General features: G+C 43.6%; 1 protein-coding gene across 1 annotated transcript; it reads right to left on the minus strand.

The window, feature by feature from the left end:
• Positions 1-14,527: 14,527 nt before the first annotated feature.
• On the minus strand, positions 14,528-49,832 carry ypel2a (yippee-like 2a). The gene is made up of 4 exons (XM_060909282.1): positions 49,572-49,832; positions 36,225-36,268; positions 35,955-36,063; positions 14,528-16,263 (listed from the first exon to the last, which is right to left on the minus strand). The coding sequence occupies exons 1-4, from the start codon at positions 49,677-49,679 to the stop codon at positions 16,174-16,176; spliced, it is 351 nt and encodes a 116-aa protein (XP_060765265.1). The 5' UTR covers positions 49,680-49,832; the 3' UTR covers positions 14,528-16,173.
• Between the last annotated feature and the right edge of the window lie 22,257 nt (positions 49,833-72,089).

Below are 72,089 nucleotides of genomic sequence, written 5' to 3' on the forward strand. Positions count from 1 at the left end.
GAGTCATCCCCCTGGTGGCCTAGTGGGGGTTTGCTGGATTATCACACCAGCGAACCAGGTTCGAATCCCAGCAAAACCCTAACAGGTGCAGAAACAGGGAGCTCTCCTTGGGACCCTCCAACAGGTGAACCATAACCTTGTTGCCATCTCTGACACTCTCAATCTTCTTGCCACTCACAGGGATGCAAACACAACCATGGTCAAAAAAAAGTGAGGTAGCGTGGCGACGCGGCCCCCCCCCCCCCCCACACACAAAATATCAGTCAGACAACAGTTTCAACAAAACAGAACATTTATTAATTACTATTATTTATTAATTCAGTTCCCAATCCATCTTCAGTTCCCCACCCCAAAGTCAGTCCATCTTTACTCCTTTTTCTTCTGAATCATGTCAAGCTTTTTAATAGTTTAGAAGTAAGCTAGTTGTCAACATAGCAACACAGTGGGTGCAGGATTGTAACTGAAGCCAAATTACCCAACACTGACACTGTAAATATGGCCAAGTCGGTGGCCAAATCTTAATTAGTTTAACATTAGGCCGCACTCATGGCCCACCCGGCAAACACATGAAACAGAATGACACTTATCAAGGAATGTTATGTTTAAATAAAGACTTCATTACGGTCCATCCCAACACTAACAAATTTCGCTTCGCTCTCATTGACTTTGAAAGGAGGCGAAATTCGCCAATGTTTTTCCTTAATTTAGACAGCCTAAGTGACTGTAATGTTGTGGCTACCATGGATGGATGTATGCACCACGAACTCATATAACACACACATGGGTTACACATTACCATTTGATCATTCGATGTTCTAAAATAGCAGCTAGTCAGGTGCTAACGGTTAGCATTTTAACTAAGCCAGACAGTCACAAGCTTTAATAAGACCAATTCTTGCACGTATAGAACGGTATTACCACGGATGCAGATAGAGGGGGGGACGGGGGGGATTCGTCCCACCCAGATTTAAATTCACCTCGTTCGGTCCCCCCCACTTATAGGGAGGAAAAAACGTCTATGCTGTCTTTCTTTGCATAAGGCAAACCTCACGGAAAAATCAAAAGACTAATTACCATTCGGTTTATTGAGGTGCACAGCAGTACAGACATAGTTGCAACTGTGCAGACTGCACGGGTTGCGAGCTCGAGCTTGGTTGCTATGGTTACCCACAACAAGTTTGACAGGCATATCAGGGACAGCGCCTCCTAGTTCAGGACCCCAACATGGCATGATGAAGGGTGCCAAAAGGCAGAAAACGATTGCATCATTTTTTCAAACAAAAAAAAATGGTTGTAAGTAAACTGTGCCTTACTTTATCATATCACCTTGCAATTTTTTGATAGTCTGTTCAAAGTAATGTCGTAGTGAAAGTAACATCGTACGGAGTAGAGGTGCCTTTCTGGTAGCCTCCTTCTTTCGGTGGCAGCCTGTAGATACAGTGCTCAGAAGGCAGTTTTAATGTTTAATCTGGCGTTCCCTGCCATAATTTCAGTGAGCATATTGTTTCATAAGGAAACTTTGCGAAGAGTTGTTGACTGACTGCCGCTCACGCAACACACAGGCATAGTTAGAAAGTCAGGATGCACTGGTTTACACTTTACACACACACGCGTAGCCCAGCCTCTCGCTATGTTTAACAGTTGGAACTTAGCAGTTTTAAAACTAGTTTTGCAATTTTGCAATTTCTGTGCGTGATGATAATGTGTAAACTTTGGATTTCCATAGGCTATGTTAAAATGTTATCATGGTCCTGGCCTGCAGGTAGTTCCTGGTGATGGCAATGAGGGAGGTGAAATAACATGTATACACACTACCGTTCAAAAGTTTGGGGTCACCTAGACAATTTTGTGTTTTCCATGAAAAGTCACACTTTTATTTACCACCATAAGTTGTAAAATGAATAGAAAATATAGTCAAGACATTTTTCTGGCCATTTTGAGCATTTAATCGACCCCACAAATGTGATGCTCCAGAAACTCAATCTGCTCAAAGGAAGGTCAGTTTTATAGCTTCTCTAAAGAGCTAAACTGTTTTCAGCTGTGCTAACATGATTGTACAAGGGTTTTCTAATCATCCATTAGCCTTCTGAGGCAATGAACAAACACATTGTACCATTAGAACACTGGAGTGATAGTTGCTGGAAATGGGCCTCTATACACCTATGGAGATATTGCACCAAAAACCAGACATTTGCAGCTAGAATAGTCATTTACCACATTAGCAATGTATAGAGTGTATTTCTGATTAGTTTAAAGTGATCTTCATTGAAAAGAACAGTGCTTTTCTTTCAAAAATAAGGACATTTCAAAGTGACCCCAAACTTTTGAACGGTAGTGTGTGTGCATATATATATATATATATATATATATATATATATATATATATATATATACACACACACACACACACACACACACACACACATATATATATATATACACACAAAATGGAATCATTTGCTGACAGCTCAGTCCCCCCCAGTTCAAAAATCCTATCTGCGCCCCTGGGTATTACGGCACTTAAATATTATCTAGGAACAAAAAACAATAGTCATTAACCCATGTAGACACTACGTTGAGAACATATACTGTCATCATGCAACTCCTCAAATAACATTACGTTTTTCAGGCATTTTTTTACCCCAAGGATAGGTCATGTAGCCCAAGAGCATTAGCTCAAAATTGAGTCCAACCCGGAACAAATTAGTAACAAGCTGAATTTTTCAGAATATGTTCAGAATACCCTTAGGAATAACATACTAAAAGTCCCCGGGAATCCAACTTGTGCTCTCTGAGAAATTCAAGATGGCATCCAAAATGGCCACCGATTGGAGATTTTTCAATTTCTCAGGGATAAAACATAATATAAATGCAATTAAAATGTTAAATTATATGTTCTCTCTTACAAACAATGCAAATTCACCATTGTCACACTGTTAAAATTAAAATTAACCAAGATTACAAGGTCATTAATGTGGAAATTACATGGAATTTGATGGTTGACATGATTGACAGATTAGCTTAGTAGGCTACCTACATACATGAACATAATGTAAGACAACAATTAGGTGCATCTTTAAGCTTTGATAAAATATTAAAGGGAAATTAAATTTGAGAACTCTATCTTCTAAATCTACAATGGCAAGCTGTTTCAGTACACTTCTTCAACATTCCGGCGACTTTCATGACAAAAAGGTCTGCCTCAATAAAAGCTCTTGCTTATAAACAATGAGTAGACTTAAACACTTCTCAGTGCCTCAGTTGTAATGCTTGGACCTTTGTTGTACCGTCAATGAAGTAGGGAATTTATTCAAGCTTGTTTAAGGGTGGAAAAAAATTAATCTTTGAGTTTCTAGCGCCAGTCTTTACTACTAGCAATGCCAGTGTGTTCGGACAAAAAATGACTAAACTCAGCATGACCTTTTAAAAATGACTGAACTCAGCATGACCTTTTAACATGCCATTTTTCATTTTACACCACCAATTTACTTTAATTAATATTAATGAAAATAAGTGCTCCAACCCCTAGTAATTTTGTTTGTTGTTTTGTGAACAGAATAGCATCCTATTCCGTTCAACACGGAGTGAACGAGTAACCAATGGATCCACACTATACACAAATATACTGTTATAATAATGTGTACATTGTTATTATATAATGTTAATACACAATGTAATTAATACACACGTTGGAATTTACTCTCCTACCCTACAAAACATATATTCTGACCTTTTAATTGCATTAATATTTTGTTTTGGGCCTGAGATATGGGCAGATCTCCATTTGGTGGCCATTTTGGACGCCATCTTGAATTTCTCAGAGAGCACAAGGGGGATTTCCGGGGACTTTTAGTATGTTATTCCTAAAGGTATTCTGAACATATTCTGAAATTTTCAGCTTGTTACTAATTTGTTCCGGGTATAACCCTATTATTCCTGGGCTAATGGCTAATATGGTTAGATGAAGGAGGCTAGGTTACGAGAGACAAAGTTAATATATATATATATATATATATATATATATATATATATATATATATATATATGCACAATTATTTTAACACTTACACTTTGATTGTAGACGAGTAAATGACTTCCACTTCAACGCTGATCGTTTACTCCCAGTCACCGAGGCTCCAAAGAAATACACACTAGTAGATAAAATTCAGCAAGTTGATAAATGAACACACCTATCTGAGGAAAAGCCTGGGAGTCACGTTCCTTAGCAACCAGATTGCCCAGCCATCGGTTCCATCCACTGACAGTGTAGCAGCTAGCAGTTTGTAACGGAACGCTGTTGAATATTATAATAGCAGCCAGCAGCTACACTGTCAATCTTACTATCTCTGCTGTCAATGGTTCCATATATCCACCAGGGGGAACCAAACGTTGTATGGTCTGCACAGTACTTGGGTCTATCATTACTACCAGAGTGGATTACCGGAGAGCAACCCCCCCCCCCCCCCCCCCCAAAAAAAAAAACTCTTCGGATCTGCACAAATTACACAAGTCGCCCAAAATGCCGGGGAAAAAGCAGAATGCTCCAAAAAGTGCACCGTTTGCACGCTTGCACTCAGCTACAAGAGCTTCAAATAACGTCTGCTCCTACACAACCCCCTCCACCTACTGCTCCTCCAGCCCCTGCTCCAGCCCTCTTCAGAGAGCCGAGACTTCCCGCCACACAGCCATACGACAGAGAACCAGGCACCTGCAGATCATTTTTATCTCAATGCTCGCTAACCCTTGAGCTTCAACCATTAGCCTTCCCTACAGAGCATTCCCGAGTGGCCTACACCATCACTCTCTTCACTGGCAAAGCTAGGGAGTGGGGAACAGCTATGTGGGACGCCAATGCACCATGCTGCGCCAGCTTCAAGGATTTCACAGAGGAAATGAGGTGAACCTTTGATCGCTCTCTGTCTGGCAGAGAGGCAGCAAGAGAAATCATGGGGCTGTGGCAGGGTGCCCGGTCTGCTTTTGACTATGTGATTGAGTTTCACACTTTGGCGGCATCTTGTGGCTGGAATGAGTGCCTTGTTTAATGAATTTTTGAATGGGCTGTCAGACTCCATCAAGGATGAGCTGGTCTCATGAGGACTGCCACCTGATCTCCCCAGTCTCATGGACCTTGCCAATCGTATTGACTCCCGGATCAGACAGCGGGTGAAGGAGGGAACTCGAACTATTCTTGCTCCCCCTCAGCCTCCCATTCCTTCCGCTGAGCCAATGCAAGGTAGACTGAGTCTGCATCTCACCTGAGGAATGACAACACTGTCGGGATATGAGGGCATGTTTTTATTGTGGACAGCTGAGGCATTTCTGCCAATCTTGCCCTCTAAAAGGAAGAGCCCACCAGTGAGTTTAGGGGCCCTGGTGGGCAATGTCCAGAATCAACCCCCTACCGATTGACCGCTACTCCCAGTGGTCATTATCCATGGCAATCAGCCCCACAACCTCCCGGCACTCATTGATTCAGGGGTTGACATAAACCTGATCTGCTCGAACACTGCCAAGCACCTGGGGATTCCACTACTGGCTCTGAACCTGTCCCTCACTGTCCTGACCCTTAACGGTACTGGTCTGACCACTATCACCCATAAAACAGCCCCAGTCACCTTAAGAATTTCTGGCAACCACTCTGAATCCATCCAGTTTTTTGTCATGAGTAATCCCCATGTGCCAATAGTTCTGGGTCTGCCCTGGCTAACTCTACATAACCCCCTTGTCAACTGGACTAACAACACCATTTTAGGATGGAGTCAATTCTGTTTATCGTCATGCCTGAGATCTGCCCTCCCTCATGCCAAGCTGCTCCAGCCCACCATTGGTGAATATCCTGACCTCTCTAACATGCCTCCCAAGTATAATGACTTAAAACCTGTGTTCAGCAAGTCTCAAGCCATTTCCCTTCCTCTCCATAGGCCCTATGACTGTGGAATCGACCTTTTCCCTGGGACTGCACCACCTAAGGGGTGACTTTACTCTCTCTCTCTCCTTCTGAAAGGCAAGCCATGGATAAATACATAACTGAGTCCTTAGCAGCTGGAATTATTTGTCCCTCCTTTTCTCCTGCAGGGGCAGGATTCTTTTTTGTGGAGAAGGACAAATCCTTGCGTCCTTGCATTGATTACCGTGGGCTAAATGACATCACCATCAAGAACTGTTACCCCCACCTCTCATGTCTATGGCGTTTGAGTTACTCCAGGGAGCCCAGATTTTCACCAAGCTAGACCTGCATAATGCTTACCACCTCGTGAGGATCAGGGAAGGGGACGAATGGAAGATGGCGTTCAACACCTCCCACGGGCCACTACGAATATCTTGTGGTTCCGTTCGGCCTGACTAATGCTCCCACTGTTTTCCAGGCCCTCATTAATGATGTCCTGAGGGACTACCTTAATGTTTTTGTTTATCTGGACAATATACTGATTTTTCCCCCCGCTCCCTTGATGAACACCGCATCCACGTCAGGCAGGTCCTTCAATGACTCTTGGAAAATAAACTCTTTGTTAAGGCTGAGAAATGTGAGTTCCATAGAAGTTCTGTCTCCTTTCTGGGTTTCATTATCTCCCCCGCACAGATTCAGATGGACCCTCTGAAACTCAAGGCAGTTGCTGACTGGCCCACCCCGTCCTCTCAGCGAGAACTCCAGTAGTTTCTTGGGTTTGAGAATTTCTACAGGCGATTCATCAGGAACTTTAGTACGGTGGCTGGGTCCCTCATGGCTCTAACTTCCACCGAGGTCCCTTTCAGCTGGGGGGAAGGAGCCGAGAAGGCATTCTCTGAGCTCAAACGAAGATTCACGTCAGCACCTATACTCACCATTCCAGATCCATCCCGGCAGTTTGTGGTTGAGGTCGATGCTTCGGAGTCAGGGGTGGGGGCCATATTGTCCCAAAGACTGGCTAATGACAACAAGCTTCATCCTTGCTCCTTCTTCTCTTGTCAGCTTTCCCCCTCTGAGAGAAACTATGACGTTGGCAATAGGGAACTGTTGGCCGTTAAACCGGCCTTGGAAGAATGGAGACATTGGTTGGAGGGGTCAGACCTTCCCTTCATCATATGGACAGATCACAAGAATCTAGAATACCTCAGGACTGCCAAGTGCCTCAATTCTCGTCAGGCCCAATGGTCTCTTCTTTTCTTGCTTCAAGTTCATACTTTCCTTCTGCCCAGGCTCTAAGAATGGTAAGCCCGATGCCTTGTCCAGAATGTTTTCTCCCCTCCAGGAGGAATCGACCTCCCCTGAGACCATCCTTCCTCCACGGTGCCTGGTGGGGGCCGCTCTGTTAGAGGTGGAAATCCTGGTCCAGAAGGCCCATGAGCAGGACCCAGGGCCTAGTAATGCACCTCCTAAACATCTTTTTGTTCCTGTTTCTGTGTGAACACAGGTGTTGCAGTGGGGTCATGGTTCCAGAATGGCGTGCCACCCAGGAGCAGCCCAGACTCTGGCACTCATCCAACAACATTTTTGGTGGCCATCCATCAGAGAGGATGTCCAGAGGTTTGTGGCAGCTTGCGACATCTGCACCAGGAACAACACTAGCAACAGACCCTCTGCCAGCCTGCTGAGACCCCTTCCTGTTCCCCACCGGCCCTGGTCACAATATAACCCTGGATTTTGTCACAGGACTCCCCAATTCAGGTGGCAATACTTGTATCCTCACTGTTGTCAACCATTTTCTAAAGCTGTTCATTTTATCCCTCTGCCCAAGCTTCCCACCGCCAAGGAGACCGCCGAATTGCTGATACTCCATGTTTTCCGTCTACACGGACTCCCCTCAGACATTGTATCAGACTGTGGACCCCAGTTCTCTGCCCAATTCTGGAAGGCTTTCTGTAAACTCATTGGTGCTTCTCACAGTCTGTCTTCAGGTTTTCACCCTCAGACCAATGGACAGATGGAATGGGCCAACCAGGAGCTGGAAGTGGCTCTCAGGTGCATGGTGTCCAAGGATGCTGCCTCCTGGAGCAAGACCCTTCCTTGGATAGAGTATGCTCACAACTCCTTACCCACCTCTGCTACACATCTTTCCCCCTTCCACTGCTCTCTGGGTTACCAGCCACCACTCTTCCCCATCCAAGAAGTAGTCACTGTGTCCTCTGCCCAGATGTTTGTGCGCCGCTGCAGGAGAACATGGGCATTGACCAGGAAAAAGCTCCTATGTTCTGTCAAGATGTTTAAAGAGCAAGCCACCAAACACCGCTTGGCAGCTCCCATCTATCGGGTGGGGCAGTGGGTAATGCTCTCCACTCGCCACCTTCCCCTCAAGACGGTCTCCCGCAAATTGGCTCCCATGTTCATAGGACCTTTCCTCATCTCCAAGGTAATTAATCCCTGCTCTGTAAAACTGTCTCTGCCCGTAATCATGCACCGTATTCACCCAACTTTCCATGTCTCCCAAGTCAAACCCCTTGTCTCCAGTTCCCTGTACCCACCCTCCAAACCCCCTCCTCCTCCCAGGTTCATAGATGGTGGTGAGGTCTTCACTGTCAAGAGGTTGCTGAAGGTACAACGCTGAGGCAGAGGACTCAGTACCTGGTTGATTGGGAGGGGTACGGTCCTGAGGAGAAGAGCTGGGTTCCTGCCAGATTCATCCTGGATCCCACCCTCATCACGGAGTTCCACCAACAACATCCTGAGGCACTTTCTGAGGCGCCCGTTGAAGGGGGGGTACTGTCACAGTCTGATCCAGTCCATCCATGCCTTAGATTGTGGGACTTCCATGCCGGCTCCAGGACAGGAATTCAGTCCTACCTTGCTGAAGGCCATTTCTTGAAGTGGCGCTACCACTCCTCTCCCATCAGCCAGGGCTTTTTAAGAACTGTTTGGAGCTACTCCATTTGCCAGACTGTCTCTTGTAGACTTTCCTCGTCTCGCTACAGCTCATTGGTATTGTGTCTTCTTGATTCCCCCTGCCTGAATTTTTCCTTGTTTTTTGTCAAGTTTTTCTGTCCAGTTTTTGTCCCTGTTTTTGCCTGCCTGTTATTTTGAATTGTGTATTTGCTACCTCTGCCTGGATTTCCCTTGTCCCTGTGTTCATCAGTTTTTGTGAAGATTTTTCTGTCCTGTTTTTTGTCCCTGATCGTGTCTACCTGCTCCTCTGTGTTTTTGACCTCCTGGCCTGCTTTTTGACTACCAATTTTTACCTGAGCCCTACTGTACCTTTGCCTTTCTGCCATCTACTTCATTAAAGAAGTTTTCTCTTTACACTGCCTGTTTTCTGAGTCTGCTCTTGGGTCCTCCCTTCACCTCAGCTCACCATTCCTGGCAACTTGATGTTTGCTTGTTGTCACCAACATGTCTAAGACAGGTCCCAATGTTGACAGCACAACATCATGTGGCATACTGACTTATGAGACTTACTGCTTGCTCCTTGGCCTTGTCACACTGTTCGTGCACAACAGGAACAGTCCCAGAACTTTTTGATTGCACCTCATACCTACCTGTCTACCAGTGTCCACTGTCCCTGCGCACTCAACGCATGTGGCCGGAATCTTCCACAAGGCTAGGCAGACATGTTGCTAAAATTTCTCAATTTGACAGCTGTGAATAGTAACAATATTTATTATTCGCATTAATGTTGTTGTTTTTTTTTACCTATGAATCAGACATGAAGTAGTTGGATATGACAGTGATGCGCTAACTTTCCTCCCCCAGTGCTCTCTTTTGTGGACTCATGTTCCAGCAGCAGTCAGGCAGTGTGCATTTACGTATGTGTTTTGGAGGCATGACTTTGGAGGGAGGCCTGAAGGGAGAGGGTGGGATTTTTCAGTTGGATACTTTCAAAATCTTTCTTACTTTTGCTGCTTTCGCCAACGCTGCCTACTCCTAACTTTAACATTACTCCTCCACTACCTTAAAAATGTAATGCTCTGCAAATCTGTGTGAGGAAAACAGTAATGATTGAGGGTGTTTGTGTTCTTTTACTCTCTCTTTCTTCCAGGAAACCAAATATAACGCAACCAGTGGCTATTTTAAAATTAATCCCTGGAGGGAACTTCTGGGCTTCCCAGCCAAACTAATTGCACACCTAGTTTGTGCTATTTGTCCTGTACACAACGTGCACAGACACAGAAAGAGAAGATTGTCTTTTAATGAAGTGTCAATTAATAAAAATAAAGAAAAACCATTGAATTAGGAGGTGTGTCCAAAATTTTGACTGGTGATATATATTTTTTAAATGTTTAATCATCATTTCTGGTGGTAGTTATTTTTCCCAACAAGTTGTGATCCAGTTTCCCCCCTGTCCATCACAAGTGCATTTAGATGGGGCTGATCAAATTCTGCCAGGCCTTTGGCTAATTTCAGTTATGCCAGCTGCATATTCAGCGTCCAAATGAGGACTTACTGAGCAGTGTAGTTTGCAGTAAAAATCTTTTTACTGCTGATTTAGCTCTGGGCAATTCAGTGAAATGGTTATGCCTTTACAAATTAGGCCTTTCAGCTTTTATGTTGGTACTTTCTGGCTTTAACAAAAACAGGCAAGATAGATTGCTAGTCAGATTCTTTGTGTAATTTATTTTATGACTTGGAATACATGTGTGCTGAAAATAATTTTTCATTTCAAAGCTGAGACCCTGATACCAGCATAGAATTTGAAGAACTTTCCAGAAATGTGCATACACCAAGTAGTAAATGATTTGAGCAAGTGATCATTACATTTCTTTTATGTATTTCAAAATATTTTTATAATTGTATTATTAAACTCATATTAATTAAACTCTTAAAAATATTATTAAACACCACCACAGGCCACTAACATCATGTCTACACAGTTACAAAGATGAGTTCCTCGTTTAGTTTATGTTTCTAAACATGCTGGCACAATGGGTTTCTTAGTTGATCCCTCTAGGAAAAACCCTGAAATATTGCGTGCAGAATCCTACAACAACCTTTTAAGATTGCTCACAGTTTCAGAGTAGAGTCCTTTTAGAAAGCAGGAATCTTTAACTATCTAAAAACTCCTTGAGGAACCTTTTTTTCCAGAAAGAATGTGCATGTACACATAAACAGCTCTGTCTGCTGGGATAAGAGTACTGGGTGAATTCATGTGTGTTAGCTTGAACCAATACAGAAATGACACGACTTCTTATTCTGAATATAACTGTGATCAGTGACAATATCTATATATGATTTCAGTATATTTCATGGATATATGGAAACAAAGTGAGAAATGTTTCAATGAATTACATTTATTATTAAATTTGTGGTCACATATTCTTGAGAGAAACCCCACTTGGGACCTATATTATTGGTTTATTATGCACAAGATGCCAGCTTTTCTGCAATTTGCCTTTGGTGGGAAATATTCCGTCTAAATTAATTTTTAGATGATGTGAGTTTGGCTGGTGAAGAGAAGGGGAGGGTACCAGTAGATCCCCATCCGCTGCTTCATTTATAGCATTATACAACCCCAAATCAGAAAAAGTTGGGACTGTATGCTGAAATTGAAATTAAAACTGAAAACAATGATTTGTAAATAATCTTTGACCTATACTGCACTCAAAAGAATACAACAGCACGTTATTTGATGTTTTACCTCATGGATTTTATTGTTTTTTTAAAAATAAACACATTTCAATTTTGATTCTTGCAACACGCTTCAAAAAAGTTAGGACGGTAAAGCATTTACCACTTTGTAACATTTTCATTCCTTCTCACAGCACTTAAAAGATGTTTAGAGATTGAAGTCACCAAGTGATGAAATGTTTCAGGTGTTATTTATCACATTCTTCCTGCAAACAGATTGTTTCAAAATTCACCACGCATTCTCCATTGGGGACAGAGACTTTTCATCTTTTGTTTGGAGCACATGTCTGACCACGTCCACTTCTTATAAAAAAGACCTGAAATGCTGATTCATCTAACCAGAATGCACTTTTCCACTGAATGATGGTCCATCCCAGATGCCTCTGAGCCCAGAGAAGTCAATGGCACTTATGGAACACAGTTAACATAAGGCTTCCTTTTTGCACAGTAAAGTTTTAACTGGCATTTGTGGATATAACTCCATATTGTAGTGCATGACAAAGGTTTGCCAAAGTAATCCCGAGCCCATGTGCTTATATCTGCTCTAGATGAATGATGGTTCTTGATGCAGTGACATCTGAAGGATCGGAGGTCACGGGTGTTCAGCTTCGGCTTGCGCCCTTGCCCTTTATGCACCGAAATTCCTCCAGATTCCTTGAATTGTTTAATGATATTATGCACCGTAGAGGGTGAAATATCCAAATCCCTTTGTACCTTTCTTGGAGGAACATTATATTTAAACATTTCAATAAGTTTCTCATGCATTTGTTGACAAATTGGAGATCCTTAGCCCATCTTTGCTCCTCAAAGACTAGGCCTTTAATGGATACTGATTTTGTACCAAATCATGATTACAATCACCTGTCGACATCACCTGTTTCACATCAGTATTTAATTGTTTTACTTCATTACTAGCCCTAAACTTCCCATGCCTCAACTTTTTTTTGGAATGTGTTACAGGCCTGAAACACAGAAATGTTAATACAAATGAAATTAATTTGACCAGACAAAACATGAAATATCTTGGATTCATACTGTGTGCAATAAAAAAGCAAGTCAAAATCAATTTAGAAATCACTGCTTTCTATTTTATTATTATTATTATTATTATTATTATTATTATTTAATATATATGTCATTTTCCATACCATCCCAAATTTTTCTGACCCCAACTTTTTTGGGAGTTGTACTTTCCATGTACAATGAGTTCTGCTAACTATGTCAGTTTATACCTTTTAGTATTACTATCATTCATTTTAATTTTCATCTTGACTGAACCAGATCCCTTGCTGTCAGTTACAGGTGGGCTGGTGAATGTGCCACAGAAACAGGTAAATAAACAGGCAAACGCAGATGCAAACCTGTGGTTTTCAAGTTAGAGCTGTATAGGCTTGATTTTATCCCTGCTGGAATAGGTATGAAACAGTAGTACCAAACTATCAGATCACCGAGGGAAAAGCCATTATTAGTCATTCACATGGTTGCCCCTGTCATCAAGTTTGGAGAGGGTGCCTGCCATCTGCTCCTGTAAACAGTGCTTCCTAGTCTCACACGCACACGCACACACACACACACACACACACAAAAAAAAAAAGTGTCTACAAACCCGTTACATAGGAAATACCCTGAAGGACTATTCAGGCCTAGCTTATTATTTGTTTTCCTCAAGATAAGTACTGTTTGCAACAGACAATTTTAAAATTGCAACATGCAGGTCTAAGTGTATGTACAATCAGGCAAAATAATATTCCAGTATGAAGAATGACAGGAAATAGAAGACTGTATACTCATTGTTAAACTCAGCTTTACTGGTATCAGATTTAAACATACTGATTCAGTTTCAATCAATTTTCCTGCTTATGAAAAAAAGCTAAACTTTAAAGTGTAAAAAGGAGGAATTATAACAAGCCCATAGTGGGGTCAGTTCACAGCTCACAGACATGACAAAATTGTGTTTTAAAAGAATTAATAATTAATAACTGAAGAAAATACACCAAATGTGCTTATACTTAATTGTGTAATGCATATGTTCAGAGCAACTACTTGAAGTAAAGCAACTCTAATGATAGTAAACATTACTATATGATCATATCTAGAATTCCACACAAAATAATGCAACATAAGCTGGACACAGAACTCACAGTTTGGTCAGCATCCTGCTGATTCAGAAATCTTTGTTTATACATTGGGAGGGCTTATTACATAGCCTATTAGAATTACTTTATGTGAGGTCTGGTGAGAGACTAGTCCTCCTGCTTCAATCAAATCAGATCAGTAAGAGTCTGATTTGATTTAAGCAGGAGGACTGTGCTAAAATCAGAGTTAGTCATATTAATAATAACAACAACAACAACAACAACAATAATAATAATTTGATTATATAATTAATAATAATTATATAAGTAATTAATAATAATTATATAAGTAATTAATAATAATAATAATAATAATAATAATAATAATAATAATAATGACAGCGCACATGCCAATCATAAACATTAACCAAAGATCCATAACACTGAGGGGAGAGTGAACACATGTAGAGCTGACCCACATATATAACAATCACTACACAAAATAAAAAAAGATTGAGGATTCTGAAGAGAAAGGACATATAAAGATGCTACTACTGAAAAAAGTCAGGGCTGCCACAGGCTCAACATAAGGATTGTTGTCCCTGAACCAAATAAAGAAATCAACATAAATAAATACATATATAAATAAATCATGTGCAAACCATCAAAGAAAAGGGAACAAGAAAGAAGCAACTGTTCTTTTGATGGACAGCTGAAGCATTTTAGTGCCTCAAATAAAATGCAGTAATCACCTGTATAGACCCCTTGCACTGACATCACACTTACGTTAGCAACTGTTGCTATGCTTGTCCTGGGGGACAAGTGAACTTTGTTTACTGTACATACTGAAGACAAGCGATACTGAAGATGTCAGACGTCTGTAGTTTGAAGAAAGCTACAGCTAAAAAAGTTTTACAACCAGATTACTTGGATAATCTAAGTCAGAAAGAAGCAAAGGATAGATATATGTGGAAATTGGCGTTTATTAGTGGTTATGATCCATACAAAATTCCTCAAAACAATTAGAGTGACGAAAAAGATTTGTGGCCTAGTGTTACCTCTATAGATGTTGGATTGCACCTTCTCACTGTATTTTCTCTGTTTTTATAAAAAACAAAACAAAAAAACTTATAATTTGCTGGAAGAAAAGAGCAGGGAGGATTGAGAATCAAGTGGCTGTGGTTTGTTTACACGCAATACTAAAACTTGTAATGTCTTAACAATCATTGCAAAGGCGCGTACAAAAACCCCCAAAATGCTTACTTGCCCAGGCAAAAATGATACGGGATTTATCCCGTAGTGTCTTGATCTCCAGATCTTTAACCCAAGCATGTATAAAAAGTTGTACGCCTACATGCTTTTCCAGGTTTTCATCTGTTTGTCCATGTTGAACGATGTCTGCAGCACCAGGTAGTTTGGGATGTCGTGAGAACTCAACGGATGGATAATTTTCCAAATCACCGGAAAAATCCTTCCTTACTAGAATATAAGGTTGTGTGCTGCACTAAATCTACCACATCGTAAAGAGCCATTTTCTGAAGGTATCTTGACCGTGCATTGGCTTCTAAATTGCGAAAACAGTCAGAGACAGTTTCATTAGCTCTTTACATAACAGCAGCCAAACTGGTTTATCTGACCACCACTTCATTCACCAGAAATAAACTTACAAGCAAAAGTTATGTGGCTGAATACAACTTATATTCTATTCCAGGTTAATCACTCACAAAGAATGACCGAAAAATCTTTAACTCCATGGATTGTCGGTGAAAAAAATGGCAAGATCATGGCCGCACAGTGAGACTGTATGGCAGGCCTTGAAGAGAGCTGCTCTCACATAGCATCGTTGTTGTGGGCTATTGAAGCTGGAGTGAAACAAAGGGATTCACTGACAGTTATAGATAAAATGGCGTACTGAGTTCTTCCTACTGCTGTGAAAAAAATCTCTTACTCCCGGATTAGAGATATTTCCTTTCTAAAGAAATGCCCAAGTCAAGTTCTTAAGCCACAATCAATTCAAGACAAAGTTCCAGGGAGACGGTAATACCTTTGATCTTTTTCTCTATTTGAATGATTGTAACAACCAAAAACAGCACAAAAATGAACCATATTTAAGACAGATTAAAACTTGCTTACAGGAAAGACAGTGTCTGGTTGTCTGCCAGGAGAAATTATCATGTGATGCATGACATCATGTGCAAGGGGTCTATAAGATGCTACACTAAATCTATTTTCTCCATGGGTCCAGCCATTGGGGAAGCCTGCAAGTAGAACTGAAGTGGGTTTTGTGAAACCTATTAAATCCAGCTACCTGGTTTCACTGTCTTTATGCAAGCATGGATGTGCTGTGAGGATGTACTGGATTTGCTGACTTGAATTGAGAAATAACTCTGTTAGAACCCAAATTCTCAATGTGATGCTGACAAAGACATGCGTGCACATGTGCACACAGGAGAGGCACAGGACTGATTATATATATCTCACATCCTCAAGATGTAGGTCAGGTGGGTGAGTTTCCAGGAAAAAGCTATGCATTCATACCACAGGTCCACAGGAGTATTAAGGAAGTCAGTCCCACCCATTGTCCTTGATCATGTGGGCAAGCTCAATGATGAACTTGCCCTCCTTGTACTTCTGACTGCTTTCAAAGGCATGTTCCTAACGAGCAAGAGAGAGATAGATAGTCATCTATCGTCCTAAGTCATATCAGGACAAACTATTCCATGAATCCAAAAATAATGAGCTGCTGACAGGCTACTTTACCCTGAACAGATTTAATCTTCAATAGAACTTGAACAGAGATGTGTTAATGATCATGTCTACAGAGCTCAACAGATACTCAAGTTAAACCCAGCACTTGCTACTGTTACACAAATTAGAAAAAAAAAAACATTTTGGAACTTTCAGCACAACTGGATTAATCATTTAAGTGGGTGTATGTAAATTTTTGACAATGTTTGTATAATTTTGACCCCATGCTGATTTCAGAAAACCAAAAATAAATTAACATTTGTGCACCAAATTCTTTTTTTCCTATTCAAGATGTATGTTGTATAATCAGGCTGCCACAACAAATAATAGTTCAAATAAATTAGAATCAGAAATACTTTAATAATCCTGAGGGGAAATTGAGTACATCTACAGTTGCTCAAACTCAAGTAGAAAAAAGAAATTGCAAATTAAACAGTTATGTAGACTGTATGAAATATGTAATGATATATAAAAATTTAAATAATGCATTTAAAAATATATAAAATTATGTAAAATATAAACCATATATATATATATATATATATATATATATATATATATATATATATATATATATTGCACATAACTATCCACGTGGAAGGAAAAGTAGCCATACGGATAGAATAAAGTTATTATACAGTTATTACTGCAATTATTGCACATAAGCAGGGCCGCGTTAACCCTTGCCGAGGCCCTGGGCAGACACCCCCCCGAGGCCCCACCCCCGCCTGTTGTCAACTGCGCTCAGCAAATTCACCCCCTCGGACGTGCCTGTCTAACTAGACACAGAAACTTAAATAATGACAGTGGCACAATTAGAAATACTATTGAACGATAAAACTTTATATCCATCAACACCTATTTAATCGAGAAAAAGCAATGGTGAAATAGGCAATTGCATGGTGAAAAAATCCATCAGACATCACAGTTAACAAGTCTGGTTAACTAAAGTTTAGCCTCAAGAAGCCTTTGAATGACTGAGTCAATGAACAACATGTCAAGAACATAACCTAGGCCTACAACAGTTTCTTTAGTATTCAGAACGAGAACATTCATTTGGTGTATATAACCGTTCGTTTTCATTTTGGAATCCAGGTGACTTTTAACTTGTGAAAACAAAGAGCGATAACAAAGAAAGAAAAATATCTTGCTTCTCAGAAATAAATCTCAAAATGTTAGGCTATGTGAAACATTTCATCCTTTCACACACGTAATGTCCCAAACAGCAGTCGCTTTGCTACTGCAAACACAACTTTACGCATTCAGTTTGACAGCCATGGGTCAACTTACAAGGGCACTTTCCTACTTTTCTGGAAAGCGAAGTCATTAATTAAATCATTGAACTCAAGCTGGCATAGCGTGTGAAGACATGGTGGACAGTGATCATATTGACAATGACGGGTGATCTATGCGACAGGACAAGGTGGGCTTCCTTACGGGTGGCGAAATGCATAAAAAATGTTATCAATATGATCAAAACTTCTGAAAATATCGTTTCATATTTTCCAATCTCGCTACCTCCGAGGCCCCCTAGTGGCTGAGGCCCTGGGCAGCTGCCCATGAAGCCCATTAGAATAACACGTCCTTGCACATAAGTAGTCAATAATGGCTATGGTACATAGACGTTATTACACTAGTATTGCACATTGAGTGCGGTATTGATTAGCTATATTATGTAATTATTGAACCTAGGTATAGTGTGGATGGATGTAGTACAATGGAATTATTACACAGGTGCAGTATTGAATAGTCCATTGTCCATTGAATATCTGAGCTTCTGAGGGACAGGTTGAAAAGTTTGATGGCCACAGGCAGGAATGACTTCCTGTGGCGCTCTGTGGTGCATTTTGGGGGAATGAGTCTTTCACTGAAAGTACTCCTTTGATTGGCCAGCACGTTATGGAGTGGGTGGGAGACATTGTCCAGGATGATACCCAGTTTAGCCAGCATCTCAGACACTGTTGCAAGAGAGTCTAGCAACGCTCCCACAATGTCACCGACCTTGCGGGTCAGTATATTGAGTCTGTTGACATCTGCTGCCCTCAGTCTGCTACCCAAGCATACCACAGCATACGAGAGAGCACTGGCCACTACAGACTCATAAAACATCCTCAGCATAATCCTGCAGATGTTGAAAGACCTCAGCCTTTTCAGAAAATAAAAGCAGCTTTGGCCTTTCTTGTATATGGCATCTGTATTCTTAGTCCACACCAGTGTAGGTGCAATTTGTAATTAAGTGATCAATCTCATTAAATCAGTCTCATTAAATCAGTCTCATTAAATCATTAAATCAGTCTCATTAAATCAGTCTCATTAAATAATACCTTTAATTTTGGTGCTTAATAATAAATTATCAAACAGCTAAATTATGGTATATTCCAAATTATTATGATCACTTACCGTATTACATAACTCATATGCACCTTGGAATTCTTTGAGATTGAATGACTTCAAAGAATATGGAAACAACACTGACACAGGTTAACAATTAATTTAATTTATTATAACAAAGATAAAAATGAATAATAGCAGTTGAAATCTTCAAATAGTCAGCAGCAAACAGTGAGATGTGTGTGTCCATAGGAGTGTTTGGGTGTGTGTGTGTGAGAGAGCGTGTGTGTGTGTGTGTGTGTGTGTGTGTGTGTGTGTGTGTGTGTGATAAAAAAAATTAAATATTAGCAATTGAAATACATTCAAATGGTCATCCGTGATATATGTGGGTTTGAATGTGGGCACGGGAGAATGCGCTATAAAGTTTGAATTGAATCAGGGCTTGGAATGTTATCTAAAGTTGAGACAAAGGACCTCGTGATAAAGAACGGAGGTGGGAAGGGTCACCACGTGTTTCTTTGTAGAACAAAAGAGTTAGCTTTGGTTTGCTAGCTAAGGTGTGTTGTGAGGCCTATGGCCTAAACAGAAGGCTAGCGTGGGATGCTAACTAAGGTGTGTTTTGTGTGTGTGTGTGTGACCACGTGGTGAGGCCTTATGGTCCCTGGAGACAATACAATTAGCCCTGGATGCTAATGAGACAAAAGAATTAGCCATAGCAGCTAACCCACTAGCTTATAACATTACCAAATTCACTGAAATCTTGATGAAGTCAAAATATGTGTAAATAATGAAATTAAAGTGTTAGAAAGGAAAAGGGAGCATGCAAAACCTATCTATTAAACAATTGAGAGATCAAAAATAGAACAATGATGGAAACACAAAATCAGTGTGCACACTTAAACAGTTCCTGAGTTTAAATTCACACTACGTAAATAAACTAATTCCTAAGACTAGTCTTTTTGCCCAAAATGCCAAATCTGCTCCAGTACCTTGCCTCTGTGTAGGAATACAGAGAAGCTACGAAGATGCTGAATTTTACAGGAGCTCGTGAAGACTTCTGTAGAAGGCAGAGAATTCTTGATCCGACGCTTTGTAGTTCGTGGGAAGAAAGTCTCTGATCAAATAATGTGCACAGCGCTTTGTTAGAAGGAGCCGGTCGCTTCTAACTTTAATTAACTGCTTGGGCTGCAGTCCGTATGCACTTATAATGAATAAATGAAAACCGGTTGTAACTCAATCTGAGTTTAAAATCGCGCGATTCTAGAGTCTACCGTGGCCAAAGGTAAATGAAAGAAAACGCGCTAAATCATGGATCTTGCAAGAAAGACGTCTTTATCTGGGTTTGCTCGGCGGAGCGAATCTCTTTGTGCCTGCAGACAGCTGGTCCAGACGGAGAAAAGAGCGGAAACATGTTCAGTTACTTATGGCTTCCTGGAGGATGTGACGTAGGAAATCCCACCCAGGCGTGACGTAGGTCAACGCGGAAGTTAGTTGATGGGAGTTGTAGTTCTTAGACAGACTGTGTTACCTACACCAGTCTATTGTCAGTACGTACTCCCAGGTAGTTGTAGTCCTCCACAATGTCCACACTGATCCCATGGATGGAAACAGGGGTCACCAGTACCTTGTTCTTTCTCATGAGCACCTCCAGTTCTTTAGTCTTTGTCACATTGAGCTGCAGATGGTTCTGCTCACATCATGTAACAAAGTTTTCCACCACTGCCCTATAGGTTGTATTCAGTCATGTGACTTTTGGTTGCAAGGTTGCTTCTGGCAAACAAAGTGGTGGTCAGGCAAACCAATTTGGCCACTGTTATGCAAAGAGCTAGTGAAACCATCTCTGACTATTTTCGCAGTTTAGAGGCCAATGCATAGTCAAGATACCTTCAGGAAGTTGCTCTTTGGAATGCAATAGTTCCATACATGTTAGCAAATAATGATATTTCCTATGAGTTGGAAAATTATCCATCCGTTGAATTCCCCAACATCTCAAACTACCTGGTGCTGCAGACATGGTTCTATACGGCCAAATAGATGAAAGCCTGGAAGAGCATGGAGGTGTACAACTTTTTGAGATGTGGCTGGGTTAAAGATCTGGGGATCAAGACACTACATCTACTATTGTATTGTTTATGCCCAGGTAAGTAGGCATTTTTGGGCTTTTTGTATGCATCTTTGTGATGGTTGCTAGGATGCTACAAGTTTTAGTATTGGGTATAAACAAACCACAGCCATTCGATTCTCAATCCTACCTGCTCTTCTCTTCCAGGTAATTTATTCACAAAGATCCACAGAAACATCTTTAAAGATCTGGGTATTGGTGAAACAGGATGGAGAAGTTATTATGGCTCACTGTAACTGCGTGGCCAGGGAAGCAGTTTCGTGCTATTAACTTGTGAGCCGTGACTTGTGTCAAGTGAATTACATCACTTGACAATGGTGAACCATTAGGAAGTCCAGGGAGGGGTGGAGGTGTTGATGATGTACTTGATGGTGCACCTGAGCAGACAACAGATGGGTCAAGGGTGGATGGGCGGTGGACACTAAATCAAATCTATTAAAAAACAGATTTAATTCACTGGCCCTATCCACACCACCCTCAGCCACTCTGCCACCCATTGGTCTGAAGTCAGTGATGGTGTTCATGCTTCTCCAAACCCCTCTCATGTTATTCTGCTGGGGTTTTTGCTCCAGTTTCCTCCTATACGTCTCCTTAGCCTCCCTCATCTTCACTTTCAGCTCTGCCTGGATAGTCCTCATCTCTTTCCTATTGCTGGGTTTCATGTGATGTCACAGCTATCTCATTAGTTATTCAAAACTTTAGCTGGTGGTCTACCAAAGCTCAGTTGACAAAGCATTTGTATGAAGAAGGTGCATTGCTCGCATGAAAAATGCCTTACGCTTGCATTGTTTTAGGTTGTTCGAATCGATCAAACCGTGAAACTGAAAAGTTTCTTCAGGGTTCCCCCTGAACTAATAAAAAAAGGTGACTGAACACAGGATTTCACAAAAAGACGTTGAAAAAGGTGACTTTTGAACCTCTCACTGAAATCGAAGGGAGCCGAATCAAAGCATGCTCGAGTTTGCGGTGATCACTTCATGAAAGGTTTGTATATCCCTCTCAGCTATGTCATTAGTGTTTTCCAAGTACTTTTCTTTCTATGTGTCATTATTTTATGGTACTTTTTTTAGTCACGAAGCCCTAAAGTCCCCAGCTGTTTCTTTGTTTACTCCTCACGCCTCACAAAGTCCATATGCATGAAAGTCGCAATAAAATTCTTACCCAGCCATACAGTTACAATGCGCCGTGATGACTTCTCCATCTTGTTTAACTAAGATCCAGGTCTTTAAAGGGGTGTCTGATGATCTTTGTGAATGATTTACCTGAGAGATAAGAGCGAACACAAGTGAGAATCAAGCGAACTGTTGTTTGTTTACATTCCAACTTGCAGCACTTCGTTGTAAAGACACGAATGAAAAGCTTAAAAAAATACTTACAGAGGCAAAAACAATACAGGATTCATTCAGCAGCGACTTGATACCGAGGTCCTTTACTCTCAGCCACATACAAAAAAGTTGTAAGCCTCCATACTCTTCCACGCTTTCATCTGTTTTGCGGTGTTGAAGGATGTCTGCAACACCAGATAGTTCAAGATGTCGGGGAACTCGACAGGGTAGTTTTCAAGATCGTATGACAAATCCTTCTTTCCCAGACTGTAGAAGTCTATTCCATTGCACATAGCAATCTTCTGAATAATAGAAGCAGTGGCTTCTAGATTACAAGCATACTCTGATAAGTTATTGCTAGTTGTTTGTACTACGGCAGCCGTTTAGACTACCAGCTATTTCACTTCTGGTAAAACCGCTAAGAAAAGTCACGTGACTGAAACCCAGCAATTACCAGCTCTAAAAGCCCTCTTCTTGGCATTGAGAATGTTCTTTATGCCTATTGTTACCCAAGGTTTGTTATTTGAATAACAAATGACAGTCTTTTCTGGGACAATGCAGTCCACACAGAAGTTGATGTAATCTGTAATGCATTCATTGAGCCCATCAGTGTCCTGTCTGTGTGGGTCACATATGGCCCTTTTCCACTACCCTTTTTCAGCTCACTTCAGCTCGCTTCAGCTCACTTCAGCCCGACACGGCTCGCGTTTCGACTACCAAAAAACAGCACGACTCAGCTCGCTTCAGCCCTGCTTAGCCCCTAAAACTCGCACCGTTTTGGAGTGGGGCTGAAGCGAGCCAAACCGTGCCGAGTGAGGTTGGGGGCGTGAGCAGACACTCCCCTGTGCACTGATTGGTGAGGAGGAGTGTCCTCACATGCCCACACACGCCCCGCAAGCACGCTGGGATCTGTAAACACCGTAAACCCGGAAGAAGAATAATTACGAATTACGAGAATTTCTGAAGCCTTATGCGCCTCGCCTCATCTATACGCTCTTGCCAGTATCTGTTGGCATTGTCGGTGACAAAAAGCCACAGCACCAAGACCAGCAACACTAACGACTCCATGTCCTCCATGTTTATTGTTTACTATTCGGGTCGTGAGACTACCGCTTAAAAGCTCACTGATGTCACTGTTTGCGCTGCTTAACGACATCACGTGACGTCCACCCACTTTCGCTAACTCCACCCAATGTGTCCACCCACTTCCAGCCAGCACGGTTCAGCGCGGTTGTAGTCGAAATGCAACTCCAACAGCCCCGCTCAGCTCGACTCAGCTCGACTCAGCACGGCACGGCTCAGCCGCGTTTGTAGTGGAAAAGCGGCAATACTGCCTGCCAGTCTGTCACCTTAAAACAACCCTGAAGTGTCTCATAGGCCTCTTGTGACCACCATCTCACTGTCCTCGATTTCACAGACTGTCTTTTCACTGAAATTATGGACAGCCCAATATTGCCATGACATTCCTGTCCGTGTATGTAAACGTCTGACCACAACTGTAATACTGTTGCTCTGGTGGCTGAGTGAAGTAACTCAACACTAAAATCAGACTCTGTATTAATAGCTTAACAGAGATGGGAGATAAATGGGAGGGAAAACCACAAATGGCATGCTTCACATATCACACAGCTTAAACATGCCCTCTGTGAGATGTCTGCACACAGGCTGCTTACTGACAGAGCCAAGCAGTGCAGCACGAGAGTAGCTCATCCTCTTTCCATCACTGAAACCAAGGTGTTTAGAGCTGCCCATTTAATTTAATTTATTATCAGTATTTGTAAAGTTATTTATAGGAATTATGTGTTATTTATTATGTATATGAATATTTTATTTCTGACAGCCATTTTTTTTAATGCACAGAATGCTTTGGCTCACTGTGTTCTTGTTACAATGTAAAGCACTTTGAGCTTTGTTCCAGATCTGAGAGCAACATAAGCAGCTGAGGAATCATTTCTACTGAGCGATTACCCAAAACAGCCTGACATTGTGGAACACGGTCTGGTATGGCAACATCTCATCTCATCTCATTATCTCTAGCTGCTTTATCCTGTTCTACAGGGTCGCAGGCAAACTGGAGCCTATCTCAGCTGACTACGGGCAAAAGGCGGGGTACACCCTGGACAAGTCGCCAGGTCATCACAGAGCTGACACATAGACACAGACAACCATTCACACTCACACCTACAGTCAATTTAGAGTCACCAGTTAACCTAACCTGCATGTCTTTGGACTGTGGGGGAAACCAGAGCACCCGGAGGAAACCCACGTGGACATGGGGAGAACACGCGAACTCCACACAGAAAGGCCCTCGCCGGCCACGGGGCTCGAACCCAGACCCTCTTGCTGTGAGGCGACAGCGCTAACCACTACACCACCGTGCCGGGTATGGCAACATAGACTCCTTAATCAAAACAACTTCAATGTATTTTAAAAAGACCTTAAAAATAGATGGACATTAACTGCCTTCTGTTCACTCCCTGTACATCAAATACAAAAAAAATAAAATAAATAAATAAATAAAATCTCCCAAAATAATCCGTGACTACCCAACACACATTACAATTCAACCCATTCCCTTGCTGTAATTCACAGGTTTAATTCACAAATCATAGGTTTAGTGCACTTATTCTGATACTTATTATTTCTATACTACCAGCTAATTCACAGGGATGTGCCACATTTACAATCCCAAATCAGAAAAAGTTTGGACTGTATGCTGAAATTGAAATTACAACTAAAAACAATGATTTGTAAATAATTTTTGACCTGTTTGTATTCAAAACAACACAGGAGCACATCATTTGATGTTTTACCTTCCAATTTCTTTTCCAAAATAAACACATTTTAATTTTGGTTTTTGCAACACATTTCAAAAAAGTTGGGACAGTAAAGCATTTACCATTTTGGAATGTTGCCATTCCACCTCACAACCCTTAAAAGATGTTTAGAGACTGAAGACACCAAGTGATGAAGCATTTCAGGTGTTATTTTGTCTCATTGTTTCTGCAAACAGGTCTAAAGGTGTGTGTGGCAGCGGGGGCGTGGTCAAGTGCCGGTCTGTGACAGAAGGGGGGAGCCAGGGAAGGTGAGTGGCAGAATCGCTACACCTGACGGTAATTAACCTGGGTTTTGTGTGTGTTTTCCCAGTAAACCGCTCCCTATTTAAGGAGGCTGAGAGAGAACAGAGGGAGCGCGACCCGGGATTGGAGGCTGCGTGTGTGTCTGTGTGCGTGTGTGCTTACGCCGTAGTTTAACTGAAAAGTTGTTTCATAAATACGCTTCCTCTACCTCCAAACGTTGTCCTGCCGTCCTCTGTGCTCCACCCACACATTATCCGCACTACAGTGGTGCCGAAACCCAGGATAGGTGGAGCATCAGTCCTGCAGCTCCATGGAATCCTCCCTGTTCGCGGACTTGGTCCACGCCCTTGCCACGGCTCAGCAGAGCCAGCACCAGGCACTCGTCACGCTCTGAAAGGAGCAGGAGCGCCGCTTCGAAGCCCTGGTGCTGGCCCAGCAGGAAGATCGAGAGGCGTTCCGGCGGCTCTTCGCGTCGGCGGGGTCCACCAGCGCCCCGGCCGCGGGCCCGTCTCCCCTCACCTTGACCAAGATGGGCCCGCAGGACGACCCCGAGGCTTTCATCACTTTGTTCGAGCAGGTCGCCGAAGCCTCGGGGTGGCCGATGGAGCAGCGCGCCTCCTCCCCCTCCTGACGGGAGAGGCGCAGCTGGCCGCACTACAGCTCCCCGCCGACCGCCAGCTGGCCTACGCCGACCTTCGCCGGGCCGTCCTCCAGCACGTGGGGCACACGCCGGAGCAGCAGCGCCAGCGCTTCCGCGCGCTGCAGATGGAGGAAGTTGGCAGCCCGTTCGCGTTCGGCCAGCAGCTCCGGGACGCCTGCTGGCGGTGGCTGAGGGCCGAAGATCGCGACGCCGAGGGAATCATCGACCAGGTGGCGCTGGAACAGTTCATTGCCCGCTTACCAGCCGGAACCGCGGAGTGGGTCCAGTGCCACCGCCCGGCGTCGCTGGATCAGGCCGTAGGACTGGCGGAGGATCATCTGGCGGCTGTTCCGGCAGCAGGACAACGGACGACATCATCTTCTCTCTCCTCTTCTCTCTCTCTTTCTCCCCCCCTCCTTCCGTGTCCCGTCCTCGCCCCATTCCCCCACCACGGAGGCGGGGGCCGGCTCCACCCCAGCCGGCCTGCCGCACCTGTGGTGCCCTCCCGTTTCTCCCTTCTGTGTCTGTCTCTCCCCCCCCTCAGGTGAGTGAGCCCCAGAACACAGCTGCAGAGGGAAGGCCCGTGCCGGTTTGCTGGCGCTGCGGGGAACCAGGCCACCTGCAGCAACAGTGTGCCGCGATGGAGGTGGGGGCGGTGGTGCGGATCCCCGACGCGCCAGAGGCTGCCCTCAATCGGGCCGGAGCGTATCGCATACCGGTAAGTGTACAAGGGGCTACATATCAGGCGTTGGTGGATTCAGGTTGCAATCAGACCTCGATCCGCCAAAGCCTGGTGCAAGACGAGGCATTGGGGGGAGCACAAGGGGTGAAGGTGTTGTGTGTGCACGGGGATATTCACAGCTACCCGTTGGTGTCGGTCCACATACATTTCAGAGGGGAAAAATCGATAATGAAGGCGGTGGTTAATCCTCGCCTTACCCACTCTTTGATCTTGGGGACTGATTGGCTGGGATTTCGGGGTTTAATGGCACGCCTAGTAAAGAGTGGGTTCTGCCGGTTGACAGGGGAAGGTCCCAGTGTCGCTTTGGCTGGAGCTGCAGTCGCAGAGCCATCTACGTCATCTCCGCGACAGAGTGAGGAGCCGCTGGCCCCTCCTCTTTCTATTGGGGAATCCCTCGTGGATTTCCCACTGGAACAATCGCGAGACGAGACTCTGCGACACGCATTTGACCAAGTGAGAGTAATCGATGGTCAAATGCTCCAGCCGAACACCACCCCGTCCTTCCCCTATTTTTCCATTTTGAAGGATAGGTTATACCGAGTGACGCAGGACACTCAGACGAAAGAGCGAGTCACCCAGTTGTTAATTCCAAAGAGCCGCCGGGAATTGGTATTCCAGGCGGCTCACTTTAATCCCATGGCTGGACACCTCGGGCAGGATAAGACACTCGCCTGGATAATGGCCCGATTCTATTGGCCGGGGATTCGCGGCGATGTCCATAAGTGGTGTACGGCATGCCGCGAATGCCAGTTAGTAAATCCAGCGGCCATTCCAAAAGCGCCCTTGCGCCCCCTACCATTAATCGAGACCCCGTTCGAAAGAATTGGGATGGATCTCGTCGGGCCATTAGATCGGTCAACACGAGGGTACCGCTTTATATTGGTTCTGGTGGACTATGCAACGCGATACCCGGAAGCGGTGCCTCTTCGCAATATCTCAGCACGCAGTATTGCAGAGGCCCTCTTCCACGTCATCTCCCGGGTTGGAATCCCGAAAGAGGTTCTGACTGACCAAGGCACCTTGTTTATGTCATGAACACTGGCCGAACTGTATGGGCTACTGGGTATTAAGCCGATCCACACCAGCGTTTATCACCCACAGACGGATGGTTTAGTTGAACGGTTCAATCGCACCCTCAAGAATATTATCAAAAAATTCGTAAGTGAGGACGCACGTAACTGGGATAAGTGGCTCAAACCCTTGTTGTTTGCAGTGTGAGAGGTCCCCCAAGCCTCCACGGGGTTCTCCCCATTTGAATTATTATATGGGCGTAAGCCGCACGGCATCTTAGATGTACTGCGGGAAAATTGGGAGGAGGGACCTTCACAAAGTAAAAACGAAATTCAGTACGTTATGGACCTGCGCGCAAAACTCCACACGCTCACCCACCTAACTCAGGAGAATTTGCGGCAGGCCCAGGAACGACAAGCCCGCCTGTACAACAAGGGCACGCGCCTTAGAGAGTTCACTCCGGGAGATAAGGTACTCGTCCTGTTGCCCACGTCGAGCTCCAAATTAATTGCCAAGTGGCAAGGACCCTTTGAGGTCACACGGCGAGTCGGGGACATCGACTATGAGGTTAGGTGAACGGACAGGGAGGGGGCACTACAGATCTACCACCTCAATCTGCTGAAACTCTGGAGCGAGGAGGTCCCCGTGGTGTTGGTGTCGGTGGTTCCGGAGAAGGCGGAGCTGGGGCCGGAGGTCCAAAAAGGCACATTGGCATCACGTATGCAGTTGCAGGCCAAGTTTTCGGATGTGTTCTCGCCCCTGCCCGGTCGCACCAACCTCATAGAACACCACATAGAGACGCCCCCGGGGGTGGTAGTGCGTAGCCGTCCTTATAGATTACCCGAACACAAAAAAAAGGTGGTTCGGGAAGAACTTCAGGCCATGCTCACAATGGGCATCATCGAGGAGTCCCACAGTGACTGGAGCACCCCGGTGGTCTTGGTTCCCAAGGCCGACGGCTCGGTCCGGTTCTGTGTGGACTATAGAAAAGTCAATGCGGTGTCTAAATTCGACGCGTACCCAATGCCTCGTATTGATGAGCTGCTCGATCGACTAGGCACGGCTCGTTTTTACTCGACATTGGATTTGACGAAGGGATATTGGCAGATCCCCTTGACTCCATTATCCCGGGAAAAAACGGCCTTTTCCACACCGTTTGGCTTACACCAGTTCGTCACACTTCCATTTGGGCTGTTTGGGGCGCCCGCTACGTTTCAGCGGCTGATGGACCGGGTCCTCCAGCCCCACGCCACCTATGCGGCCGCTTACCTAGACGACATCATCATTTATAGTAATGACTGGCAGCGGCACCTGCAACACCTGAGGGCCGTCCTTAAGTCGCTGAGGTGGGCGGGGCTCACTGCCAACCCGAAGAAGTGTGCGATTGGGCGGGTGGAAGTACGGTATCTGGGCTTCCACTTGGGCAACGGGCAGGTGCGTCCCCAAATTAATAAGACAGCAGCGATTGCGGCCTGCCCGAGGCCCAAGACCAAAAAGGGGGTGAGACAGTTCCTGGGGCTGGCTGGCTACTATCATAGGTTTATACCTAATTATTCGGACGTCACCAGCCCGCTGACTGACCTTACTAAATAGGGGGCGCCAGATCCGGTCCAGTGGACGGAGCAGTGCCAGCGGGCTTTCTCTGAGGTAAAGGATGCACTGTGTGGGGGGCCACTTTTACACTCCCCTGACTTCTCTCTCCCTTTTTTGTTACAGACAGATGCGTCAGACAGAGGGCTGGGGGCCGTTTTGTCCCAGCAGGTGGAGGGGGAGGATCGCCCAGTCCTATACATCAGCCGGAAGCTGTCAGTGTGTGAGGGGCGCTACAGCACAATTGAGAAAAAGTGCCTGGCGATCAAGTGGGCGGTCCTCGCCCTCCGTTACTACCTGCTGGGGCGCTCTTTCACCCTCTGTTCGGACCACGCGCCCCTCCAGTGGCTCCACCGCATGAAGGATGCCAACGCACGGATCACCCGTTGGTATCTGGCACTCCAACCCTTCAACTTCAAGGTGGTCCACAGGCCGGGGGCGCAGATGGTCGTGGCGGACTTCCTCTCCCGTCAAGGGGGGGGGAGTCGGCTGCGGGCCGGACGGGCGCCCGGCCTGAGTCGGGCGGTGGGGGTATGTGGCAGTGGGGGCGTGGTCAAGCGCCGGTCTGTGACAGGAGGGGGGAGCCAGGGAAGGTGAGTGGCAGAATCGCTACACCTGACGGTAATTAACCTGGGTTTTGTGTGTGTTTTCCCAGTAAACTGCTCCCTATTTAAGGAGGCTGAGAGAGAGCAGAGGGAGCGCGACCCGGGATTGGAGGCTGCGTGTGTGTGTCTGTGTGCGTGTGTGCTTACGCCGTAGTTTAACTGAAAAGTTGTTTCATAAATACGCTTCCTCTACCTCCAAACGTTGTCCTGCCGTCTTCTGTGCTCCACCCACACATTATCCGTGCTACAGTGTGCAACAGTACGTGGTCATCGTTGCCATATTTTTCATTTCAAAATTTGCGACACATTCTCTATTGGAGACAGAGGGGACAGACACCCTCTTCTTCCGCAGCCTTGCCTTTGTAATGTGTGCAGAATGTGGTTTTGCATTGTCTTGTTGAAATATCCCTGGAAAAGATGTCATCATGAAGGCAGCATATGTTGCTCCAAAATCTCAATGTACTTTTATACATTAATGCTGCCATCACAGAAATGTACATTACCTTTGCCAAGGGCACTGACACAATTCCATACCATAACAGACCATGGCTTTTGGACTTGTTGCTAATAACAGTCTGGATGGACCATTTTGTTTTAGGTCTGGAGCACATGGTGTCCATTTCTTACAAAAAAGACCTGGAATACTGATTTGTCTGACCACAATACATGTTTTCACTGTGTGATGGTCCATCACAGATGCCTCTGAGCCCAGATAAGTCAACGGCACTTCTGGACACAGTTAACATAAGGCTTCCTTTTTGCACAGTAAAGTTTTAACTGGCATTTGTGGATATAACTCAGTATTGTAGTGTTTAATAAAGCTTTGCCAATGTAATCCAGAGCCCAGGTGGTTATATCAGCCATAGATGAATGATGGTTCTTGATGCAGTGCGCCTAAGGGATTAGAGGTCACGGGTGTTCAGCTTCGGCTTGCGCCCTTGCCCTTTATGCACCGAAATTCCTCCGGATTCCTTGAATCATTAAATGATATTATGCACAGTAGAAGGTGAAATATCTAAATCCCTTCCTGGCTTTCTTTGAGGAACATTGTTTTTAAACATTTCAATAATTTTCTCATGCATTTATTGACAAACTGGAGATTCTCAGCCCATCTCTGCGCCCCAAAGTCTAGGCCTTTCCTGGATACCGATTTTGTACCAAATCATGATCACAATCACCTGCTGACATCACCTGTTTCAAATCACATCATTATTTAATTGGTTTACTTCATTACTAGCCCTAAATTGACCCGTCCCAACTTTTTTCTTGGAATGTGTTGCAGGCTTGAAACATAGGTATGGATGTATGTTCACAAATTAAATGGAGTTGACCAGACAAAACATGAAATATCTTGGGTTCATACTGTCTGCGATGAAATACAAGTAAACTTGGAAATCATTGCTTTCTTTTTTTTATTTGGATTTTCATTACCATCCTAACTTTTTCTGATTTGGGACTGTAGTTTATAACTACATGTAATGTGGAAGTGCAAATTTTAAACTGTATTGTGAATATGCTTTTTTTTAAACTGCAATCAACTTTATTATGTTTATTTTTATGTTTATTTCTTTTTTTATGTTTATTTTGTAACAGTCCAATAAAGTTGGTAAAAAAAATCAACTGGTCTGAAAGCTAACATTCTGCACTTAGCTAAACTAGTTACTAACCCCATTTCCAGAAAAGTTGGGATATTTTCCAAAATGCAGTAAAAACAAAAATCTGTGATTTGTTAATTCATGTGAACCTCTATTTATCTGACAAAAGTACAAAGAAAAGCTTTTTAATAGTTTTACTGACCAAATTAATTGTATTTTATAAATATAAACAATGTTAGAATTTGATGACTGTAACACGCTCAAAAAAAATTGGGACAGAGGCAAAATAAGGCTGAAACATTTACAAGATATTCAAGTAACACCATTATGGAAGATTCCACAATAAGTAGGTTAATTGATATCATGATGGGTATAAAAGGAGCATGCACCAAAGGCTCAGTCTTTGCAAGCAAGGATATGGGTTGTGGCTTTATGGCAAAATTTGTGAGAGAATTGTTAGTCAATTCAAAAAGAAAATTTCTCAATGCAAGATTTTTGGTCTTTCAAAATCTATAGTACCGTATTTTTCGGACTATAAGTCGCACTTTTTTTCATGGTTCGGCTGGCCATGCGACTTATACTCCGGTGCGACGTATATATGGTTTTTTTTTTTTTTTTTCACCGCGGAATAACTGGAGCTGATGCTGAGTCTGACGACAGCCACGCAGAAGAAGAGGAAACGGCGCTTCATCTGCCGCTGGAGGCAGAGTTGTTCAGAAGCGACACCGAGGATGAGGAATTCAATGGATTTGCTGATTTGGAGTGAAATCATCAGCTTGATAAACTTGATTGACCTGTGTTTTATTATTAATGATAGGCCTATAGTTATTTAAATAAGTTATGTAGTGATTTTAGGCAGTGCTTAATTTGTGAAGTGGGAGGTCCCAGAACGCAGGAGGTGGGTGGGTCCGGCGACTCAAAAAAAAAAAAAGGTGGGGGATGGTTTCCTATAACTTTACGCACATGCGCTTATTGTGTGTGTAAAATAATAATAATAATAATAATAATAATAATAATATCAGACATTATGATCTTAGAAAACGCTTTAGTGACAAACAGTTACAGACAGTAATATGTCGTGATATATTATAAAATATTAATTTTTATTAGTCTATATATTAAATTATATATTACATTTATCTTCTAAAATAACAGACTGTACTCATCACAGCCGATTTATTTCACCATTGGAGATCAGATCACACAAGACATGAGTTAAATGACTCATTTTAAGGATTTAAGTAGGGGATTTAAAAGCGGTTGTTTTTTTTTCACTAGACGGTTGTTTTTACTACCGTACCTGTCTTTGGAGATGATATACCTATAGCCTACTTGACCTCTGATTTGATGAAATAAAATTCGACAAAAATGAAGAATGACACTCCTCGATGATGACTACAGCTTTAATAACACAGATGAAAGAGCCATGGGGTGATAATAAGCCCTACCGGTAAAAATATTCTAAAAGCAAACTGATTAATCCATCAGTAATAGGCTACTAATATTAGTTATAATAATAATATAGGCTATTAGTAATAACGATAGTGATAGTATTAAAGATAGTAGTAGATATTTAAAATAATCAGACTAGGCTACTTACAGGGCAGCTGCTCAGCTGTTCGTTTATTAAATAAACAATGCAGTCGCGCAGTAACCACGCGCCGCTTATCAGATAGAATCACAGATTCCATGGATAGAATAACCCTTCAAAAAAGTGCGACTTATAGTCCGGTGCGACGTATATATGTTTTTTTCGTCTTCATAATGCATTTTTTGGCTGATGCGACTTAAACTCTGGAGCGACGTATAGTCCGGAAAATACGGTACATAATATTGTGAAAAGCTTCAGGGAATTCAAGACGTCATTGTGTAAAGAGCAAGGTCAGAAACCACCACTGAATGTGTGTAACCTTCAAGCCCTCAGGTGGCACTGCCTGAGAAACCGTCATGCTAATGTGACAAATATAGCCACATGGGCTTGGGAGTACTTTGGTAAACCATTGTCACTTAACACAGTCCACTGCTGCATCCAGAAATGCAACCTGAAACTGTATTACACAAGAAGAAAGCCATTCATCAATTCTATGCAGAAATGTTGTTGATTTCTCTGGGCCCAAACTCATCTCAGATGGACCAAAAGACAGTGCAAACGTGTGCTGTGGTCAGATGAGTTCACATTTCAGCTTGTTTTCAGAAAAAACAGACATTGAGTTCTCAGTGCCAATGGTGAACATGACCATCCAGTTTGTTATCAGAGAAAGGTGCAAAAACCAGCATCTGTGATGATGTGGAGGTGCATCAGTGCCTACAGCATGGGTGAGTTGTATGTGTGTGAAGGTATCATTGACGCAGAGATGTATATTTGGATTTTAGAGAGATATATGTAGCCATCAAGGTGACATCTCTTCCCGGGAAGTCCATGCTTATTTCAGAAGGACATTTCAATGAGGCCTGGCACTGCCTCATTCTGCATGGGCTACAACAGCATGGCTTCGTAGACATAGAGTGCATGTGCTTGACTGGCCTGCTGCCAGTTCAGATCTGTCTTCTATTGAGAATGTATGACGCATTATGAAGAGGAAAATCAGACAACGGCGACCACGGACTGTTGAGCAGCTGAAGTCTTGTATCAAGCAAGAATGGACAAAAATTCAAATTTCAAAATTGCCACAATTAGTATCCTCAGATCCCATATGATTAAAAAGTGTTACGAAAAGGAAAGGTAATATAACACAATGGTAATAATGCCTCTGTCCCAACTTTTTTTTAAGTGTGCTGCAGGTATCAAATTCTAACTTCGTTTATATTTACAAAATACAATTAAATTGGTCAGTAAAACTATTGCAAATCTTTTCTTTTTACTTTTGTCAGTTAAATAAAAGTTCATATGAATTAACAAATCACAGATTCTTCAGGGTTAGATCTTAAGGTTTTTCTGCACTAGCCAGCCGGGCTAGTGGCTTGCAAATTGCACTAGCCCGCAGAGTGTTGCACTAGCCCGCTATTTTAAGCCCAATTCCTGTGACAATTGAAAGAATTTTAAATACTAAACAATGAACAAGTTGAAACAACAGAAGCTCCCAATTCAGTGTAACAAAACCAGTACTTTATTCAATCCATTATGGTTCTCATATGTGACTTTGTGTTTCAAACCATAATTGTCACTTTGAAGTATAAAAGAGGTAGTCATTGCTTACAGTTAAGTAGACTAGTACATGTAGTAATCTCGCAAAATGTACTAGAACTGAAATCATTCAGTTGCCTTAGACTGGGAATAAAACATAGCAAATTCTTATAGAAATGGACTAGAACTGAAATCATAAACTTATCTTGGACTAGAAAAGAACATGACTAATTCTTGTACAAGTAAACATTCCATACAAAAAATATTCATTAATTGTGCACATACATGTAGCAATACTGTCAGGGTAACAAACATAAATGAGATCTAATGGCAACATAGGAAGATACAAGTACATGATGGCAGTCAACTGAGAGTTACAAGTAAAATTAATTTCTGTTTGTTAAGTACAAACCACAACACTTGAAGAAATATCACAATTATTTTCCCTTTAAGGGTGGGATTATTCACTAAGTGAAAGTAAGTCACCAGTTCATTTTGCGTTCATTTCAGTTCATTTTGCAGATTTTGCGTGATTCAAGATGGCCACACCCATGTCAAGTTATTGCACTAGCCAACACGGGCTAGTAGCAGAGATTTTGCACTAGCCCGTGGCTATCTGCACTAGCCACGGGCTAGCGGGCTAGTGTTAAGACCTAACCCTGTTCTTGGTTTTATTTCATTTTAGAAAATATCCCAACTTTTCTGGAAATGGGGTTAGTAGTTGTGCAGTGCTGCGATATAACATATTGCCGATATTAATGAATCCACTCTAACATGCAACATTAGCCTCACTAATTTATGGATTTGCAAATACTGTACTTTTAAAAACTGTCAAATAGAACCATTTCCATTTTGATTTTGATTTGTGCTACACTTTATTATTCCCTCTTCCCTCTGCCATAAAGTTCTTGTGTACAACCCCAATTCCAAAGAAGTTGGGACACTGTGTAAAACGTAAATAAAAACAGAATGTAATGATTTGCACATCATGGAAGCCCTATCTTTCACTGAAAATAGTACAAAGACAACAAGACAAATGTTACACAATAATGGCTGTATGGTGGATCAGGGTAGACACTGCAGCTAATATAAGCAGATGTTCATTTCTGTACTTGTATAGCAAGGGTCCAGGGATTTATTTTTTTGGACAACATAATACTTTCCCTTTCAGTTAAGGTTTCCCTTCTATATCTAAAGATGTTAAGAATTACAGACAAAGTATCTCCCTCAGAAATATCTCACCAAATTTCCAGCATGAGCTGCATTCTTCACATGATTGCTGTGTGAATACAGCCCTACTTAGATAAGTGAGAAGACAGCCTTCATCAAACAAGTGTGTGTATCTGAAGCATTTGTGTCTGGTGTCAAGGTTGTTTCCTGTATGGACTTGGCGTGCATGATTGTTCAACGAGAGCATATTATCGGGCACTTACATATTTCCAACCCAGTGTTGTTTTGCAATTTTCACAGTAGATGTCAGCCACAGCATGAAGACCTGTCAGCAGCACTCTCTCCTCTGCTGGTCCACAACCAATATTTACCCTGAATGTATGAGAGAGAAAGAGGGAAAATCAAAAACAGAAAAATATGAGGCACAGATGAAGCTAATATTGCCTCAGCTAACAGATCATGTGAACCATTTGATTACATTCCAAAAATGCTCTAACTGCATTGAATTACAAAAATTACTCATAGACACTTACACAGAGTTGAAAAGATATGCTCTGCCTTGACTACCTTGAAAAGACTGCAAGATAAAAAAAAAAAAAAAAAACTGATTCAGTTGCCTGGGAAAATTTTGTCTTATTGAAGTAAATAGAAGTAAATTAAATATACTAATAAGAGAACATTCATAACAATAAAGCACTAGAAACAATTCTGTCATGGCTATACTGAAAGCTTTGGCAGATGGGGTTTCCCTGGGAGGATGCAAACGAAAGGGAAACCAGTAATAACAGTGGCCCAGAAGGTCCCTGGCCATATGGCCATGGATGAAAAGCTCCCAATTTTATTGGTGCTTCATTGGCAGGGCTCAGCTGAGCACTGAGCAAGAAGCTATTGTATAGCACTTGCACACATATTATGCCCTTTAGGTTAAAAAAAAAATGTCTCCAAAATGATTGTTTCAATTTCTATGACATTATTGTAATTTATTTTACATTTAACTCTAAGCGGGGCGGCACGGTGGTGTAGTGGTTAGCGCTGTCGCCTCACAGCAAGAAGGTCCGGGTTTGAGCCCCATGGCCGGCGAGGGCCTTTCTGTGCGGAGTTTGCATGTTCTCCCCGTGTCCGCGTGGGTTTCCTCCGGGTGCTCCGGTTTCCCCCACAGTCCAAAGACATGCAGGTTAGGTTAACTGGTGACTCTAAATTGACCGTAGGTGTGAATGTGAGTGTGAATGGTTGTCTGTGTCTATGTGTCAGCCCTGTGATGACCTGGCGACTTGTCCAGGGTGTACCCCGCCTTTCGCCTGTAGTCAGCTGGGATAGGCTCCAGCTTGCCTGCGACCCTGTAGAAGGATAAAGCGGCTAGAGATAATGAGATGAGATGAGATATTTTCATTGTTTAATTAATTGCACAGTATTTGCTCTGATTTTACCTGAGTTTAACATTTTTCTGCCTGTATGTGCAGAATAGTTTTGCCCATGTTAACTCTGTTTAGACCTTGACGAGAGCAACAGACTCTGACATGAAAGTTCATTGTGCATGTCAAGTGGAGAGTTGAAGGTGCAGGGAACTGCAGTCGACATCTGTGCTGTATACTGTGTCCACGTACCCTTCGTGTTAAAAGTGTTTTTCAGTATTAGACTTAAGCCTATGACAGGTTGCTAGCCTATGCTCTTTTTTTAATCTAAGACCTCTCTTTCTAAGTGTATTCTTGAAAACATTGCAAAGTTCTTTAACCTGATATTATTCATACAACACCCCAGTCTAAAGCTAAAGACTAAACCACAAACAAAAGTAGTACACTCATGGTAAACTAAATTAAAAACCTTTTGTTCAAATAATCTGTATTGCTGTGTCTCGAAGCCCTACTTGGCACTGGTTTATAATCGGCAGTAATTTCCAATTATTGCTGCTGTGGCCCACAAAACTCTGAGCAACAATCAGCTTCCCCTAATGCCTCCATGTGCTACAAATGTTTGAATGTGCCTCTCTCTCTCTTTCTCTCTCTCTCTCACACACGCAAGACTGTGTCAAGTTTTATCATCCAGCCATATTACAATACGTACGTGACTGGATGCATTGAATTAAAAAATATTTTTTAATCATGAAAAAAATGTGAGAACTGCCTGCTAAAAGCTAGCTACAGTTTGTTATTAAATAAACTTGTTAGTGTTGCAACAAGAGAGCTGTTAGTGAAGTAAATTACATAAATTGAAATAATTGAAGAATAACTTCTTCACCCATCCAGTGTGTTCTGGGTTGGGTGCCTTTTTTAGGGTTTCTTGGCTAAGTAAGTATAGCCGGCTAGCCACTCTTCTGCTGCACTGCTTTTAGTCATGGACAATTTAGAGTAGCCAATTAGCCTAACTGCATGTCTTTAGACTGTGGGGAAAACTGGAGCACCTGGAGGAAACCCACGCAGACAGGGGGAGAACATGAAAACTCCACACAGAAAGGCCCCTACCGGCCACTGGGTTTGAACCCAGAACCTTCTTGCTGTGAGGCAACAGTGCTAACCACTACACCACCATGCCACCCAACTAATAACTAGCCATATATAAAAAGTTATATATAAAAAGGCATCTTCCTGTTTCTGTTTGAAAGTTATTAGCCAGGTACCTACACTATAAGCCTCCTTAAAGTAAATGCCAGCAGGTAACTACACTAGATCTCACCTCCATAAAGATATGGAGGTGAGAGCTAGTGAAGTGGCCTGCTGGCATTTACTGCAAAAGAAAAATTGATCAGGATTTATAATTGTGGCAGCGGGGGCATGGTCAAGCGCCGGTCTGTGACAGGAGGGCAGAGTCAGGGAAGGTAAGTGGCAGAATCACTACACCTGACGGCAATTAACCTGTGTTTGTGTGTGTCTTCCCAGTGACCGCGCCCTATTTAAGGAGGGAGAGCGAGAGCAGAGGAGCTCATCCCGAAACCAGATGCCGGTTGTGTGTGTCTCTGCATTAACCGTATTGTTTTCACTGAAAAGTGTGGCAATAAAAGCCGTAGTGTACAAACCTGATCTCTGTCCTGCCGTCCTCTGTGCTCCACCCTTAGTGGGAACTGTTACAGTGGTGCTGAAACCCGGGAAGTGGAGCACCAGCCGATCAGCCCCATGGAGTCCTTCCCGTTCGCCAACCTGGTCCATGCCCTCGCCACAGCCCAGCAAAGCCAGCACCAGGCGCTCGTCACCCTCTGAAAGGAACAAGAGCGACGCTTCGAGGCCCTGGTGCTGGCCCAGCAAGAAGACCGAGAGGCGTTCCGGCACCTCCTCGCGTTGGCGGGGTCCACCAGCGCTCCTACTGCGGGCCCGTCTCCCCTCACCGTCACCAAGATGGGCCCGCAGGACGGCCCTGAGGCGTTCATCACGTTCTTCGAACAAGTCGCAGAAGCCTCGGGGTGGCCGATGGAGCAGCGCGCGGCGCGCCTCCTCCCCCTGCTAATGGGAGAGGCACAGCTGGCCGCGCGACAGCTCCCCGCCGACCGCCGGCTGGCCTACGCGGACCTCCGCCGGGCCGTCCTCCAGTGCGTGGGGCGCACCCCAGAACAGCAGCGACAGTGCTTCCGCATGTTGCGCTTGGAGGAAGTCGGCCGGCCGTTCGCGTTTGGCCAGCAGCTCCGGGATGCCTGCTGGCGGTGGTTGAGGGCCGACAACTGCGACGCTGAGGGAATCATTGACCAGGTGGTGCTGGAACAATTCATCGCTCGCTTGCCAGCAGGAACCGCGGAGTGGGTCCAGTGCCACCGCCCGGCGTCGCTGGATCAGGCAGTCGAGCTGGCGGAGGACCATTTGGCGGCTGTCCCGGCGGCAGGACAGCAGATGGCATCTTCTCTTCTCTCCTCTTCTCTCTCTCTCTCTCCCCCTCCTCCTGTGTCCCGTCCTTGCCCCATTCCCCCACCGCGGAGATGGGGGCTGGCACCACCCCAGCCGGCCCGCCGCACCCACGGTGCCCTCCTGTTTCTCCCTTCTGTGTCTGTCTCTCCCCCCCTCAGGTGAGTGAGCCCCAGAACACCGGTGCAGAGGGAAAGCCCAGGCCGGTTTGCTGGCGCTGCGGGGAGCCGGGCCACCTTCAACAGCAGTGCACGGCGATGGAAGTGGGCACGGTTCGGATCCCCGACGCGCCAGAGGCCGCCCTCGATCGGGCCAGAGCGTATCGCATACCGGTGAGTATCAAAGGGGATACATATCAGGCGTTGGTGTATTCTGGCTGTAATCAGACCTCAATTCACCAAAGCCTGGTGCAACACAAGGCATTGGGGGGAGCACAGGGGGTGAAGGTGTTGTGTGTGCACGGGGACGTTCACAGCTACCCTTTGGTGTCGGTCCACATTTTTTTCAGAGGGGAAAAACTTATAGTGAAGGCGGCGGTTAATCCTCGCCTTACCCACTCTTTAATTTTGGGGACTGATTGGCCGGGATTTCGGGATTTAATGACGCACTTAGTCAAGAATGGGTCCTGCCATTTAACGGGGGGAGGTCCCGGTGTCGCTTTGGCGGGAGCAGCTGTCACAGAGCCGTCTACGTCATCTCCGCGTCAGAGTGAGGAGCCGCCGGCCCCTCCTCTCTCTCTTGGGGAATCCCTCGCAGATTTCCCATTAGAGCAATCGCGAGACAAGACTCTGCGACATGCATTTGACCAAGTGAGAGTAATCGATGGTCAAACGCTCCAGCCAAACGCCACCCCGTCCTTCCCCTACTTCACGATTATGAAGGATAGGTTATACCGAGTGATGCAGGACACTCAAACTAAAGAGCGAGTCACACAGCTTTTGATTCCGAAGAGCCGCCGGGAATTGGTATTCCAGGCGGCTCACTTTAATCCCATGGCTGGACACTTAGGGCAGGATAAGACACTAGCCCGAATAATGGCCCGATTCTATTGGCCGGGGATTCGCAGCGATGTTCGTAGGTGGTGTACAGCATGCCGCGAATGCCAGTTAGTAAATCCAGCGGCCATTCCAAAAGCGCCTTTGCGCCCTCTTCCACTGATCGAGACCCCGTTTGAGAGAATTGGGATGGATCTCGTCAGGCCATTAGATCGGTCAGCACGGGGGTACCGCTTTATATTAGTTCTGGTGGACTATGCAACGCGATACCTGGAAGCGGTGCCTCTGCGCAATATCTGAGCACGCAGTATTGCAGAGGCACTCTTCCGCGTCATCTCCCGAGTCGGAATCCCGAAAGAGATTCTGACTGATCAAGGCACTACATTTATGTCATGGACACTGCGCGAACTGTATGGGTTATTAGGGATTAAGCCGATCCGCACCAGTGTGTATCACCCACAAATGGACGGTTTAGTGGAACGGTTCAATCGCACCCTCAAAAATATAATTAAAAAATTCGTAAGTGAGGACGCACGTAATTGGGATCAGTGGCTTGAGCCCTTGTTGTTCTCAGTGCGAGAGGTTCCCCAAGCCTCCACGGGGTTCTCCCCGTTCGAATTATTATATGGGCGTAAGCCGCGCGGCATCCTAGATATGCTGCGGGAAAATTGGGAGGAGGGACCTTCACAAAGCAAGAATGAAATTCAATACGTTATGGACCTGCGCGCAAAACTCCACACGCTCACCCACCTAACCCAGGAGAATTTGCGGCAGGCCCAGGAACGGCAAGCCCGCCTGTACAACAAGGGTACGCGCCTTAGGGAGTTCACACAGGGAGATAAGGTACTCGTACTGTTGCCCACTTTGAGCTCCAAATTGATCGCCAAGTGGCAAGGACCCTTTGAGGTCACACGGCGAGTCGGGGACGTCAACTACGAGGTGAGGTGAACGGACGGGGTGGGGCGCTACAAATTTACCACCTCAATCTGCTTAAACTCTGGAAGGAGGAGGTCCCCGTGGCGTTGGTGTCAGTGGTTCCGGAGAAGGCGGAGCTGGGGCCGGAGGTTCAAAAAGGGGCACTGACATCACGTACCCCTCCGGTCCCCTGTGGAGACCACCTCTCCCCGACCCAACTCACGGAGGTCACCCAGTTGCAGACCGAGTTTTTGGATGTGTTCTCGCCCCTGCCTGGTCGCACTAACCTCATAGAGCACCACATAAAGACGCCCCCGGGGGTAGTAGTGCGTAGCCGCCCTTACAGACTACCCGAACACAAAAAAAGGTGGTTCGGGAAGAACTTGAGACCATGCTCGAAATGGGCATCGTCGAGGAGTCCCACAGTGACTGGAGCAGCCTGGTGGTCTTGGTACCCAAGGCCGATGGGTCGGTCTGGTTCTGTGTGAACTACAGAAAAGTCAACGCGGTGTCTAAATTTGATGCGTACCCAATGCCTCGTATTGATGAGTTGCTCGATCGACTCGGCACTGCTCGCTTTTATTCGACACTGGATTTGACGAAGGGATATTGGCAGATCCCCTTGACTCCCCTATCCCGAGAAAAAATGGCCTTTTCCACACCGTTTGGTTTACACCAATTCGTCACCCTTCCGTTTGGGCTGTTTGGGGCGCCCGCTACGTTTCAGCGGCTGATGGACAGAGCCCTCCGCCCCCAAGCCACGTATGCGGCCGCGTATCTAGATGATATCATCATCTATAGTAATGACTGGCCGAGGCACCTTGAACATCTGAGGGCCGTCCTTAGGTCGTTGAGGTAAGCGGGGCTCACAGCCAACCCAAAGAAGTGTGCGATTGGGCGGGTGGAAATACGGTATCTGGGCTTCCACTTGGGCAACGGGCAGGTGCGTCCCCAAATTAATAAGACGGCAGAGATTGCGGCCTGCCCGAGGCCCAAGACCAAAAAGGGGGTGAGACAGTTCCTGGGGCTGGCTGGCTATTACCGTAGGTTTATACCTAATTATTCGGACGTCACCAGCCCGCTGACTGATCTCACTAAAAAGGGGGCCCCAGATCCGGTCCAGTGGACGGAGCAATGCCAGCAGGCTTTTTCAGAGGTAAAGGCTGCACTGTGTGGGGGGCCACTTCTACACTCCTCTGACTTTTCTCTCCCCTTTGTGTTGCAGACCGATGCGTCGGACATAGGGCTGGGGACAGTTTTGTCCCAGGAGGTGGAGGGAGAGGACCGCCCCTTCCTCTACATCAGTAGGAAGCTGTCAGTGTGTGAGGGGCACTACAGCACCTTTGAAAAGGAGTGTCTGACGATCAAGTGGGCGGTCCTCACCCTCCATTACTACCTGCTGGGGCGCCCTTTCACCCTCTGTTCGGACCACGCGCCCCTCCAGTGGCTCCACCGCATGAAAGATGCCAACGTGCGGATCACCCATTAGTACTCCAACCCTTCAATTTTAAGGTGGTCCACAGGCCGAGGGCTCAGATGGTCGTGGCGAACTTCCTCTCCCGTCGGGGGGGGAGTCGGCTGCGGGCCGGACGGCCGCCCAGCCTGAGTCGGGCGGTGGGGGTATGTGGCAGTGGGGGCGTGGTCAAGCGCCGGTCTGTGATAGGAGGGCGGAGTCAGGGAGTCAGGGAAGGTAAGTGGCAGAATCACTACACCTGACGGCAATTAACCTGTGTTTGTGTGTGTCTTCCCAGTGACCGCGCCCTATTTAAGGAGGGAGAGCGAGAGCAGAGGAGCTCATCCCGAAACCAGATGCCGGTTGTGTGTGTCTCTGCATTAACCGTATTGTTTTCACTGAAAAGTGTGGCAATAAAAGCCGTAGTGTACAAACCTGATCTCTGTCCTGCCGTCCTCTGTGCTCCACCCTTAGTGGGAACTGGTACAATAATATTTGGTATAATTTATGGTATTACACTGTGTGCACAATTATTAGGCAAGTGAGTACTCTGACCCTACCATTATTTCTATGCATGTTTTCCAACCGCAAGCTAGATACACTTGAATGCTTATTGGATTTAAGCATTCTCAGGTGGTATTTATTTGTGTAATGAGGGAGGGTGTGACCTAAAGTCATTAATACTCTATATTAAGGTGTGCATAATTATTAGGCAGCTTCTTTATCTCAGGCAAAATGGGCCAAAAAAGAGATTTAACAGACACTGAAAAGACTAAAATTGTAAAATGCCTATCAGAGGGATGCAGCACTCTTGAAATAGCTAAGCTATAGAAATGTGAGCACAGAACAATCAAACGTTTTGTTGCAAATAGTCAACAGGGTCACAAAAAATGTGTGGAGAAGAAAAGACACAAATTAACCGCAAAAGACTTGAGAAGGATTAAACATGAAGCTACCAGGAACCCATTATCCTCCAGTGCCACAATATTCAAGAACTGCAACCGACCTGGAGTGTCCAGAAGGACAAGGTGTTCGGTGCTCAGAGACATGGCCAAGGTAAGGAAGGCTGAAACACGACCACCACTAAACAAGACTCACAAGTTGAAATGTCAAGATTGGGCCAAGAAATATCTGAAGACAGATTTTCCAAAGGTTTTATGGACGGATGAAATGAGAGTGACTCTGGATAGACCAGATGGATGGGCCCATAGCTGGATAACTAATGGACACAGGGCACTTTGACTCAGACACCAGCAAGGTGGTAGAGGGGTAATGGCATGGGCTGCTATTATTAAGGATGAGCTAGTTTGACCATTTCAGGTTGAAGATGGACTTAACATCAACTTCCAAACCTACTGCCAGTTTCTAAAAGATACATTCTTCAAGCAGTGGTATGGGAAGAAGTCTGCATCATTCAAGAAGGCCATGATTGTTATGCAGAACAATGCACCATCACATGCACCCAAGTACTCCACTGCTTGGCGAGCCCGCAAAGGCCTTAAAGATGACAAAGTAATGACATGGCCCACTTCCTCACCTGACTTAAACCCTATTGAGTACTTGTGGCCCCTTCTTAAGCATGAGATTTACAGCGAGGGAAGACAATACACCACTCTGAATAGCATTTGGGAGGCCGTGGTTGCTCCTGCACAAAAAGTTGATCGTCAACAAATCAAAAAACTAACAGACTGGATGGAAGGCTCATGGCAGTTATTGAAAAGAAGGGTAGCTATATTGGTCACTGAATATTTTTGAAATGCTAGAAGTGTTTATTTGTTAATTCTGAGTTGTTTATTTGTTACACTGAAAATTAAAATAAACAAGTGAGATGGGAAACTTTAAGCTTTTCATTTAGTTGCATAATAATTCTGCACACTAAATGTTGCCTAATAATTCTGCACACTTATATATTCCCCTGAGAAGGCCTAAACTCCCCTTTCCTTTGTTAATCATTCTGGTTTTAGGTTTATTAACAATTTGGATTGACTGAGAGCACTGTATTTGTTCAACGATAAAATTAATCATCAGGAATACAACTTGCCTAATAATTGTGCACACAGTGTATATATTAACATGTTACTTTAATCATTTGCAGTGGAATTGTCACAAAGGTATTTATGGCAATTGTGGTCAGATTGTTTGATGGTTGTGCCTTAAAAGATTAAATAAATTTGTATAATTTGAAAAGTAATTTGTGTCATCACCATTTCTACTGCCATCCACCTGAAATGCAGGACAGTGTCAAACTTACCAATTTAATTGGACAGATTAGGGCAACAAATGTGATTTTGTTTTGCACATTTCCTCATCCCAGCAAAACTGTATGGTTATGGTACTGCCAGTACAACACATGACTCGTTTTTAGACATGACTGCAAGTGAGTCTAAAAATAAATCTAAAAAAGTAACTGTGCAGCTCACTGGTTTGAGTTAAGCACTGTGAGCTCTGTTCATGCACACTGCACAATAGCAGTCATTATGTTACAGAGCTGCTGTGAATATAGTTAGTGTGAAAATGTTGAGTACCAGTGTACTTCAGGCCATTTCGCTATTATTTTTTTACAAGTTCCCGTGGACCAAACAATGGCTGCAGGTCATGTGTAAACTCCAGATACAGTGGTGCTTGAAAGTTTGTGAACCCTTTAGAATTTTCTATATTTCTGCATAAATATGACCTAAAACATCATCCGATTTTCACAAAAGTCCTAAAAGTAGATAAAGAAAATCAAGTTAAACAAATGAAACAAAAATATTATACTTGGTCATTCATTTATTGAGGAAAATGATCCAATATTACATATCTATGAGTGGCAAAAGTATCTGGTGTGACCCACTTGTGCAGCAATAACTGCAACTACACGTTTCCGGTAACTGTTGATCAGTCCTGCACACCAGTTTGGAGGAATTTTAGCCCATTCCTCCGTACAGAACAGCTTCAACTCTGGGATGCTGGTGGGTTTCCTTACATGAACTGTTTGCTTCAGGTCCTTCTACAACATTTCGATTGGATTTTAAGGTCAGGACTTTGACTTGGCCATTCCAAAACATTAACTTTATTCTTCTTTAATCATTCTTTGGTAGAACGACTTGTGTGCTTAGGCTCGTTGTCTTGCTGCATGACTCACCTTCTCTTGAGATTCAGTTCATGGACAGATGTCCTGATATTTTCCTTCAGAATTCGTTGGTATAATTCAGAATTCATCGTTCCATCAATGATGGCAAGCTGTCCTGGCCCAGATGCAGCAAAACAGGCCCAAACCATGATACTACCACCACCGTGTTTCACAGATGAGATAGGCTTCTTATGCTGGAATGCAGCGTTTTCCTTTCACCAAACATAACGCTTCTCATTTAAACCAAAAAGTTCTCTTTTGGTCTCATCCGTCCACAAAACATTTTTCCAATAGCCTTCTGGCTTGTCCACGTGATCTTTAGCAAACTGCAGATGAACAGCAATGTTCTTTTTGGAGAGCAGTGGCTTTCTCCTTGCAACCCTTCCATGCACATGATTGTTGTTCAGTGTTCTCCTGATGGTGGAATCATGAACATTAACATTAGCCAATGTGAGAGAGGCCTTCAGTTGCTTAGAAGTTACCCTGGGGTCCTTTGTGACCTCGCCGACTATTACACGCCTTGCTCTTGGAGTGATCTTTGTTGGTCGACCACTCCTGGGGAGGGTAACGATGGTGTTGAATTTCATCCATTTGTACACAGTCTATCTGACTGTGGATTGGTGGAGTCCAAACTCTGTAGAGATGGTTTTGTAACCTTTTCCAGTCTGATGAGCATCAACAACGCTTTTTCTGAGGTCCTCAGAAATCTCCTTTGTTCGTGCCATAATACACTTTCACAAACATGTTGTGAAGATCAGACTTTGATAGATCCCTGTTCTTTAAATAAAACAGGGTGCCTACTCACACCTGATTGTCATCCCATTGATTGAAAACACCTGATTCTAATTTCACCTTCAAATTAACTGCTAATCTTAGAGGTTCGCATACTTTGCCACTCACAGATATGTAATATTGGATCATTTTCCTCAATAAATAAATGAGCAAGTATAATATTTTTTGTCTCATTTGTTTAACTTTTAGGACTTGTATGAAAATCTGATGATGCTTTAGGTCATATTTATGCAGAAATATAGAAAATTCTAAAGGGTTCACAAACTTTCAAGCACCACTCTACTAGCTACAATTACATTAACAAGCAAAAGAACCCCCCCCCCCAAAAAAAGAAACTGAAAATTTGATTCGATCCAATTAATTTCCCCAACAGTGTTTTGTTTCCATTTCTCTCCATCTGCCTTTTCCTTTTAGCATTTTTTTGTCCCAGATAGGTACATTTCATGTTTAGCATTTCTTCATGATCTTCTGATGTTAGTTACAGTAGTTACCTCTTCTTTTTCTATACATAAACCTCTTTGCCAAATGATAGTATAGTAGTTCTTTTTTTTTTTGCATATCTATTTTAAAAATCCTGTGGGACCACTTATAACACTTACAGTGGGACATGGCCCTGACAAAGAGGCTATCGTTGATCATCAGTAGTCCCTTGGGTGAAAATTCTTTAATGTATTGTTGTTATTTTCCATTTTTAACTTAATTAATAAATTGCCAAAATAAGTAAATATGATGCTGGTCACAGCTAGCTAACATAAGCTATGCATGATTGAGTTTGCTAGTCAGTTAATTGCATGGGCGATTGCTCTAAGACAATGAGGGAGGCTCAGCCTCCTCTAAAAATGATGAACATCGTGTAGGATGAATTGCACTAGGCTTATGTTATAGCCGACCTTATAACATTGCTATTTCAGATCCAGAATCATATAAATATATGTGCTCAACCCAACTACAGTGCGAAATCATTCCGTTATAACTTTAATGCGTGCGTGAGTTTTTCCCCCTCGTGACAGCGTGATGCAGCCCAGCCTCAGTGGATTGGGAGCTATGTGCTTGTCAATCTCAAAATGCAAGATGATTATTGGACAAATACTGCGAAACCGCCCGCCCACGGAGTCTCACGGACTCCCAGCCTCAATGGACTTCAACGGCATTTGGGAGCTATGCGCTTTTCAATATCAAAATGCAAGACGGTTATTGGACAAATACTGCAAAAACGCCCGCCTACGGACTCTGAACCTCACAGTGGGAGGGACATGGCAGTTTCCGCAAGGAGACTGGTGATTGGTGAAAGCGGCCGGATATTTTCATTGATTGACAGCTCGTTTCAACTATAGACAGGCAGCGGTACAGTGTTGCCAGATTGGGCGATTTCCCGCCCAATTGGGCGGTTTTAAGTGCATTTTGGCGGGTTTTGAACATATTTTGGGCTGGATAACGTCAGCAGTATCTGGCAACATCAGTTCAGTCCCATGCGGATTCGCAAGTGCTGTGGTGTATTGTAAGAGATCAGCTTACATTTTGATTTCATTCATTATATACGGTTTCTACCAGCTTTTTTAGTTTGTATATATTTTCATTGTAAATAAAGTGTAAATATAGTGTTGTCAAGTTTGCTATCTTAGTTCCAGAAATTTCGTTTATTTGAGTGACTGGACTTGAACTTGAGGGGGCTAGTCAGCTAGCAAGAAAGCTGCGCACGGATGCCAAGCATTGCTGATTTAATTTTGGCGAAGCCATTTGCCAGTCTTCCTTTCAAGGAAAAAATTAAAATTAAAGACCAGGGTAGACCAACGCCTCAAATTGACTTGGTGAAAAAGGTAGGGAATAATACTCATTCCTTTCAGCTCTCCTGGTACGAGAAAGTGAATTGGCTAACAGCAAGTGACCCACATCAACAACAGTAAATAGGCTACTTTAGTAATATGTCATGGATGGACCAAAAATATAGAATCTATTTAAAATGTTTATGCTGAGTATATTCTATTGGAATATATATTTTTCTGGATATGAATTAAACACCGCTACAATTTGGAAAACATTTTTAAACAAAAACACAGCCGAGGTCAATTTTTAAACAACATGCCACAATTTTAAAATATAAAATGTTAAAATATACCCCTCCCCCCCAACACCACCATCATGTATATTGGACAGTAGGCTAATGGGCCAAAAGAACCTGTTATTTCACAGTTTGTGACCCTGCCAACAATCAGCCAGATCAGAGGCAAGAGTATGGGCAAAATTGATGTGTTTTTTCTTTTAAAATCTGGAAATATTGTAACCGACCAGCCTCCCCTGTTTGAAAGACTACCAGCCGCCACTGGTTAATTGTCATTCTTCCTTGGAATTATGCCAATTTCAATAAACAAAGCTCATGGCTAAGACCAAAACATCTTACTTCAAGGAAGTTATAGCCAGCCTATTTGTGTGTTATTGTTCATTTATTGCACAAGTTTATCTGACTATTATGGGGTTGGTTGCTAACCTTAGTGGGGGGTAAAATGATCAGTTTACAGTCATTGCCTGAATTATTGGCAACCTTGGTAAGGTTGGGTAAAAAAAAAAAGTGACGGACAGCACTGTCTCTATGAATGAGGTCTCTGTTACAATGTAACTGCTTTCCTATCAATGTATCTAGACATGTTTTTGTTGATTACTATATAAATAAATATCTTAAACCATAATTAAAGGCTATCACCATGATCTGAATTTAATATTCCCATCTGCTTATTTAAATCACAATCAAAACAAAAAAAAGGACAAAACAATAAAAAAGGGCTAGTACCGACCTTGGAGATAAGCTCGTCGTGGTTGGCCAAATGAGCTCTGCAGTGGATACAGCTGTATGTGCGATGGCAGTTGGGTAAGTAGGCCTGAAAGGTCTTAGAGCGTGTCATGGCAGCAGTGGCAGGTGAGACAGCACGGGGAGCGCAGTGGGAACGGCCGATCAGGCATGAATGATCATGGTATGGATGCTGGCACCAGAAAGGTTGGTTTGAGTATTTCAGAAACTGCTGATCTCCTAGGAATTTCGCACACAACAGTCTCTAGAGTTTACACAGAATGGTGTGAAAAACAAAAAACACTGAGTGAATGACAGTTCTATGGGTGGAAACACTTTGTTGACAACAGAGGTCAGAAGAAAGAATTAGAATCTTTTTACTGTCATTGCACAGAGTACAATGAAATTGGTTAGCAGTCCTAACGGTGCATTGACACAACAATTTACCAAATAAATAGCTGCGTGTGTATATATATATATATATATATATATATATATATATATATATACACACACATACACACTTTCCACACCCACCCACACACACACGTGCAAGGAAGAAATTGTCCAACATGAGTACGTAACTGAAAATGCACAGTACAATTATTGGCAGCTGAGATGTTGCATTGCAAAAGAATGAATGAGGTAGTGCAGGTAGGCATATACATTCAATGCACAGTAGTGCAAGTAACTATTGATTAGTAGTGTTCAGTTCACGTATGGTTATGGGGTAGAAGCTGTTTGTAAGTCTGTTGTACGAGATTTGATTGACCTGAAACATTTTCCAGAGGGCAGTGTGTTAAGCAGATGATGTCCAGGGTGAGAAGGGTCTTTCGGTATTTTGGCTGCTTTGCTGAGACAGTGGGAGGAGAAAATGTCCTCCAGGGAAGGCAGTGCACAGCCGGTGATCTTCTATGTGGTGCTGACCCTCTGAAGGGCCTTCCTCTCTGCAGCTGAGCAACTGGCATACCACATGGAGATGCAGTAAGCCAGCACATGGTCAATGGAGCAGCAGTAGAAGGATATCAACAGCTTCTCCTCCAGGTTATTTTTCCTGAGGATTCTCAGGAAGTGGAGTCGCTGCTGGGCATTTTTGACCACTGCGGTGATGTTCATGGACCAGGAGAGGTCCTCAGTGATGTGTGTGCCCAGGAACTTGAAATCAGGTACTCTTTCCACACATTCCCCATTGATTAAGATCGGTTCTGGGTCTGCCTTGTTTTTCCAAAAACTAATAATGAGTTTGTTTTTCACATGTTCAGGATGAGGTTACTGTCTGAACACCACACTGCTCGTCTTCTGGAGATGAGACCAACCATGGTGGTGTCATCCACAAACTTAATAATGGTGTTGGTGGGGTGGATGGGGGTACTGTTATATGTGTAAAGGGTGAGGAGGGGGACTCAGCACACAGCCCTGTGGTGCACCAGTGCTGAGTGTGAGAATGGGGGAGAGGTATGGGCCTATTCTCACAGACTGAGGACAGTTGGTCAGGAAGTCCTTGATAGATGGATTGAGAGAATCCTTGATGGATTGAGAAAGTCAGTGAGTTTGGTGACCAGTCTGCTCGGGGTGATTGTGTTGAATGCAGAGCTAAAGTTCATGAAGAGCATCCTCACATAGCTACCCAGGTGTTCAAGGTGGGACACTGCAATGTGAAGAGCTGTGGCAATGGGATCTTCTGTGGACCTATTTGCTCTGTAGGCAAATTGGTGTGGATCGTAGGTGGATGGGAAGCTGGCTTTGATGTACTGCTGGACCAGCCTCTCAAAGCACTTTGTGATGACCGGAGTGAGTGCAATTGGGCGGTAATCGTTGAGGCTGCTGATGAATGCTTTTTTCAGCTGGGGGATTATTGTAACAGACTTTAGGCATGACGGAACGATGGATTTGGACAGGGACATATTGAAAATTGTTGTGAAGACCTTAAAAACCTGGTCTGCACAGTCTTTCAGAACCCTTCCTGTCACACCATCTGGGTCTGCAGCTTTCCTTGGGTTTACTGTTCTGAGCACATGCCTCACCTCATGTTCTTGCACAGTGAGGGTGTAGCTGCTGTTGTAGGTTGATGGGGGTGTGAGGGCTGCCTCAACAGTATTCACCTCAAAGCAAGCAAAGAAACAGTTGAGCTTTTCTACCAGTGAGGCATCACTGACAGCAGTCATGCTGTTGCTTTTGTAATTGGTGATCTGTTGGTTGCCCTGCCACACCCACCATGGGTTTTTGTTGTTGAATTGGTCCTCAATCTTTCTCTCGTGAGCTACTTTGGCATCCCTAATGCCTCTTTTCAGGTTGGCTCTTGCAGTGCTGTTTAGTGCTCTGTTACCGGACCTGAAGGTAGTGTTGCATTCCTTGACAAGAGTCTTGACCTCCCTCGTCATCCATGGCTTCTGGCTGGGGTACATCCGGATGTGTTTGTTGACTGTGACATTGTCAACACGGGTTCAAATGTAGGAGAGTACAGTGGAGGTGTATACTTCCAATCCCTCATCCTCAAAAATGTCCCAGTTAGTCCTTCCGAAGCAATCCTGCAGCTGTAAGGGAGCTCCTTTGGACCATATCTTGACAGTCTTTAAAGTGTTGTATGTTGGGGTTAGTAGTATAGATAGGTGGTCTGCCTGGCCTACATGTGGTAGTAGTGTTGACCTAAAACCATTTTTAATGTTTGAATAGGCCTTGTCTAATGTGTTTTCTCCCCTGGTAGCACATTTGATGTAGTGTATGAATTTGGGGAGTACTGATTTTAAGTCTGCCTGGTTGAAATTGCCAGCTATGATATGAGCTGCATCAGGCAGGGGCGCCGCCAGAAATTTTGGGCCCCATGAAAGATTAGAATTTTGGGCCCCCCAACTTTGCCCAGCCTCATCACAATTGCACTATTGTCATTATTTGACTTTCGATAGCCCATGGACCTTGAGTTTGTGACTTTGTTATTACATTTTATGTATTAGCCAATGGTTGAAACCAATGGTTTAGAACGTGTGAACATTCCACACACGTAACCATGTCAAACACTTGACTGGTGTCCGTTATTAGTGTAACGGGTTTATTTTTTTCCACTTGCCATTGTGTGTAGTGGTGGGGAAATTCTGCGCTGGCCCTTTAAGAGCGCAGGTAGTTATGGGAACGAGGCGCTGGTCTTTTTCAGTTCGTTTTGGAAATAAAGCGCCAATGCCATTGGACGTTTGCAGCCCGTCCTCAGCAGTGTATTTGTGTCTCATTTCTTCAGAATAAAAAGACTGGCGAACAACACAACGCAATGTCTGTTACATTAGCAACACTTTAATCTAGCAAACCGTATATGGCGCTCGCTCATTAAAAACTTCAATCCTAAAGCATTTATGGGTTGTATTGCTGCTTACCTCCTTCTCCAAAGGGGGGTTCAGTGGTTTGGTAGGGCGGAGGTCCCCCTGAGGCTGAATCTGTGCATATTTAGGGCACCCCATTAGTTATGAAACTGGTTATTAACACTAGTTATTAGCACCAGCATAACGTAATATTTCATCTTGTTTATCACACAAGTCAGTTCAGTTATTAAAATGAAAAAAGTCACTGTACAAACTATAAAAGTGTTCTCTTGATAGGCTAATCCAACCACGTTCATACTGTTCATTTACCATTCACTAATATTTTGAACACACATGTGAGCGATAGCTACCTTTCTTTGGGAAAAACTGAGTGACCAGTTGCCTGCCTCTCCGGTCCCTCTCAGCTTTCAGCTGCCTTTCTCTACGTTTTTGACAGCCACTCTTCATATTTAGCGATCATAGACTGTACGCACTCCACTGCTGGCTGGCTGCTGCACCGCGACACAGCAGCAAGTAGCGTTGCACTGATCAGCACACAGATTTAATGCATCGCGCTTCTACCAGAACTGAACCGTACCATTTCGCAAAAGGGGGAGGGTTAAATGACAATATGTTGAAGAACTCAAGAAATAGACAACCTTGTTCAATTAGCTCATTTTACCAGATGGAATATTGCATTGTTGTTATTTCAAAAGTCTTATTAAAATCATTAAAAGCATATAATCAGCCCCTTAAAGGGCCCCATGGCAGTGCTGGGCCCCTAGAATTGTTCTAACCTTTCCCCCCCTTGCGGCGCCCATGGCATCAGGGTAGGTGCTTTGCTGTGCATTGATAACATTGTACAGGTAGTCTAAGGCTAAGCTAGTGTTAGCATCTGGTGGGATGTAAACAGCAGTGACCGTAGCCACAGAAAACTCCCGCAGGAGGTAAAAAGGCCTGCATTTAACCGTCAGGTACTCCAAATCAGGAGAACAGTGACTGTGTATTATTTCGGTGTTTGTGCACCAGCTGTTGTGGACGTAAATGCATAACCCCATTCTTTGTTCTTAATGGAGTCTTTGTTCCTGTTCCAGCGAAATGCCATGTGGCTTGCTAGCTCTATGGCTCTGTCTGGGATTAGTGAGTGTAGCCACATCTCTGTTATCAGCAAAATGCAACAGTTCTCAATGAATTTGTTCATGGAGATCTGAAGGTTCAATTCGTCTATCTTGTTGACGATGGATCTGGCATTGGCAAGAAACATGCTGGGTAGTGGTGGCTTATGTGGTTGCTTCTTTAGCCTAGTGAGTATTCCAGACCAACAACCACGCTTTTGTTTCCTGTGTCTCCTCTGCCTCCGTTGCTTGCCGGGGCCGACAACAATCCACGGAGAACCCAGTGTCCTGGCTATCTCCTCTGGTATATTGTGTGAGTGCAAAAAGTCACTCGTAACTGCCTGGTTACACTGTAATCCGAAAAATAGCAGATCTTGGCAATTGTTGGATGGATTTGCATGACTGAATTTAGCACAGATACTCAGACACATGAACAAAAACAAAAACACAACTTCCGGGTTTGGCGATGTGGGGGTGAGACGCGTTCTACAGTGCTCCCAGTGAACTTGTGAAATTATATTGTTTTAACATCGCTCTGGTCTTAAATATTTGTTTTTGTGGGATTATACATTGGTGAGACAAAGGTTATTGCGTTTTTAGGGTACCTTTGAAATGAGTGGCAAATCGAAATCTTTGCAACAAACTCCGTCGACACGACAGGCTAGTCTGGCTAGCAAAGTTTCAGCTATGGCGGAGGACAAGGCTAGTGGCAAGGTGGCTGATACTGTATCAATGCCTCAACTGGTGACTGAGCTAGCTAAGCAGAGGTCCGTTTTAAAAGAAGACATTGCCACGTTGATTCAAGAGTCGCTAAAACCACTCCAGACTGCTGTGGATGCTATACGGGACACAGTAAATTCGTTCCAAGCCAGGCTGACATCAGCGGAGGCTATAGCTGGTGAAAATTTTGAGCGCTTGAACACTGCTGAAGCAACCATTAAAACTTTGAAATTAGCAAATCAGGAATTGTTGGATCGGGTTGACGATCTGGAAAACAGGTCACGCAGGTCGAACCTGCGAGTTGTGAATATTCCGGAGGGCAGCGAGACTGGCAAAGACCCCGTTAAATTCATGGAAGAGCTACTTATGGAATGTATGGGGTCGAGTGTGTTCACTGCCCTGCCAGAACTGGAGAGAGCTCATCGATCCGGGGCTACTAAACCGGCGCACGGGAAGCCTGCTAGAGCATTTGTGGTGTGCTTTCGAAGTTTTCAACAGAAAGAAGCAGTGCTGCGTTGGGCAAGGAACCATGAGGTTAAGTTTCATGATGCTAGCCTCCGATTCTACAATGACCTGAGTGTTACCTTAGCGAAAAAACGCAGGGCTTTCAACGGAGTTAAACAAGCGCTGTATGAGAAAGGGGTGAAGTTCCGCCTGATTTATCCAGCCCGCCTGAGAGTGACTCTGGGAGAAGAGACGCTTACCTTTGAATCACCAGATGAAGCACAGGAATTTTACAACAAACGCATTCGGTCCAGTAAATGAAAGGAGGTGATGGACAGTATGCGTCCTGGACTGTACGATAACTAGGTAGCCTACTCTGTTGTTATCCTGTGCTTTACTTAGTTTGTAAAATATATGACACTTTCATAATGATGTAAATTGACATAGGGGAGTTTTAGTGTAGATAATGTAGTTCTTAAAGGATGTTCACCGGGAAGGCATGTTTAGCGAGCCTGCAGTTTATCCCATTTCGGGATCTAGACATAGGCAGTTTATGCGCTATGGGTTTCAGTTTGCTTTGGTTTTGTTGTAAGGGGGGAGGGGGGTTAAGGGTATGGGGAAGTGCGTCGGGGTTGTCTTTGTGTGTCAGTTTTGTTGGGTACATTTAGCCTACCAGTGTTAAGTTTATTATGATGAATAGTAAGCATAATCAAGACTTGGGTGAAGCTGTCAGGTTTATAAGCTGGAATGTTAAGCGGATGAATGGGCCTGTAAAGCGAGCAAGGATATTTGCACATTTAAAATTTTTAAAAGGTGAAATTGTTTTTTTGCAAGAGACTCATTTATTGGTAAAAGATCAGTTTAGATTAAGGAAATCATGGGTAGGTCAATTATTTCATTCAAAATTTGATCATAAGTCTAGGGGAGTGGCTATTCTGATACATAAAAAAGTTCCTTTTAGCCCAACAAAGATAATAGAAGATTCACAGGGGCGATATGTTATTGTATTAGGGTCTTTATATTTTAAGCCTGTCATACTGGTGAATGTATACGCTCCTAATTGGGACGATGAGAGATTTATGGAAAAAGTCACTGCATCCATACCAAGTCTCAATTCTCATTCTCTCATTTTTGGTGGAGATCTAAATTGTACAATGATTCCATCTTTGGATCGTTCCAACCCAAAATCTGATTCTCCTTCTAAAATGGCGAAGAGACTGTCAATGTTCATGGATCAGGTGGGCTGCACTGACCCATGGAGTTTCTGTTTCCCCTTGAGCAAGACTTATTCTTATTTCTCCCATGTACACCATACATATAGTAGAATTGACTATTTTTTCATTGATAGTGCAATGCTATCTTTGGTTTAAAAAATTGAATATTCATCTATAATTGAATCTGACCATGCCCCGGTACTTTTAGACCTCTCCTTGTCGCACAAGCGAATGGAGTACACTCCTTGGAGATTGGACACCTCTTTATTAAAAGATAAGAGATTCTGCCAAATTATTTCATCTGCCATTGATGATTTTCTTAAATTTAATAGAGGCGATGGTGTGTCTCCTACTATTTTGTGGGAGACACTTAAAGTCGTTATTAGAGGGAATATTATCTCATATAAATCCATGGTAAATAAAAATAATCGTGTAGAGCAAGAAAGATTGATCACAGCTATACAGGTGATAGATTGCAAATATTCAACCTCCCCAAGCCCAGAACTTTATAAAGAAAAATTGGAACTGCAGGCCAAGTATGAGTTATTGATGTCAGAAAAAACTGAAAAGATGTTGCTGAAATCACGGGGCATTATGTATGAACATGGGGAAAAGTCAGGACGTCTTTTAGCCCACCAGTTAAAAAGCAGATCATCTGAGCAGCATATTTCAGGTATTAGGAAAGAGAATGGGGAACTCACAGTTGATCCTGTAGAAATTAACGATACATTTCAGGCATTCTATTCCAAGCTGTACTCATCTGAAGCTCCCATAGACAATGTTGTTATGGATCATTTTTTTAGTAATCTGGATATGCCTAAAATTAGTGCAGTTAGTAGAGCAGAATTAGAATGTCCAGTTACACATACTGAAATTGCTGATGCAATTAGGACCATGCAAAATGGTAAGGCACCGGGCCCGGATGGGTACCCAGTTGAATTTTTCAAGAAATTTTCTGAGCAATTAATTCCACTTTTACTTGACATGTTTAGAGAATCAAAAGCTAATGGAACCTTGCCTAGGACATTGACTGAAGCTTCCATAATTCTATTGTTAAAACCAGGGAAGAACAGAGAGGAATGTGGGTCTTATCGCCCCATTTCTCTCCTCAATTGTGATGTCAAGATATTGGCAAAAGCACTTGCACGTCGTTTAGAGAAAGTTATGCCAGAGGTGATTTCCCCTGATCAAACAGGGTTTATGACAGGTCGTCATTCTTTTTCTAATGTGCGTCGCCTTCTAAATGTTTTATACTCACCAGCATCTACTGTGGTGGCTGAAGTGGTCATTTCCCTGGACGCTGAAAAAGCGTTTGATAGGGTAGAGTGGAGTTTTTTGTTTGAGTGCTTGAGTAGATTTGGTTTTGGTCCCAATTTTAGATCATGGATTGAGCTTTTATATTTCAGCCCAAAAGCATCAATAGTCACTAATAGGAACCATTCTAATTTTTTTTCCTTGATGAGGGGAACACGTCAGGGTTCGCCAATAAGTCCACTTCTGTTTGCTTTGGTTATTGAACCTCTTTCTATTGTGCTTAAGTCAAAGACAGAAATATGTGGAATTAATAGATGGGGTCTGACTCACAAGTTATCCTTGTATGCAGACGACTTATTATTATACATATCTGACCCTATGCGTTGTATTCCCCATGTTTTGAATATATTGCGAACATTTAGTGTTTTTTCTGGTTATAAATTGAACCTAACTAAAAGTGAGTGCTTCCCAATAAATGTCTTGGCCCGGTCTCTTCAGGACTCAGATTTACCCTTCTGTATGTCCAGAGATGGGTTTAAGTATTTAGGTATTCATTTAAGTCGTACATTCCCTGAGCTATACCATAAAAACTTTACTCCATTAGTAGATAAGTTAAAGTCTGATTTCCAGAGATGGAATGCCATTAATTTGTCATTGGTTGGTAGGATTAACTGTATTAAAATGAATGTTCTCCCTAGATTTCTTTATCTTTTTCAGTGTCTTCCAATTTATTTGCCCAAATCATTTTTTCTATCTATGGATAGGCATATATCATCTTTTATATGGGCTGGTAAAGTGCCTAGAATTCAAAAGAGATTTCTTCAAAGACATCGCTCCAATGGAGGCTTGGGCTTGCCAAACTTGCAATTTTATTATTGGGCAGCAAACTGTCAGAAAATACTGTATTGGTGTCAGTCATCAGATGTGGGCTGGTGTGAGTCTGAAAATAATTCTTGCCTTTCAACTTCGCTCCCAGCCTTAGTGACTTCTAAAATCCCTCTGGCTAGTTCAACATATACTTCAAATCCAACGGTTATTAATACCTTACGTATTTGGCAACAATTTAGAAAACATGGGGATCTACCTAATTTCTCCATTCAAGCCCCAATTTGTCATAATCACTCATTTATTCCAGCTAGAATAGATGCCACTTTCTTGAAATGGGGTAGACAAGGCCTTGTCAGATTTAAAGATTTTTATAAGGAAGGTGTATTTGTAAGTTTCAATGACATGTGTGAAACATTTAATCTCCCCCGTTCAAATCATTTTAGATATCTACAGATTCGTCAATTTATTCGTAGTAATACGACTGATTTTCCAAATGAACCAGATCCATCTGTTTTGGAGGATATTTTGGATGTGTCTTTTAATTTAAAGGGGCTTATTTCTAGAATTTATAATATCATCACTTCCCATGGTGATAATACCCTGGATAAGATTAGAGCAAAGTGGGATGATGAATTTGGAGAGGCAATACCGGATAGTGTATGGGAGGAAGCTGTACATAGGGTCAATGGGACTACATCCTGTGCTCGTCTAAGTTTAATCCAATTTAAAGTTTTACACAGGATGCATTTTTCTAAAGCTAAATTGGCAAAAATGTTTTCAGGCATGGATGATAATTGTAGTAGATGTCATAGTGCTCCAGCGACATTGACTCACATGTTTTGGTCATGCCCAAGTTTGGATCAATTTTGGTCAGGGGTTTATAAAACGATATCTGAAATTTTAGAAATAGAATATGAGCCCAATATGTACACCTCAATTTTTGGAACTGTGTCAGGTGACTCTGTGAGGCTTTCTGGGTACAAAGATGTATTAGCCTTTTCAACTTTGATTGCCAGACGGCAAATTCTTTTAAATTGGAAATCCCCATACCCACCAAAAGTATCAGTATGGCTGACTGATCTTATGATGTATCTGAAATTAGAAAAGATTAAGTATGCACTTAGAGGGTCTGTTGACCTTTTTTATGGTATCTGGAACCCTGTAATAATATATTTTGAAAAACTTAAGACCGTTCCTGTGTCTCTGTAATGACATGTAAAGTACCAAGATAGTCTGATGGCATAGGCCTAAAGAAGTCTGCAATATTTTTTGATGTACCACTGGTATGGTTTGGTATTACTGGATAATGTATACGTTTTTTTTTGTTTGTTTTTTTTTATAAGAATTGTACAAGTGACTTACTGTCTTTTGTTTGACTGGTGACATACGAAAACGCACAGGTTCTGTTGGGGGTGGGGGGTGGAAGGGTGGGCAGGGGGTTGTAGTTTGGAAATGTATGTGAAAAACGAATGTCTTTCATCTAAGTTTGTAACTCTGTATCTTTCATTAATAAAAAAAAAAAAAAAAAAAAAAAAAAAACCACACATAAAGGGCACCGAAAAGGAAATCCATGAGCTGCTGCGTCTGAGCGTACCGCCATCTTGACCAGATTGGTTCACACTGCCAAGATTGACATAGTGACTCAAACAATCACTCTTTACAACCATGGTAAGCAGAAAAGCATCTCAGCATGCACAAAACGTCGAACACTGATGTGGCTGGGTTACAACAGCTAAAGATCATATTGGGTTACACTCCTGTCAGCCAAGATCAAGAATCTGAGGCTATCATGGGCACAGCATCACCCAAACTTGACAGTTGAAGACTTGGGGGGGGGGGGGGGGGGGGACATCACCTGCTCTTTTTTTCAGTATTCAACTATCCAGTTTTGGTGTGTCTATGCTCATGATAGCTTCAGATTTTTGTTCTTGCTCAGAAATATTCCCTTTCTGTCCAGAGACTGTTTTACCAGCTCTGTCTGCCCCCCATTTGTTTGTTTTTTTTTGCTGCTGCCCTGCCCCCTACTCTCTCACCCTCCTCACTCTGAGCTGTACTCATGCCAAATTAAAAACAAGAGGTGTTAATTTCTCAGAAGGTTTGATTAAGTAAAATGCCTTTTTAATGGGATGTAATAGACTTGGACAGTTGGAACAGCACCAAACTATCACCCATGGTTGGAAAAACTGATATCCCTGCTCTATATTCTAGCATACTAGTAGAAGACCAGAAAGTTGTATGTAGACCTCAGTGTATTGCATCACAATACTGACTTATCTCTCTGAAATATCTCTCTTTAGACTCTATAGACTGGCTTATCATAAAAACAAAACAGTCCTGTGGTCCAACAAGAGTTAACACTTTCAGCATAGCACTGCTAATGTCATTAATCCAGTCAGCATGAAAAACAAAACACGTAGATGAGCCCTGCAAACTTCATGACGTCACATCACAAACATAATTAATACACATAATGAAAAAACAGTTATGTACCAGTATGATTATACATGATTATGTATGAGTCCAGACACATCATATGTAAATTTAACACATGCCTTGGATGAGAAGCATCCATAAAGTCTGGAGTGGAGACAAAATAGATAGTTTTCACTGACGTCACGGCATTCCGGGGAACGCCCTCCAGCCGCCATCTTGTGGGGCAAACAAAACGGACCATTGCCATTACCGGCTACGTTATCTCGGATGAATTTATGAAGTTATATAGTCAGTTTTCTAAAATAAAGATCAATGTCGGCAAAATCAAGCAAACGGAAGTATATAGATACATTGGACGACATCTCACAACAACGGTATGCAGCCAAACTGGCCTTGATTGGGGGAATTGACCCCTACGAAGTGGACAAAGATGCATTTTCAAGTGACTATGCAGGGCTGCCATCCATATCATACCCTGATATTGTGAACTATTTCGTGAATAGTAAAAGTGCCTACACACTTGACGACCTCAAAGCATACAAGTCGCTGGAGTCATACAATTATTTTGTCTGTGGCTGGGTCCGTGAAGTCCACCATATAAAAACAAGTGACAGTCGTGTCCTAATTACAGCCAAGGTATGTAAACATTGGAATTTTAGAGCTCTCAACACTGCATATAAATATATGTGTGTGTATAATATCGAGTTGATTTAAGACAAATTTTACATCCATTAGTGGTATTACAGTACCATGTCAGTATAAACTTTGTAATATAATTAACTGGTATGTAGGCTTGTTACATTTTGTGTTTGTTATGATAAATATGACAATTTATAGGCCAGTAATAATCATATGTTTGCAGCCTTGTACCGAGCGATATTAAGTGTACATTACAATGTAAACGTACACTCAGCAGTTCCAGTTAGGCATTCTCCAGAGATTGTTTACATGATGTTTTGGTTTCCAAAAACAAACTTAAACACAATTGATTGTTTATTTAAACAACTTACCACTTATAAAATGATCGGCGCAGACTTTGCTGTGTTTGGAAGGCTGATAATCCTTGCGGTTGATTCTCGCAAGCCATAGATTTCTCCTTTGTATGCTGAGTTTCTTTGTTTGCTCGCCTTCGTGCTCCCATACAGTGGGAATTCCATAAAAGCTCCGCTTGACGTCATCATCTGACCTATTACGACAGCCATGAATACAACAGGTGTGCACCATTGCTAGCTTTAAATAGCTTGCTTGGGTTCTTTTGAAGACTTTGTACTCGCACGTTACAATGTGTGCTCAGTGACCCGTACGGTAAGTTTGACCCACAAGATGGCCGCCACTAGGGAATCTCCGACTCTGTGATGTCATGTGAAAACTATGTATACTCGATACAGTGGGTACGGAAAGTATTCAGACCCCTTTAAATTTTTCACTCTTTGTTTCATTGCAGCCATTTGCTAAAATCAAAAAAGTTAATTTTATTTCTCATTAATGTACACTCAGCACCCCATCTTCACAGAAAAAAACAGAAATGTAGAAATTTTTGCAAATTTATTAAAAAAGAAAAACTGAAATATCACATGGTCATAAGTATTCAGACCCTTTGCTGTGACACTCATATTTAACTCATATGCTGTCCATTTCTTCTGATCCTCCTTGAGATGGTTCTACTCCTTCATTGGAGTCCAACTGTGTTTAATTAAACTGATTGGACTTGATTAGGAAAGGCACACACCTGTCTATATAAGACCTTACAGCTCACAGTGCATGTCAGAGCAAATGAGAATCATGAGGTCGAAGGAACTGCCCAAGGAGCTCAGAGACAGAATTGTGGCAAGGCACAGATCTGGCCAAGGTTACAAAATAATTTCTGCAGCACTCAAGGTTCCTAAGAGCACAGTGGCCTCCATAATCCTTAAATGGAAGAAGTTTGGGACGACCAGAACTCTTCCTAGACCTGGCCGTCCAGCCAAACTGAGCAATCGTGGGAGAAGAGCCTTGGTGAGAGAGGTAAAGAAGAACCCAAAGATCACTGTGGCTGAGCTCCAGAGACGCAGTAGGGAGATGGGAGAAAGTTCCACAAAGTCAACTATCACTGCAGCCCTCCACCAGTCGGGGCTTTATGGCAGAGTGGCCCGACGGAAGCCTCTCCTCAGTGCAAGACATATGAAAGCCCGCATAGAGTTTGACAAAAAACACATGAAGGACTCCCAGACTATGAGAATTAAGATTCTCTGGTCTGATGAGACGAAGATTGAACTTTTTGGCATTAATTCTAAGCGGTATGTGTGGAGAAAACCAGGCACTGCTCATCACCTGCCCAATACAATCCCAACAGTGAAACATGGTGGTGGCAGCATCATGCTATGGGGGTGTTTTTCAGCTGCAGGGACAGGACGACTGGTTGCAATTGAAGGAAAGATGAATGCGGCCAAGTATAGAGATATCCTGGAAGAAAACCTCTTCCAGAGTGCTCAGGACCTCAGACTGGGCCGAAGGTTCACCTTCCAACAAGACAATGACCCTAAGCACACAGCTAAAATAACAAAGGAGTGGCTTCAGAACAACTCTGTGACCATTCTTGACTGGCCCAGCCAGAGCCCTGACCTAAACCCAATTGAGCATCTCTGGAGAGACCTGAAAATGGCTGTCCACCAACGTTCACCATCCAACCTGACAGAACTGGAGAGGATCTGCAAAGAAGAATGGCAGAGGATCCCCAAATCCAGGTGTGAAAAACTTGTTGCATCATTCCCAAGAAGACTCATGGCTGTACTAGCTCAAAAGGGTGCTTCTACTCAATACTGAGCAAAGGGTCTGAATACTTATGACCATGTGATATTTCGGTTTTTCTTTTTTAATAAATTTTCAAAAATTTCTACATTTCTGGTTTTTTCTGTCAAGATGGGGTGCTGAGTGTACATTAATGAGAAATAAAATGAACGTTTTTGATTTTAGCAAATGGCTGCAATGAAACAAAGAGTGAAAAATTTAAAGGGGTCTGAATACTTTCCGTACCCACTGTACAACAGCTTTTGTGCTCACCATCCTGGTTGTGCAGCTGCCTGAAATTAGGCTCTTGAGTATAATTAGCCATTATTGTGTCCATTCAGTCATTTACAGCTCAACTAATTAATGCAGCTGCACACTCTTGCAAGGGCAATCTCATATTCAAAAAGAATTTGTCTTATTGTTACATGGTGTTTTTGCCCTTGTTCCAGAGATGGTGCTTCCACAGGGTGAAAGCTGAAATATACAATGCTTTGAAGAGCCACATGCAAAAGATTTGCTAAGAGGCATAAGTCAGCAACAAACTTGCATAGCAATAGCATTTGCAGTCAGAAGGGATACAATAGTCTCAACACTGTCTTTAACTGGGTAGTATTTTTTTTAATATTACTCTAGATCAAAATGAAACATTGGCAAGACATTTGATAAAGTAAAGGCTTAATTCATCTTGTACTAAAAAGGGGCCAGAAGATGATGAGTGACTTTTGTCTGAAATCTACTGTTTTCTGTCGTTACTCACTAGATTTTGTTTATTATATATAAAGTTAGCACATCAGTCTGATATCTAATTTTACTAATATGCTTCATTTTGTTTGAGAGAGAGAATAAAAACTGTAATTTTATCCAAACAGAAGCAGATCGCATAAGTATCTGCTGCACCTTGTCTATCCTATTATCTATTTCATGCCATACACTTTGCAGTGTGCTCACATAATGCCAATTTTTTTTTCTGTGCAGAATTTAAGCCTGTACAAGATGGTTTGGCTTAAACAGCTCAGCACCTTTTTCACTGCTATCCATCCCCACCAACTTAACTTAAGTGGTCCAGGAAGGTCATTATGTTTTGTCAGAGGTGCTTCTGAGAATGACACAAAATTAACTGAAAGCCTGTAATGTGGCAGTAGTAGTCTGTACTTTCCTGCTTATTTTCAACAAGATCATTAGATTGTGGCCTGTTAATCTAAAATGATAGAACACTGTAGGAAATATATGGTTTCCTATCTTTATATGTCAGAAAGAATCATACAGATGAGTTGTGTACGCTTCTTGAGAAGGAAGCATAAAACATAAGGAAGCATAAAGTCAAATCTACAAAAAAATGTGCGGACTGTTTGCAATCGTAGATCAGCATTAAACCAACTTTTATTGAAATACTAGAAGACAAATATATTAAATCTACAAATCTATCCTCCTCTCAGACCATTTAACTGTACACACAACTTTATATACAGTTCATATTGTTAACTATACCTAATACTGGTATTTACATCTGTGGAGGTGGGGGCATGGCCAAGCGTCAGTTGGTGAATAGAGGGCGGGGCCAGGGAAGGTGAGTGGCAAAGTCAGTACACCTGTTGGCAATTAATGTTGTTTCTATGTGTGTTTTGCAGTGAGGATGGAAGGTAGAAAAGGAGAGAGTGACAAGAGAAGCTCTCTCCCGACCAGAGCAAGTGTGTGTGTGTGTGTGTGTGTGTGTGTGTGTGTGAGCAAGCAAACAAGATTAGTAAAGCTGAAAAGCAAGCATGAAATAGAAAAAGTCTGTGTTAACATCATTCCCCACCTGCTACGCTTCAGGAAGGAGCAGGAGCAATGATTCGAAGCCTTGCTGCTGGCCCAGCAGGAAGACTGCGAGGCGTTCTGGCACCTGCTTGCGTCAGTGGGGTCCTCAGCTGTGTAGGTGCAATAGGCTTATCGAATCAGTCTCATGTAAAAAGGGATCAGTCTCATAAATTCATTAATCAAGAGGTTGGCACTCAGTGAATGTTGTAGCAATATACAGGAGACAGTTTACTCCAAAGGTACCATTTATTGAAATAGCTAACACGAATTAGCAAACTAATACTGATCAGATATAGCAACAGTAGCAGCCAAGGAATAATTCAATATAAATGGTGCTACAATGTATACAAGTAATAATCAGTAGTGTATAAAGCAATAGTCAGTAGTAAGTAGAATAAAAATCAGCAGTGAATATGATGATAACCAAGGCACTAATAGTGATCAGAAGTAATGGGCTATATGCAAGTGTTACAGTGTAGGGAACAAATGAGTGTAGGGGCGAGTGAATGTTAAAATGTGAGAGGGAAATCATGTATTTATGTGTGTCTGTGTTAGAGTGTGTGTGTGTGAGCGTAGGTGTGTGCGTGCGGTGTGCGCAGCTGCACACTAACGAGATGAGAAGGAGCTAGGGAGAGAGAGTGTGCGCAGGCGCACGACAAGGAGGAGGGGAGTGAGAGAACGAGGCTATGCACGGCGCACGGGCGAGAGATACAGTAGGTGTGATATGTGAATGTAGTGCGCAAGCTTTTGTGCTAGGCACCGCCTAAAGGGGGGATGGACAACAAGGAGAGCGCACGAGGGAGAGTAACAAAGGATCTGTAACTTAAGAGCTAGTCTCAACTAGGCCTTAAACCCAAACTTCTACCCAACCCTTAGCTACTCCTGAAATCCCAATGTTGACGGGTGTAGTGCAACGGAGGGAGTTAAAAAGAGAGAGAGAGAGAGAGAGAGAGAGAGAGAGAGAATGCATGCACGATCTAACTAATACGAATAGTAAACAAAGCAAATCAAACAACACGCGGTCTACGACCGACTTTCATGTGAATCAAAACGCGTACATTTAAACCATGAATGAATTCAAATAAACAACAATCTTCACATTAACTAGCCACAGCTAAGACTAACAATTGCCCAAATGCCAGCCTTACCTGAGATCGCTCTTGCTTGGCGACCGAAGGTGCGTTGTCTGTTATCCGAAGACAGCGCAGAGTGCAGGTCCAGGGAGAAAACAGTTCTGTTCCTTTTGCTTTTACAGCTTGTCAGCTGAAGATCTGCAGTGTCCCATCAGTCATCCGATGATCTGGAAGGAATCTTGCCTGTAGTTCGTCAACGTTGCGAAAGGGAAAGGGATCCGGTCGCTTTTTCTCTTTTAAAATACTGTGTGGGCCGCAGTAACTAACCGGTTCAGTTATTATTACAACTATGCGAAGATCAAATACATTGAACTTTGGCTAAAGGTCTGGTATCAATAGCTCGATCTTTGTTCTTTGTTCTTCTTTAGCACAGATGCAACGACGTCTCTTTCACGTGTGGGGATCCACCACCAGTGAGAAAGAATTTCGATTCCACCACGGGTTTTAAAGCACAGTCGTGTCGTCACTGTATTTGGTATCCGGTATCATCTCTGTATCCAACACCATTACAGTGAGTGTAAGAAGAATGAGCAGAGATAGAACATGGTATCAAGTACAGGGATTGTTGTGTTCAATGCTGTAACAGTGAAAGGGGAGAAGATGGGCCATAAAGTGAAGCAGGGAATTGTGGGTACTATGGTTACGGCATGGCAGCCCCCTACAACTGCCACTGCAGCAGACCCACCCTATGTCACGCTAACAAAGATGGGGCCGCACAATGATCTGGAGGCATTCATCATCCTCTTTGAGCAAGCGGCCGAAGTGTGGGGGTGGCCGGTCTGTTGAGCAACGCACGGCGCATCTACTACCGCTGCTGACTGGGGAGGCACAGCTTGCCGCGGAACAGCTCCCTGCTGACAGACGGCTTATCTATGCCGACTCGAAGTGAGTCATCCTGCAGCGTGTCGGCTGCTCTCCAGAGCAACACTGCCAATGCTTCCGCATGCTGATGTTTGAGGAAGTTGGATGGCTGTTCGTATTCGGCCAACAGCTACAGGACACCTGCTGGTGGTGGCTGAGGGTGGAGGACCATGACGCCGAGGGGATCACCTGGTGACACTGAAGCAGTTCATCACCCGGCTTCCAGAAGGAACAGTGGAGTGGGTCCAGTGCCACTGCCCGGCATTGCTGGATCAAGCCATCGAGTTGGCAGAGGACCATTTGGCAGCGGTTCTGGCAGCAGGCGGACATTTCGCCTTTTCTCTTTTCCTCTCTCCCCCTCCTTCCTCCCTTCTCTCCTCTTCATGTTCCTGCCCTGTTCCCCCACTGCAGAGGCGGGGTCCACCCCCCCCAGCCAGCCTGCCCGCCCCACCCATGGTGTCTCCCTCCTGTCTTCCCCTTCTGTGTTTGTGTCTTCTCCCTCCCAGGAGTGTGGTTCCCATATCGTCAGTGCAGAGGTGAAACCTGGAGCGGTATACTGGCGTCGCGGGGTGCCTGGGCATCTCGAAGGCCAGTGCTCTGCGATGGAGGTGGGAGCTATGGTCCAGATCCCTGACATGCCAGAGACCGCCCTCGATTGGGCCGGAGTGTATTGTATACCGGTGAGTGCTCAAGGGGATATGTATCATGTGTTGGTGGATTCCGGCTGTAATCAGACCTCAATCCACCAAAGCCTGGTGCAAGGTGAGGCACTGTGGAGAGCACAAGTGGTGAAGGTTTTGTGTGTGTATGGGGATGTTCACGAATATCCATTAGTATCCGTCCACATTCTATTTCGGGGGGAAAATCATAGTGTAAAGACGGCAGTTATCCCACATCTCACCCACGCACTGATTCTGGGAACCAACTGGCCAGGGTTTAAAGGCTTAATGGAGCATGCAGTAGTGGGTGGGTCCTGTGGTAATACGTCACGGGGGATCCCGGTGTGGCATTGACTGGGGAAGCTGTCTCAGAGCCGTCTACGTTAGCACCATGTCAGGGTTATATTATTATGTTATTAGGGATTAAGTTGATCCACACCAGCATCTATCACCCACAAACACATGGCCTGGTAGAACGATTCAATCAGACACTTAAAAATTTAATTCGGAAGTTTGTCAGCGAAGATGCACATAATTGGGGTAAATGCTTCAAGCCCCTGTTATTCACAGTACAAGAGGTCCCACTAGCATCCATAGGATTTTCCCCATTCGAATTGTTATATGGGCATAAGCCTCTTGGCATTTTAGATTAGATTTGATTAGATTAGATTAGATTAGATTAGATTAGATTAGATTCAACTTCATTACTCAGTATAAATATAGGGTAACGAAATGCAGTTAGCATCTAATCAGAAGTGCAAATAGCAGAAGTGCAGTAAATACAGATAAATACAGTATGTACAGATAAGCAATATGTACAGATGAATGCAGTTATGTACAGCTAGTGCAAATGAGATGGTTATAGTGAGTAGAGAATGTACAGATAAATAAATAGGATGTTCAATAGTTCTGTGCAGTATATGTACGGTAGTTAAAGGAGAAGTAACTACAGGTAGGGCTATAAAAAAGGGTGGTTATAATTATAATTATCCTTAAGGCTATATACAGAAGTAGCTAACTTGCTATGCAGATGTCTTGTGAATATAAAAAAAATAAGAGTTAAATAAGCATACAGAATATACACATATACATCTGTGCAGTATATGTACAAAGTTACAGGAGAAGTATGTACAGGTAGGGCTATAAAAAAGGGGTGGTTATAATTATCCTTAAGGCTATATAAAGAAGAACTAACTTGCAATACAGATGTCTAGTGAATATACAAACAATAAGAGTTAAATAGGCATTCAGAATATACACATATACATACATACATATATACACCTACACATGCACACCTAAACTCAAGTGTGGATGTAAGCATATACATATATACACACACATGCAAGACTGGCTATGTAAATAGATCCAACAGTAGAGAATACTGATGAATATGTACAGCTATGGAACCAGATGTGCAGTTATCAAATGCAACAAGAGTCAACACAGGTAGAAGGAGGATATGGGATCATCTGCTGGCAGAGTTCAGTAGGGTGATGGCTGTGGGGAAGAAGCTGTTCCTGTATCTGCTTGTTTTGGCCTGCAGACTCCTGAATCGCCTCCTGGACGGGAGGAGCTGAAAGAGTCTGTTGGCTGGGTGGGAAGAGTCTCTGAGGATGCTACGTGCCCGGCACACGCATCTCTTCTTGTAGACTCCCTCAATGTCCGGAAGTGGAGCACCTATAATGCGTTGGGCAGTTTTCACCACCCTCTGGAGTGCTTTGCGGTCAGCAACAGAGCAGTTTCCATACCACACTGTAACACAGTTAGTCAGGATACTCTCTACTGCGCAGCGGTAGAAGTTGCCCAGGATGACAGCAGACAGGTGGTTTCTCTTCAGTGTTCTTAGGAAGAAGAGATGCTGATGGGTCTTCTTGATGAGGTGGGAGGTGTTGGTAGACCAGGTCAGGTTCTCTGAGATGTGGATCCCCAGGAATTTGAAGCTGGAGACATGTTCCACCTCCATGCCATTGATGTGGAGGGGTGTGTGGGTGCCTCCCTTCTCCTTCCTGAAGTCCACAATGATTTCTTTTGTTTTACTGGTGTTAAGGAGCAGGTTGTTGTCTGCACACCAAGCAGCAAGGTGTTTAACCTCTGATCTGTACGCCGACTCGTCATTGTTGCTGATTAGTCCAATCACTGTGATGTCGTCTGCAAACTTTATGATGGAGTTGGATCCATACATAGGTCTGCAGTCGTGGGTGAAGAGGGAGTAGATGAAGGGGCTCATCACACATCCTTGCGGAGTTCCTGTGCTGAGTGTGAGGGTGGAGGATGTGATGTGGTCTGACCTAACATGCTGTGGTCTGTTGGTCAGAAAGTCTATGATCCAGTTGCAGAGGGAGGTGCTGATTCCAAGGTCTGTGAGTTTTGTGATTAGCTTGGCGGGGATGACAGTGTTGAATGCTGAGCTGAAATCCACAAACAGCATTCTTGCATAAGTGTTTTTATTGTCCAGGTGTGAGAGTACACAGTGCAGCGCTGTGGAGACTGCATGGGTTGAGTGTGGGGGGCAGACAGTCTTTGAGGTGTGCCAGGACCAGTCGTTCGAAGCACTTCATCAATATAGGAGTAAGTGCCACTGAGCGGTAGTCATTTAGGCACTTTGGGGAGGAGTGTTTCGGCACTGGCACAATGGATGTTGATTTAAAGCACGCCGGTACTACTGCTTGGGCCAGGGACAGGTTGAAGATGTCCATGAATACTCCTGAAAGCTGCTCAGCACAAGCTCTGAGCACACGTCCTGGAATACCATCAGGGCCCGCAGCCTTGCGTGCGTTGATGCGACTCAGTGCGTTTTGGACGTCTGTGTGTGAAAGAATGAGTAGCTGAGGGTTAACAGAGGGTGTGATCTTTATGGCCTTTTCTTTGTTGTCCTTATCGAAACAGGCATAGAAATCATTGAGCTCGTTTAGGAAGGACACATCTATGGTGGCTGATGAAGTGTTGCTGTTCTTGTAATCTGTGATGGCCTGGATGCCCTCCCACATGCGCCGGGGGTCGTTGTTCGCAAAGTGTTCCTCCACCTTGAGCTTGTGTTTGTGCTTGGCCTTCTTGATGCCCCTCTTCAGTTCTGCTCTGGATGTACTGTAGGCGAGTGCATCTCCCGATCTGAACGCGTTGTTACGTGCTTTCAGCAGGAGCCGCACTTCCCTGTTCATCCAAGGCTTCTGATTGGGGTATGTGGTGATCTGTTTTTCTGTGGTAACACTGTCAATAGTGGTGTTGATATGCTCCACTACTGCATGAGTGTAAGAGTCAATGTCTATCTGGGAGCCACAGGTAGCCTGGGAGGCAAACACACTCCAATCTGTGTCGTTAAACCTGTCCTGGAGTACTGAATCTACCCCTGCTGGCCATACCTTAATGGTCTTCACAGTTGGTTTCACACGTTTGATGAGTGGTGAATAGGTGGGGGTGAGGAACAAAGAGAGATGGTCAGACTGTCCGAGTTGGGGAAGGGGGGTAACCTTGTAGGCTCCAGGTATGTTGGTATACACATGATCCAAGGTTTTGTTGTCTCTGGTGTGGCATGAGACATGTTGATTAAATTTGGGAAGTACAGTCTTTAGATTGGTGTGGTGGAAATCACCAGCTACGATGAATGCAGCCTCCGGGTGTGCAGTTTGTTGTTTACTGATGGCTGTGTGGAGTTCAGACATTGCTTGTTTGCCATCGGCATCTGGGGGTATATATGCAGCTGTAATGATAGTAGATGTAAACTCTCTCGGCAAATAAAAAGGTCTACATTTACCCAAGAGAAACTCTAGGTTCGCTGAGCAGTGGCTTTCAACAATGACGGAATCTGTGCACCAAGCCTTGTTGACATAAATACACAATCCACCGCCTCTTGTCTTACCGGAGCCGTCAGCTGATCTATCTGCTCGGAGAGTGTGCTGCCCGACAAGCTGGATAGCATTGTCGGGTATCTCGCTGTGTAGCCACGTTTCCGTGAATATCATGACATTACAGTCCATAATCCGTCTATTGCTTGTAATCCGAAGTCGTAGTTCG

Source organism: Neoarius graeffei, chromosome 25 (genome assembly GCF_027579695.1).
Source record: "Neoarius graeffei isolate fNeoGra1 chromosome 25, fNeoGra1.pri, whole genome shotgun sequence".
Taxonomy (NCBI): Eukaryota; Metazoa; Chordata; class Actinopteri; order Siluriformes; family Ariidae; genus Neoarius; species Neoarius graeffei.

Bases quoted from the DNA above. Each gene is read 5' to 3' on its own strand.
- ypel2a (XM_060909282.1), bottom strand. From the start codon at position 49,679: ATGACACGCTCTAAGACCTTTCAGGCCTACTTACCCAACTGCCATCGC. The intron at 36,269-49,571 runs GTCGGTACTAGC...TTTATCTTGCAG, and splicing joins ACGACGAGCTTATCTCCAAG to TCTTTTCAAGGTAGTCAAGG. The intron at 16,264-35,954 runs GTAAGTGCCCGA...CTTGCTCGTTAG, and splicing joins CAACACTGGGTTGGAAATAT to GAACATGCCTTTGAAAGCAG.